General features: G+C 41.1%; 1 protein-coding gene and 1 long non-coding RNA gene across 4 annotated transcripts; both read left to right on the top strand.

The window, feature by feature from the left end:
- Window positions 1–10,209: 10,209 nt before the first annotated feature.
- On the top strand, window positions 10,210–30,924 carry ANAPC7 (anaphase promoting complex subunit 7). 3 transcript variants are annotated; one of them, XM_025267637.2, is made up of 11 exons: window positions 10,210–10,422; window positions 15,628–15,814; window positions 18,031–18,150; window positions 21,261–21,372; window positions 21,640–21,793; window positions 22,482–22,624; window positions 24,224–24,341; window positions 24,930–25,126; window positions 27,389–27,613; window positions 28,249–28,399; window positions 29,911–30,060. In XM_025267637.2, exons 1-11 carry the CDS (start codon window positions 10,223–10,225, stop codon window positions 29,990–29,992), a joined length of 1,689 nt encoding a protein of 562 aa, XP_025123422.1. In that variant the 5' UTR covers window positions 10,210–10,222; the 3' UTR covers window positions 29,993–30,060. The 3 variants fall into 3 exon arrangements, with proteins under 3 accessions (XP_025123422.1, XP_006048360.1, XP_044786139.1); XM_006048298.3 differs by lacking the exon at window positions 29,911–30,060 and adding an exon at window positions 30,084–30,924 and having other exon boundaries at window positions 10,214–10,422; XM_044930204.1 differs by lacking the exons at window positions 10,210–10,422; window positions 15,628–15,814; window positions 18,031–18,150; window positions 29,911–30,060 and adding exons at window positions 19,714–19,883; window positions 30,084–30,924.
- Window positions 30,925–31,604: 680 nt separating this feature from the next.
- LOC123329937 lies at window positions 31,605–33,852 on the top strand. Its single transcript, XR_006545561.1, has 2 exons — window positions 31,605–33,587; window positions 33,792–33,852. It is a non-coding gene; the product is annotated as an uncharacterized LOC123329937 (long non-coding RNA).
- Window positions 33,853–52,570: the final 18,718 nt, after the last annotated feature.

The following is a 52,570-nucleotide window of genomic DNA, read 5'->3' on the forward strand; positions in this document are numbered from 1 at the left end:
CAATTGCCAATAGTTTGGCAGCACAGGGTCTTAGTTGCATGTGGGATAGTTGCAACATGTGGAATCTCTTGGTTGTGGAATGTGAACTCTTAGTTGTAGCATGTGGGATCTAGTTCCCTGACCAGGGATCGAACCTGGGCCCCTGCTTTGGGAGCTCGGAGTCTTAGTTGCTAAAACACTGGGAAGTCCCTGTTTTTTAAAATCTGGAAGTAGTCCCAGATGGGGTGGCCATTTAAAGATGTTGTGGAGGGCCCAGTCTCTTCCTGTCCTCCTGCTCCACTCTCCTTTGCATGTGGCTCTCATCCTCATAGTCTCGCGATGCTCCTGCATCTCAGCTTGGCTGAAGGAAGAGAGGAGAGCATGAGGGCTGAAGGAGCGTAGCAGCTGAGTGCCACCTTACTTACCTTCCCAGAAATCCTGCCCAGACTTGCACTTGTGTCTTGGTCTCCAGCTACAAGGGAGCCTGGAAAGATTGTTTTGTTTTGTTTTTTATTTTGTTTTTGCCTGCACTGGGTCTTCATTGCTGCATGGGCTTTCCCTAGTTGCAGCGACTGGGGGCTACTCTCGCGCTGCATGGGCTTCTCATTGCAGTGGCTTTTCTTGTTACAGAGCACAGGTTTAGTTGCCCTGTGGTATGTGGCATCTTCTGGACCAGAGATCAAACTGGTGTCCCCTGCATTGACAGCCAGATTCTTAGCCACTGGACCACCAGGGAAGCCCAAGAGGCAAGTTTTAACTGAGTATCTTGCCACCCAGATTGTTTGTATTGTGCTGCTAAGGGCAAAGGGAATGCATATAGGAGAAGAACTAAATTTCAAATGGTATTAAAACTGGAGCTTTGCAGTGAAACTTGATTGACTAGAGAATTTTCATTTTGGCTTTTATGGGTTAAAAGGTAATTAAAATGTTTGAGTTAAATTATAACTCTTGAGCATCTGTTCACTGGAGATCTAACTTATGGACAAAGTTAAGTACCGTATTTCACATACCCAAGAAAACGTACTCCATAGATAGATAAAAGAATAGTCCTGAAGCCAAAAGAGTGTTTTGGGGTTTTGTTTTTTAATTGAAACTCTTAAGTCAGATTCTAGGTGTTTGGGTTGGAACTTCTGTTATAGACTCAGAGACGTGTCAAAAATAAAGCAAGCCACAGTGATTCATATCAAGATCAAAGGTTTGTTTCTAGCAAATATGTTCTATTTGTTTTTTAATTGTGGAAACATTGTGATAGAAACCAATTCACTGTGGTGCCTATTTCATCAGTACCAGCAGGGGGAGCACAGACAATAAGTTAAAAACCTGGCTTCTAAATTATTTCCCACTAGTGCTGTATGATGGTTAAGGGTTTTGTTTTTTAACATACTGGAGAGAACACTTTCCAAAGCATTTAGAAGTAAATTATACATGAAGTATAGCATAATGGGTTCAAAAATACAGCTTTAATCAAAATGCAATGTTGACATTAAAAGAAGATGATTACAAGGTACAACTTTTTAGAGAAGGCAGTTTAGTAGTTATTGAGGTGGTTTTGTCTTTTTAAAATTGTATTATATTGTTAAGTGTTCATTCTTTTTGATTCAGCACCTCAGCTTGAAGTATTGTTGAATATTGGAACACACACACACACCTGGAAATAATTCAGGCATTTTCAATAGAGTATTGGATACATAAGTAGTCATGATGCACCTATAAAATGAAATATGCAGCCATTAAAAACAATAAGGGGCTCTTATCTGTTCTGTCATGTAAAGATGCCTTAGGATATACATCATTGAGTTTAAAAAAAAAGGTTGAGGGTAGCATTATAGTATGATTCCATCCTTGTTTATTTGATTGTACATACTCCCAAAAAAACTACAGAGATACATAACACCAAACTGTTGAGAGTGATTATTTTGCACCTAAGGCAATTACAAAGACTTGTACATTCTAAGTCATATAAACTGTAATTCAATAAGATGTGTATTACTTAATAACTGAGGGGGGCGGGAATCTAGTCTTTAAAAAACATTGATAGAAAATCAAATATTAGAAGAACTGCATTAGCCATAAGCAAGGTGAGGACAGCAGTCACCTGGTACTTTTCTTAAGCATGCTGTTTACATTTGCTATTTTAATATGATTACTGTCATATGTGTAGTAATGGCACATGGAAATGCTTGAATAAGATTTATGAGAATTGTTTTTTCTACATTTTCCTTTCCTCCAAAATTATTAGCACTGAAGACCTTAATAAAAGTCTGGAGCTGTGTCCAGAAAGGGATGTAATACCAAAAGCCATTTGGTTCATTTCTCCCTTCATTTTGTTTATAGCAGTTTGGAAGCCCATTCCATCAGGAGAGTGTAATTTTAGGGCCACATCTGTTCTGTGTTGAGTTTGAGATAAATCACCAATCACAATTTCCCACTTTGCCTTAACACTGCAGCTCCAATTTACAGGTGGTCTGGCAGCCTGCTGAACACTTTGCATGTTTAAATCCCATTTAACCCTTTCAAGGGTCTTTGCAGCAGATACAAGTACTATCAAGAAGCTGATGCCTACAGGAATTAAATAACTTGCCCAAACTCAAACACTTGGAAGTTGGCAGAAATGGCAATGAAACCTAAGTCTTTCCAAACCTAGGGCTGGCCCTTGCAGCCATTATAAGATGGTCAGTTGGCTACATTGCAACTTTTAGTAAAACATTCAGGCAATAAAATCAGGAGATTGCAGATGTTCAAGAAATGTAAACAGCAGCTATGCTTTCCAGGCTCTTAGCCGTCTGATGAGAAATATGTATAACAAGATAAAAACCAAGAAACGCTGAAAGATTGACATGACTGTTCAGTGATGTAGAAGCCCAGAGAAAGGGCAGGCTGGTGTTACTGAGGTCGGTTGGGGAAGACTTAATGAAGATGGCAATTAAATTAACTGAGGTCAGAACAGGTGAGCCAAATCAGGTAGGCTAAATGAGAGAGAAGTATATTTTGACATAAGCAGGCCTGGCATGAAGGCAACGTAAGCACAAAGAATATGGGGACAAAGCTGCCCTAGCAGGTGATAATGAAGGACCCATGTTTCTGAGAGCCAGGGTCAGGGTTAGAACTTTAAACTGTATTCAGTTAGTGGGACAAAGGACATGGCAGTGCCTCCACACAAAGGCACCATTCTGCTTTCACTGACCACTATGGCACAGTGGCAAAGAATCTGCCTGCCAGTGTAGGAGATGGAGGTTCGATCCTTGGGTCGGGAAGAGCCCATCGAATAGGGAATGGCAACCCACTCCGATATTCTTGCCTGGAAAATTCGGTGGACAGAGGAGAGTCGGACACAACTGAGCAGCTGAGCATGCACACATGAGAACAACTTGCCTGATTTTTAAATAATACTTATTTGACTTTACCAGGTCTTAGTTGAGACACCAGAGATCTTTAGTTGCAGCTTACTCAGTTGTGGCATATGGGATCTAGTTCCCTGATCAGGGGTCAAACCTGGACTGCCTGTAGTGGGAGCACAGAGTCTTAGTCACCAGCACCAGGGAAGTCCCCTATTTGCCTGATTAATCATCACTTTTCCTGCCTCACTTTCCCCCCAAACCATTCCATAGTCCTATGCATTACTTTCAAGTGCTTTTTTTAAAAACAAAAAACGAAAAAACAATGGCCTTCTTGAAATAAAATTCACGTATCATATAATTCACTAATTTACAGTATGCAATTCAATGGTTTGTGGCATTATATTAACTCTCCATTGTAACCATTTTAAGTGTACAATTCAGTGGCATTATATTCTAACATTTCTTAAAAGTTAACATGTACATAATAGGAAACCAAAAAACACAAGAAACAAAAAGCAGTCATCCATAATCATAAGCAGTTTACCGTTTGACGTGTCCTTCTAGGTTTCATTTGTGTGTTTACACAAGAAACCATCCATTTTTATGTAATTAAAATCATAGTTATGTATCATGCTTTTTCACACATCACGAATATTTATTATTTCACAATCCAAAGGCTATGAGTATTTTGGTAACCAAGAATACACTACACTAACTTGGTCTAGAAGGAGAAAAATATAATCCTGTATTTCTGAAACTTTTTATCATCCCAAACCCACTAAACAATAACTCCCCATTCCTCTTACCCCTGGCCCGTGTTAACCTCTAATCTACTTTCTGTCTCTGGATTTGCTTACTTACATGTCACATATAAGGGGAAATCGTACAGTATTTGTCCTTTTGTAACTGACTTCTTTTACTTAGCATCATGTTTTGGGGGTTCATTTGTAGCATCCCCTTTTGTGACTGAATAATATCCCATTATCCATTCACCTGCTGATGGATTGTTTCTATCTTGTGGCCATTGTGAATAATGCTGTAATAAACATCAGTGTTCAAGTGTCGGTTCGAATTCTTTTCTCTCAACAGTGCTTTAAAATAAAGATCACTCATTTGCCACTTTGTCATAAGTCCCCCCTGAAGACTTTTCCCTGAACAAGTCATTATCTGTCATATTGCTATTTAAGTTTTTCGTAGCCCCAGTGCCTAGAACAATGAGGTGCATACAAGAGGCACTTGAGAGACAGGAGGTCCTAGCAGAACTAGGAGACTGAATTGATCCCTGAGATAAGTCAACAGCTAGAAATCGGGAAGAATGAAGGACTCAGCAAAGAATCAGCCTAAGATTCTTAATTAATTAGAGTAAATCAGAGTTAAAGGTGAATTAATAAAGTGTGGGAGTCCTAGAGAGAAATTCCTTGGAAGGGGTTGTTGATAGTGTTAAAATCTCCAAAAAACTTTATGGCAGTTGAACTCACTTGGCAAACCTTGGTTTTGCATTTGTGTATGAATGAGTTAATTGCTGTATCCTTACTTGTCTTAACCATCTCATAAACAAAATGTCAATCTGGACAACTTAGAACCTGGACAACTTAGAACCCTAGAATATATTGCCTTCCCAGCCACTTTTACTGAGAAGAGGGAAAATCATTTGGAAAGATGACTGTATTTATTCCCTCCAGTTGTCCAAGGAAATTCTTCATCCTGAAGTTACTTTTCCAATGAAAGGAAGGCTATCACTGCCAGGAGACACTTAAGGCATATTAAGTAATGTTTCCCTTAGAACAATTTACAAGTGTTATGTTTTCCCCTTGTACAAAAGACAGATCTAAGAAAAATGTCTAATGCAGCTGGGAAAGATTTTCATTCTTAGGTGGCTGTTGGACATTTAGAAATGAACTTAAGTGGAACAGAACATTTACATTTATAAATTGTTCCTCTATTCAATACTCCACAGAATCCATGTCATTCTGCATCTGTTAAGTGGCTTAGCTAACGGTTCATAGCCCACTGTGTGTCTAAAAAGACCCCTCCAGTTACAAAATTATTTTAGAAAATTCCATGAGAAAGAGGAGGCCTTGTCCCCTTGTGTGTCCCATGTTAAATATTACATGTGTCCTTTGTATGTTATGAAAATCAGTATGATCTGACCTGCATGAGTTTAATGGAACTTAACCTTGGATGAATGGTTAACCATTGCTAAGTCACTTCAGTCATGTCCGACTCTGTGCGACCCCATAGACGGCAGCCCACCAGGCTCCCCTGTCCCCGGGATTCTCCAGGCAAGAACACTGGAGTGGGTTGCCATTTCCTTCTCAATGTTAACCGTGGGTGAGTGATTAACTATGGATGAATCCATCCTATTTTGTAGTAATTTATTTTAAAGAGGATTATAAAAACATTTCCAGAGGAGGTGGACTCTCCTTTGCCTATTTTTTTTCTATTAATATTTTGCTTCGTGCATTCTTCTTGTGGTTTATCAACTACACAGATGTATTTTACCACTATTTCTTTATCGAAATTATCAACATTTCTCCTGCCATTTAGCTAGTGATACATTCTCCTTCATTCCCATCAGGATATAAACATGTTATTTCTTCCGTCTTAAGAAAGAAAGAAAAAAAAACCAAAACTCTTTTTCTACTTCCCCCACCTGCTATCACTCATTCCCACCGCCCCGCCCCCCTTCCCTGTATCACAGGACTTCTCAAGTTTGACACTTGGACATTTTGGATTTGATTTCCTCCTTCAATCTACTTAATGCATCAGACAGAACAACCATCAAAAAACAAGTCAGATCACATTACTTTTCTGCTCAGGACTCTTGACATCCATGAGCCTGTTTCCAACTCCTCTCCCACCTCTCTCAGCTGCAGCCCACTTACCTCCTTATCCTTCTAACTTGCTAAGATTACTCCTGCTTCTGACTTCCAAGTTTATTGTTTCATTGCTCGGGGTCCTCTCCCTCCCTCTAGATTTCTACATGGCTCCCACTTTCCCTCCCTCAGGTCTTTACTCATATGTCAGCCAGTCAGTGCAGCCTTCTCTGGTTAAAAACAGCAATCCCTGCCCCAACGCTCCCTTTCTTTCTTCTCTACCTTTTAAGCATCTTTAAAAAAAACACAAATTTTATTTTTTTATTTTTTAAATTTTATTCATTTATTTATTTCTGGCTGTGCTGGCTCTTTGCTTTGCGAGGGCTTTTCTCTAGTTGTGGCAAGTGGCTTCTCTCTAGTTGAAGTACGTGGGCTTCTCATGAGGTGACTTCTCGTTGCTGAGCATGGGCTCTAAAGCATGCAGGCTTCAGTAGTGCTTGGGCTCAGTAGTTGTGGTGCATGGGCTTAGCTGCCCGGCAACATGTGGAATCTTCCTGGACCAGGGATTGAACCCCCGTCCCCTGCATTGGCAGGCAGATTTTTAACCACTGGCCCACCAAGGAAGTCTGGAAATTTTATCTTTTAAAAAAATGTTTTTTAAAGTTTTTTTTTTGATGTGGAGCATTTTTAAAGACACCTAGGGAAGTCCTGGAAATTTTAAATATATATACACGTTGAAAGAATAGCATAATGAACTCCCATGTACCTGCCATTTAATTTCAGTTGATACCAGAATTTTGCTAATTTTGTTTCCTCTATCTCCCTCCACTCTCAGGAATATTTAAAAATAAATCCTAGACATTGTTTCTTTGGTGAATAGTATGTTTTATTACCATCTCACATAATATTTGTACTACTTAGTTATTATTGTTCATTAGCATGTCAGCTCCATAAGACCATGGGCTTTCGTTTTTGTTTCCACCTCACCACCAAGTCACCACAGATCTTTCTGTAGATTTCAGTTTGTCTTTTCTGGATATCTCTTATGGTCTGGTTTCTTTTATCTAGCATGACTTTTTATTTAGCATAATATTTGAGATTCATCCATGTTAGCAGCAATTTGTTTTCATTTTTCATTTTTTGCTGAATAGGATTACATTGTATGAATATACCATATTTAGTTATATAATGATCAGTTGAACATTTCAATTGTTTCCACTTTTTGCTATTATTAGATACGGTTTTAATTATGAAATACTTCAAGTGTATCAGTAGAAAAATATACAATAGCAAGCATGTTTATGCTTACTGTGTTCTGTCCTTTGTTCTAAGTGTGTTAGATACAGTGGTGTATCTAGCATGTTTGACACCCAGAGAAAGTCAGTTTTTACACCACCATCCCCTTTCTTTTTTAGTAAGTTTTTTTTCAAGCAGTTTAAATTCAGTGCAAAATTAAGGGCCACTAACAGGGAGTTCCCATATACTCATTGCCCCCACACATGCACAGCCTCCCCCACTATCAGCATCTCACACTCTTGATACTTTTGTTACAAAGATGAATCTACCATTATCACCTGAAGTCCATAGTTTACCTTAGGTTTCTCTAGGTAATGTATATCTTTTGAGTTTTGATAAATGAATGACATGTATCTTCCATCATAATGTCACATAGAATAGTTTCACTGCCCTAAAAATACCGTGTGTTCCACGGATTCTCCCCTCCCCTGTATCCCTGGCAACTGCTGATGTTTTTACTGTCCCCAGTTTTTATCTTTTCCAGAATGTCATACAGTTGGAATCATACATAATGTAACCTTTTCTGATTGGCTTCTTTCACTTAGTAATATGCATTTAAGTTTGCTCCATGTCTTTTCATGGCTGTGCTCCAATGATTGACAACTCTGTTTACCTTGTGTATGTAACATGAATATGTAAAGATGATCATTGATTAGTCATTATAAGTTGATAAGCAGTCATTGATAAGTTTGCAGAATTTAAGGATCAGAGCCAGAAACTGTATCTTATTCATTTCTTTGCTAATCCACATGTATTTAAAAATACATTAATATAATTAAAAAGTATCTAGTACCTTTTTGTCCTGTATAATAGTTTTTTTCATTAAAAATTTGATTGATATTATTTAGGTAAAGTTTAATAAAATAATGCTGCTCTTGACTTTTTTTAAATCTTATTTTTCTTATCTTTCAGTGAAAATCTTGGTTTCTGTTATCATTAATATACTTGTAATTTGCTTTATACTAATTTATAATGGTAGTAATATTATTATACCACATGCATATGTAATACATAGTATGATTCTGAAGCTAATGATTACCTTATTAAGAAAGCTTCAGATTTCTTTGCAGTTCTTTTTTGTTTGTTTTTATTTTATATTGGTGTGTAGCCAGTTGCTCTCACCTTCTGAGGTAGCCCCCACACTTTGTGGAATGTTTTTCTCTGAATCAATCCACTTCTTGCCTATCACTTCGTCTCTCACTGAATTCTACCATGAGACATCAAGAACCTGAGCTTCATTAAGTCCCGAGACCAGAATTAAGACCCAACAACTGGAAGATGTCAGTGTTCTTCATACCAAAGACCACCACCTGAGGCCAGGAACCAAAGACGCTCATTAAGATTAGGTGAGACCAGATTAAAGGAGTACACACTCTGTTCTTATCAGCAATCCCACCTTTGAATAGTTGCTATAAAATCCTCATCAAATCCTCCCAGACTGGGACACAGTTTTTCCAGACAGGAACCCATTGTGTCCCCCTTTGCCTGGCAAAGCAATAAAGCAATGTTTTTGTACTTCACCCCCGACTCCCAACTATTTTCACTGTTTCTTTTCTGACCATTTTTGTTGGTCATCTTATTTCAGGGCTATTACTGAGAATAAAAGAGGAGTGGTCAAGAGACCAAGAAAAGCCACAGACTAGAAAATATTTTCTGATAAAATCTGATGAAGAGATGCTATCCAAAATACACAAAGAACTCTTAAAACTGAACAATAAGACCAGGAACACCCTGGGAATTCCGTAGAGGTCCAATGATTAGGAGTCCCTATTCTCACTGATGAAGGCCCAGTCTCAATCACTGGTCAGGAAACTAAAATCCCACAAGTTTCTTGGGGCAGCCAAAAAAAAAAAAAAAAAAAGACAAAAACCAGACAAAAGATCTGTATAGATACTTCACCAAAGAAGATGCACAGGTGGTAAAGAAGCATATGAGAACACGCTCAATTTCACAAATCACTGCTGCTGCTGCTGCTAAGTCGCTTCAGTCGCTTCCGACTCTGTGCGACCCCATAGACGGCAGCCCACCAGGCTCCTCTGTCCATGGGATTCTCCAGGCAAGAACACTGGAGTGGGTTGCCATTTCCTTCTCCAATGCATGAAAGTGAAAAGTGAAAGTGAAGTCGCTCAGTCGTGTCCGACTCTTAGCGACCCCATGGACTGCAGCCTACCAGGCTCCTCCGTCCATGGGATTTTCCAGGCAAGAGTACTGGAGTGGGGTGCCATTGCCTTCTCCATCACAAATCACTAGAGAATAGCAAATTAAAATCACAATAAGATAACACTGCACTCATATTAGGATGGTTAAAACTCAATTCACTCTGGGCTAATGACTAATTTCACAGGGTAAAAAAAAAAGCGAAGCCCGACTCCCTCAGGTACTACACACACACCTGAGAGAAGGGGGCGTGGCACTTAGAGCTCGGGCGAGACCGTTAAAGCAGTTAGGACTGCCCCTGGCGCCTGATTAAGATATTTATTTTTCCCTCCGCACCCTACTAGAATATTAATTTTTATTTATGATAAATGTTAATACATTTTAATTAATTTTTAAGTCTAATTTCAGTTGATCCTGAAGTGCCTTTTGTCCCCAGCCCGCTGTAAGCCCTCAGGAAAGGTTGCAACTTAAAATGATGTAACTTTTGCTAAAAACAAACAAAAAAACCCAAACTAAACGGTACCACCTCACAGGGAACTTGGCAGGGAAGGAACGGAGGTTTTTGTTGTTGTTGTCGCTCCTCAGGCATTTCAGTAGTTGCCTATCACCCTGGGGGCGGGGCCGCGTGTAGACCCGATGGACCCGGGTGAGGCCGCCATTTTGGACTCTTCCCCAAGGAGCTTCAGCCGGCTTTTCGCGCTGCCGCCGCCGCTATCTGCGGCCTTCCTGGGCAGAATGAATGTGATAGACCATGTGCGAGACATGGCGGCCGCGGGGCTGCACTCCAACGTGCGGCTCCTCAGCAGCTTGTTACTTACAATGAGTAATAACAACCCGTGAGTTGAGGCGGGGAGCGGCCTGGGACTCGGGAGAAAGCGGCGCCGGTTTGGGAGCGGGGAATGTGGGGGCCTGGGCTTTGGCGGGAAGGAGCGGATGCGGGCTCCCGACTGAGGTTCCGAGGTCAGCAAGGGCCTTGTCGGGCGCAGCAGACTTAGGAACGCAAGTTGAGTTCTCCGGGTCCCCGCGTTGTACAGGGCGCTGGGACGCGGTTCCTGCGGGAGATGCGGCGAGCGGCTGCTTGGAGAAATGAAGGCGGAGGCTCTGAGAATGACCCTGGCTAGGATTTCCAGAAAGTTGGGAGCAGAGGGTTCGCTAAGGCACTGTCGCCGGTCATAGCGGCAGTCACATCTCTGGGCTGACTCCTCTCTTCCCGAAGAACGTTTTCTCTGTCGCCCAGGCTCAAAGAAGCCTTGTCCCCTGGCGCTTGATTAAGATACTTAGTTTTTAGTTTTACATCGTCGTCCCACGTCTGAGGTTGATTTTTCTTTCCCTTTGAGTGTTATCAGTAGCGTTTGCTTTCTCCTTCCCGCAAACACTTGAAGACGGGAGACTTCCTGGGTGGGTGGGAGTGGCGCGTTTTTAAGGACCCGCAGTGACCTTTTGACGTTTCCTGATAGACCATAGGATTGCAAAGAGTCGGACACGAGTAAAGCGACTTAGCACACTTTGCGGATGAAGCGGTGGTTTATTTCTTGCCCCTTTGCTTAAATTTCTTCGTTGTGTTTAAATGAAAATTTCTTCCCACGGCCTCTGAAGCCAAAGAGCTCTCTCCCACTCAGTCTCACCTATTCTGCTCTCTACTCGCTTCCCTGGTCATGCTCTTCTGTTACTTGAACACCCCAAGGTTCTCAGCTCAGGGTTTTTGCATTTACCATTCTGCTTGGAGTCCAACTCAGAGCTCCCTCCTTTAGGATTTCAACTCAGATATCCTTCCTAGAATACTCTTGTCTGGCCGTCAGAATTGTCTCTGGCCCTCAGCATTCTATCCCTTTACCCTGTTATATATTATACATCACTTTTTGTTTGAGATATCTTTGACTTACTAGTCTGAGATGTGCAACATGATGATTTGTTATTTGTATATACTGTGAAATGATCACCATAGTAAGTCTAGCTAACATCTAACAACCCCACATAGTTACAGAAAAATATTTTTCTTGTGATGGGAACTTTTCTATATTCTTTTTTCTGTATTCTTCCTCTTAACACCTAATGAAGTCTGCAGCGTGCCTGTTGATATGCAAAGGAAAGTGCGTGCAACCTCAGAAAGTTGAAACATGGTGTTCAAGTTCACACATCTAGTAAGTGGAGGAGCCACAATGTCTGGATTTTGGTCCTTCTGACTTTAAAGTCTCATTCTGACCCTCCATAGTCTACTGTGTCAAGTGGCATTACAGTCTACTCAGTGTGGACCCATTTGCATTTGGGCTGCTCTGGAAGCTGTCTGGGCCACTTAGCTGTGTTGCAGCTGTTTTTCCCTGTTTCATTTCCACTAGTGTGCTTTTAGACCTCACTATGTGAGGCCCATCATTTTACCACCATCCACTTAGTGTTGACAGTGAGGAGCCCTGGTCTCTGTCAGCCTACTTTGTTTATTCTGGAGCCTTTCACCTGGTTCTTAGTGATTAGTCAAAGTACACAGTGTCTGCCATTGGGATTTTATACACTGGTCAGTCATTATTCTTGGTTTTTCAGATGTTACAGGATAAATAGGAGGTTGGTCTTCTGATTAGATTTAGCCCATTCTTCTTTATAGTAGGCTGAACTGGCAGTTTCCTTTCTACTTTCAGAAGGTGTTTAAATTCTGACCTTTATCATTTCCATTTTAAAGTTTATTACTTAATCTTCAGTATATACCATTAAAAAAAAAAAGGCAGTACTGAAGGGGTATGCAGATAAGTGTCTGCTCAGGAGTCTTGAACTTCACCCCACCTTTTCCCTTCTCTGGAGGCAACAAATTAACAGTTTTTCATGTATCATTTCAGAAATAACTTGTGGATGCAGTAAGTAGGCTTGTAAGTTACAATATATAAACATCTGAATGCTTTCTCTGAGGGTAATATCAAATCAGCTGTTTTCTTTCATATTTTCAGTTCAGTTCAGTCGCTCAGTCGTGTCCGACTCTTTGCAACCCCATGAATCACAGCACGCCAGGCCTCCCTGTCCATCACCAACTCCCGGAGTTCACTCAAGCTCATGTCCATCAAGTCGGTGATGCCATCCAGCCATCTCATCCTCTGTCGTCCCCTTCTCCTCCTGCCCCCAATCCCTCCCAGCCTCAGGGTCTTTTCCAATGAGTCAGTTCTTCGCATGAGGTGGCCAAAGTATTGGAGTTTCAGCTTTAGCATCAGTCCTTCCAGTGAACACCCAGGACTGATCTCCTTAAGGATGGACTGGTTGGATCTCCTTGCAGTCCAAGGGACTCTCAAGAGTCTTGTCCAACATCACAGTTCAAAAGCATCAATTCTTCAGTGCTCATCTTCACAGTCCAACTCTCACATCCATACATGACCAGTGGAAAAACCATAGCCTTGACTAGATGGACCTTTGTTGGCAGAGTAATATCTCAGCTTTTCAATATGCTATCCAGGTTGGTCATAACTTTCCTTCCAAGGAGTAAGCGTCTTTTAATTTCCTGGCTGCAATCACCATCTGCAGTGATTTGGGAGCCCCAAAAAATAAAGTCTGTCACTGTTTCCCCGTCTATTTGCCTTGAAGTGATGGGACCAGATGCCATGATCTTAGTTTCTGAATGTTGAGCTTTAAGCCAACTTTTTCACTCTCCACTTTCACTTTCATCAAGAGGCTTTTTATTTCCTCTTCACTTTCTGCCATAAGGGTGGTATCATCTGCATATCTGAGGTTATTGATATTTCTCCCGGCAGTCTTGATTCCAGCTTGTGCTTCTTCCAGCCCAGCATTTCTCATGATGTACTCTGCATATACGTTTAATAAGCAGGGTGACGATATACAGCCTTGATGTACTCCTTTTCCTATTTGGAACCAGTCTGTTGTTCCATGTCCAGTTCTAACTTGCTTCCTGACCTGCATACAGGTTTCTCAAGAGGCAGGTCAGGTGGTCTGGTATTCCCATCTCTTGAAGAATTTTCCACAATTTATTGTGATCCACATAGTTAAAGGCTTTGGCATAGTCAATAAAGCAGAAATAGATGTTTTTCTGTAATTCTCTTGCTTTTTCCATGATCCAGTGTGTCTCCCTAAATAGAATGTCAGAGCTGGAATAGATCTCAACTGTCTGAACTGTACCTTTCAATCCTTAACTTTTCTTTGTCACTTTATATCCAGTGTTTAGCCTATCTATCCTTTTTTTAAAATTATTTTTTATTAAGATAAAATTTGCATACCATCAGATTCACGCTTTTAAAGAATACATTTCTGTGGTTTTAAGTATATTCACAGAGTTGTACAACCATCACCAATGTTTGTTCTAAAGCATTTGTATTATCCCCAAAGAAACCCCAAATCAGTTAGTAGTCACAAGTTCCACTTGCCCAGCCTTTGGCAGTTACTAATCCGTGGTACCTATTCTTGAGTATCCTTCATTTGCTGAGCAGTTAACCATCTACAGAGTTCTTGGACTATTCTTTCTTTTTAAGTGACAGTAGCTTGTCCCTGTCCGGAGCAGGCAATGGCACCCCACTCCAGTACTCCTGCCTGGAAAATCCCATGGATGGAGGAACCTGGAAGGCTGCAGTCCATGGGGTTGCTGAGGGTCGGACACGACTGAGCGACTTCACTTTGACGCATTGGAGAAGGAAATGGCAACCCACTCCAGTGTTCTTGCCTGGAGAGTCTCAGGGATGGGGGAGCCTGGTGGGCTGCTGTCTATGGGGTCTCACAGAGTTGGACACGACTGAAGTGACTTAGCAGCAGCAGCTTGTCCCTGTCAGAGAAAAAATGTAAATTTTAACTAGATGAGGGATGAGATTGGAGATTAAAAATACAAGTTTCCCATTAAGATTGGTGGACACTTCTAGGCACCTATAACACTTGCAAGCAATATTCAAGATTGAAGGGAACATTCTGCAATGTATTTCTTCTGTTACTATGTCCTTAAACCCCTGAGACTCAGGGAAGTAATCTTCTAGTGCTAGTGAAGTTTACTTGCTGCTGCTGTTTACTTACTTAGTCATGTCCAACTCTTTGCTACCCCATGATTGTAGCCTGTCAGGCTCCTCTGTCCATGGGGTTTCCCAGGCAAGAATACTGAAGTGGGTTGCCATTTCCTCCTCTAGGGATCTTCCAGACTCAGGGATTGAACCTGTGTCTCCTGCTTGGCAGGTGGACTCTTTACTACTGAGCCACCTGGGAAGCCCCAGTAAAATTTACTTACATATGGAGAGAAAAACAACTTCTGTCAAATACGGCTAATCCTCTCATCTGTTCCATTCTGTCCCATTGGCTTGTCCTAGTCTTTTCCTGTATTTCAGTATTCCCATTTTCTTCAGTATTTGAAGAGTTTCAAATTCCCTCCAAACCTCTTTTTGTTAACACTTAAATAAAAAAGATTCAGAGTGGTGAGTTTCTCTTTTCCAGTTTTTTAACCCTTCTTCGGCAGTATTTGGTAATATTAAGTCATGATTGCTCTCCTTTGTATTACCTTGAAAACTTGATGTTACTGTGGGAGTATTAACTCTTAAGAGGGCTTGGGTTAAAGAGGGGGAGGAAAAGATGTACACCTGACCCTTGAGCAAGTTTCAGAGGAGGGTAGGAGGCTCACAGTCAAAAATCAGTATATAACTTATATTTGGCTCTTTATGTATGCATTTCCTTTGAGTTTGCAGTTCCGCATACACAGATTCAACCAAGATGGTGTATAGTACTGTAGTGTGTGCTGTTGAAAAAAGAAATCTACATATTGGTGGACCCTGTAATTCAAGCCTGGTTTGTTCAAGGGTCAGCTGTATTAATATTTCTCTTTGTATATCTCTGTATTACTGAATTTGATTTAGAAGTAGCATTGTTTTCATAGTAAGTAAAGGAAAACAGAACAATTTAAGGCAATTTCCTACATATGTTGACAGTATTAACATGGAGAATGAGTCTTGGCTCTTTTTTCAGGGACTAGCAATTAAAGTACATTGCGTATGTTTTTTGGCTTATGTAGACACTAAGAAGGGCGTTCTTTCTGATATTTCAAAATAACCCATGTAGGGGGTATACTTTCTTTGTTTTTCTAGTGAGTTATTCTCCCCATCTCAGAAGTACCAGCTTTTGGTGTATCATGCAGATTCTCTCTTTCATGATAAGGAGTATCGGAATGCTGTGAGTAAGTATACTATGGCTTTACAGCAGAAGAAAGCCCTAAGTAAAACTTCAAAAGTGAGACCTTCAACTGGAAATTCTGCATCCACTCCACAGAGTCAGGTAATTGGAGATAGATGTGTGATATGTTTTTAGTTTGTTTGTATTGAGAGCAGAAGAGGTGGAAGGAATTTAAGACTGCTGATTTAGATGTAGAAGATGTAAAATAAAAAGTAATTTTAAGGACTTCCCTGGTGGCTCAGTGGTAAAGAATCTGCCTGTCAGTGCAGGAGAAACGGGTTCGATCCCTGATCTGGAAAGATGCCTGAGGCCACATGCCTGAGAGCAACTAAGCCCATGCACCATAACTATAGAGCCTGTGCTCTTGAGCCCCGGATCAGTGGTTGACAAGATAAGCCACCGCAGTAAGAAGCCTGTGCACTGCAACTAGAGACCAGCCCGGCCCCCCCCGCTCACTGCAACTAGAGAAAAGCCCTCACAACAGTGAAGATTCAGCACAGCCAAAAATAAATTAAAAAATTTTAAAGTAATTTTAAAGGGGAGCTGACTGGAGAAACAAAGGTTAAAAACCACTTAGGTACAAGAATTCATCCAACCAAGCACAAAGGGCTAAAAACAAAATTCACTCTGGATGAATTGAAAAATAGAATTATCTGGGCTCTAACCAAAGTCATATATTAGTCCTCCCTTTTATACAAACAATTAAGAAATCGAAAGTTTTTTTTTTTTTAATTTAATGAAAGTACACTTTCAAGATGTCACTCAGTTCTTAGGATTGTGAATACCTGGGGAAATTCATATGAAATTATCTTTCGAGTTCTTACTAGTTTTGGTTGCTTGATTAAATAAATGAAGGGTAAAAAACTAATTTCACCACTTGACAGTTATACCATTGCTAGATATTTACTGTAATAGTTGATTTGCAAAAGGTTTACAAGGGTATATAAGTAAGGCTGCTTACTATAGCACTGTTTATAATGGTAAGAAACTATAAGCAAAACTTTATCAGTAGGATCTAGTTATAGTGTAGCCCTAGGATGGGATATTGAGGAAGTGAAATATACATTGTATGCGCTGATTTGGAAAGGCCTGTATATATTAGTAAATAAGCTTTTAAGCAGTGTGTTCACTACTCTTTCTGTTTAAAGGTGATAGTTATTTTAATTTTTTGGCCACACTGTGCTACTTTTGGGATCTTGGTTCCCCAACCAAGGATTGAACCTGAACCCACCCTGGCCCTCTTGGCAGTGAAAGTGTGGAGTCCTAACCACTGGACTGCCAGGGAATTCCCTAAAGGGGATAGTTTATAGACATATATCCTGGTATATGCCTAAAATATATATGGATAATATACATGGAAAATTTAGCATATGTGTGTGAAGAAAATTAACACAACTTTAGAGGGGGGGAACCTTGACTTTCAGTTTGAACCTGTCTTTAAATTATACATGCAATTTACATTTAAAAGGAATGTCAGAATGAACTGAAGTGAAATTATGAATCACATTCTGTATTTTTCCACATTAAAAAAAGACAAAGTAATTGCTTTTTTTTTTTTTAGCGCCTGTACATTTTTCTCTTGTTTTATTTCTCTGTATGTAGAGCCTTTGTGTTTTGTTACTAAAGAGCTGATTGCCAGGAATTGTTTTCTGACCCTGAATGGAAGTCATGTGTATTATCCACACAGAATAATTCATAGAAGTAATATTTGGGGGCATTCTGTATGCTAAGCACTATGCTTATTTAATCTTGAAGGAGTTTTTTTAAAAATTGAGATACAGTTTACAACATAATATTCACAGTTCAGGGTAGGATATTGAATAATTCCAGAATGTTTACATCCCTCTAGAAAAGCCTTGTGTTTTTTATTTCTGTAGCCCCTGGAAATCACTGACCTTTCTGCCTCAGTGGGTTCGCCTATTCTGGACCTTTAATATGAATGGAATCATGCAATGTGTGGCCTTTTGTGGCTGGCTGCTTTTACTTAGTATGTTTTCAAGGTTGATCCATATTATGGCACATAATAAAGAAGCAATTGTTTATTCCTTTTTGTTGCAGAATAATATTCCATTGTGTGGATGTGCCATATTTTAACTATTCATTAGTTGGTGGGCATTTGTGTTGTTTCTGCTTTTTATCATTAATGATGCTATGAACATTTTTGTGCAGGTTTTTGTGTGGACATATGTTTTCAGTTTTCTTGGCTGTGTACACAGAAGCAGAATTACTGGGTCATATGGTAATCATGTGTAACATTTTGAAGAACTGCCATACTGCTGAAATAATATTTTGAAGAGATGTTTTCATTTCCTCTTAAGTGTCTTCCATCTGAAATTGAAGTAAAATACAAAATGGCTGAATGTTACACAATGCTAAAACAAGATAAAGACGCCATTGCTATACTTGATGGGATCCCTTCAAGACAAAGAACTCCCAAAGTAAGTTGAATTAACAATTTGGTTACATATTTTTCTCTTCCCCAGTCCTTCCAGCTGTCTTCCTCCATGGTTTCAGGGACTACATCTGAACATTTTACAAACCTTGTCTCTGATTCCCACTTTGTTCCCCTGTTCTCCCTGTTTAGAGAGAGGAGTGACTTTCTTATAAGACCCTGAAAATTCTGCTGAGGAAAATGGTAGCTGGAGAGTACTACATGTGTTTAATTATTTTGTTTTTCTTATTGTAGGAAACATGATTTGCAATATAGTTCCAGGTAGCAACAATACTTTTTAAGAATCTCATTTTTTGCATTCTGTAGGTATGCCCATTTGATAATGTATATTCCTTTTATTTTCAGAATTAAAACTTCAAGATTCTTTGTATGTATTTTTGTGTAGGATAGTATTTGTGTTTTATTTGGCAATAATAGTATATAGAACACCTTCAACTGAAATCGAAAGATCTAGTTTCTTGTCTTTGCATTTAGGGCATACAAGCAGTGTGTAGTGTGAACTTGGGCAAGTTAAAAATCTGGCTTTACTTTTTTCCTTATTGAGGATGATACTACTTTCTCTGGTATAAACTAAGTTCATGGATGTGAGAATACTTTTTAAAATATTATTCTATAAGGAGTATTATATTAGGCATCTGAATACAGGTTTTCTTTGAAGTCCAGTTTAGAAAAACAATGAAAATCTTAGCTCTTAGGAATGAATTCACATCATTATTTAATATTCTAACACATACTTTCATGTCACCTACTTTCCTCTCTTCATTGAAAAACTGCAGTGTAGTTAACAATAGGAACTTGTGCACATCTTCCTGCCATTAAAAGAAAAGGAATTATAAGCAGTAGGGACCAGGTGTATTTAGTGTTTTTTCACCCAAGTGTTATTGAGTTTTAAAGATAATCACACTTGATGAGAACATGTTTAAGCATCTCATGTTGAAGATTTAATATTTTCTGAATTTTAAAAATTAAGCTATTTCTTCATATTTTATGGTGATAATTGTTATTTAAAACATTTGTAAGTATATTATAGACTAACCTGTCTTACAACAAGCTGGGCACTGTATACTTAATTATATTCTGATACGCTATGAAAGTCTTACCCTAAGAATAATTTTTTTGTATATATGAAGGGTGTCTTCATTTGGAAAATGCTGCTTTGATTGTAAGCTTTGAAGGATACCTATTCCTTATCTTATTGGAAACGTTCCATAATTTCTTCTTAATGACTTGAGGGAGTTTGGGGGCATTTTTAAAATTGAGTAATGGCCAAGAAAGTGAGCCTTGTGGTATCCAACACTTTGGTGTTTACAGCTGTCATTTTAGGAAGAACTAGAGGAGTCCACATACGTTAGGAGTACATATCCTTCATAGAGCTGTTGTAGCCAGGAGCAAACAAAGATGTGTGCCTCAAACATAAACCTATAATATTTACAGTTTTTCTTTCTTGTCCGTTAGGGAGTTAACTGGCTTCTCAGTCTGTGTAAAGGACAAGGAAGTGAGTCAAAAAACGTCTAAATGAACGTCTGTTAATGTATGGTAAACACCGCCACACATTCCTTCACATTTTAAAGGAAAATTCCAGTGTGAGATTATTATGTCTTGGAAAATCTTCAACTTTTAAGAGAAACATACCAAGAAACAATTTGTCACTCAGTTTTTAGAAAATGATGACTGCTTATATTTATAACTGGTGGAATGCAACTTTAATGATGTCCCCAAGTAAGGATCTGTTTTTAAAAAGAATTGACTTTCTAACTAGGTAGTTCTCAAAACTCAAAGTGTCAGGTAGTTTAAACGGAATATTTAATATTTGTTGAGATAGAAGGCCCGTCAGTCATAGTTCGTTAATAACAAGCAGTCAAGAAAGGATTTTAAATTTAATTCTTTTATTTTTTTCAAGTATTGACACCAATACTGGAGTTTTCCTTTAAGTATCTTTTTTTTTTTTTTTTGCATTTCAACATAACCTAAAATGGAAAACCTGAGGCCAAATAAAAAATAGTTTAATTTCTAGTATTTCATTATTTCATTGAATCAGTATGGATTAATGCCATACTAGATTGTTTTATATACTGTCAGTTCATAATTGGAACAGATGTTTTTCATCTTCAGAGTAATTTTTTGAGTAAATATCTGGCATACCAAGCTACAGATAATTGAAGAGATTGGGGATTGGCTCTTTTTCTTTTGTGCCCTTGTGTTGACTGCTTTCTTAGGTTAATGATCTGGCAAACATTGTGTTCCATTTAAGATCTATTAATTTTAAATTGGAATATTGTGTACTCTTTGTACTATTAAGATCATTTATCTCTTCTCTGTAACATCTGTATTCTTTGGAACTTTTAGGTTTTGTCAAATTTTCCCTGTTGCATTTTTAGGAAGTTGTCTCGCCCCCAAACTGAGTTACATATTTGAGTTGTGCGAAAAATGCATTCACTAGATTTAAATAATAAAGCTAATCTCTGGATCATTGTCACCTCTGGAGATCAGTTAGAGTTTGATTTTTGTAGCATTTTTTTGAGTCAGACAATACCTGTGAGTCAAAGCTTTAAGCATTAGAAAAGCTAAGAGTCTAACTGCTAGACTAATTGTCAGAGAGGAGCCAAATGTTTTACTTTTGTGTCCATCATTTCCTTTTTGGGGAAAATTCATCTGATCTTTTTTAGCTAGCTTTGTTAAGACTTCCTCACTTTCTTATACTGTGATATTAAACTTAAAAAATAAAATATGTAAACAAACATTTTTAACATAGTTCATCCTCTGTTTTAAAAATCAAGGTAATTAGAATTCTGTAATTCTGTAACATTTCTCAAATGAATGTTACTTCCATTTCCAGAGGCAGCATCTTTGGTCCAGATATTATTGGGCCTTTTGGTTGGGTAAGTGTGAGGAATTTGGGAGGTAATGGGAGGACATAGAAAAGCAAAGGTAGTAATTTCCTTTCTGTTTGAAGAGTGGGGTTGCACTTTGTTTCCACAGGGCCTTGGGTAGATTTTTCAGTAAAAAGTAGAATAGCTAATAATGAAAATCAGAACTTACCAATGGTAAGATTGTATTTTTAAATACTTACCTTATTATCTTTTGTTTTCACTGCAGATAAACATGATGTTGGCAAACCTGTACAAGAAGGCTGGTCAGGAGCGACCTTCCGTCACCAGCTATAAGGAAGTGCTGAGGCAGTGCCCATTAGCCCTTGATGCGATTCTAGGTAAGGTCATTCTTCCCCTATTTTCATGGACTGTTTACTCTCTAAGATAGTGATTCTTAATCTTGGCTGTACATTAGAATAATTTAGGTTACTACTGCTGTGTATTCTTTCACCGCTGAAAACATACTGTAGTTGTTCTGTCATATGCATCTTGCTTAAAATAGGGAAAGGGTTGCCTTACAGCCTTGGAAAAGTGTAGCCTATTGCTTCTTGCATTGTAGAGGATGCTGTGCCTCACCTTCTTTCTCCTACTTTCTGTTGGATTAGGTTTGCTGTCTCTTTCTGTAAAAGGTGCAGAGGTGGCGTCAATGACGATGAATGTGATCCAGACTGTGCCTAACTTGGATTGGCTTTCTGTGTGGATCAAAGCCTATGCTTTTGTGCATGTTGGTGACAATTCGAGAGCAATCAATACCATTTGGTGAGAACCACAAAGTTAATTGAATATTCTTAGGACCCTTATATGGAAGTTGATGTATCTAAATTAGCAAAATGGAAAAATGGGATGCTTATCTCTTGTTGTAAAGCCTGTTGTCCCTGGGCTTTGTTAATCTCTTAATGTACTCAGTGGCCCCAGATGTAACAATCTTTGTTAAATGTAAACTTGGACCAAGTTTAACTCTGTGTGTCATACTTGAACCTGAAAGAACATCTTTTTGGATGTCCTAGAAGCATGGTTTTTGCACCATCTGACCTGGGTTGCCTCGGTACTGGGGTTTTACTTTCTAGTTAGGTAAAGTCCAAGGTCATCAGAGTGGGATTTGTATTAGGCAGAGTCATTTGGTTGAGTAATAAATAGCTGTTACTTTGAATGATATTATATTTAACACATACAGTATATATTATCTTTTGGAAAACTGCAACCAGAAAGTTCTTTCTAGGTAATGAGAGAGATTTCTGCTTTATTCTGTGTATTTACTATCTTATCTTGTATAATTTTAAATTACAAGCTCAGAATTAAGAAAATTAGTTACATGGTTTGTTTTTGAAGTCTTTCATTATGAAAAATGAAAAATCTTACATAAAATAGTACCCTTATGCCCATCACCCAGGTTCAACAACTAAGAGACTTAAGATATATTTTAAGGTTCATGTTTAATATTTTGAAGTTCACTAGAGAAAAAGTCCTTGTTGAGAGATAACGTGGACCTACTGGGAAGCTTAGCAGATCTGTACTTCAGAGCTGGAGACAATAAAAACTCTGTCCTCAAGTTTGAACAGGCACAGATGTTGGATCCATATCTAATAAAAGGTAGGTAATACTTGGGACAGGATGGAGGTGACTGTACAGAGTCAAATCAGAAGATAGGGAGAAGATATAGCATGGTCTTCTGATAACAGCTTTTCATAAAATATATTAGAGTAGCCTTTTTTTTAAGGTCCTGACAATGTCTCTTAACACTGGGTAATTCCGTTTTGAGTAGTTGTTTTTGCTTGGATTCAAGTGTCATATCCCCACAGATCATTACTTGACTTTTTTTCTTCGGGGAGGGATCACAGCCCGTTCTTACGGTTTATAAATTTATGGTGTGTCTGACTGAGAATTTGGATGGCATCCCCAGAATCATAATATCCTCTTAGGGAATTTAGGTTCACTATGTCCTTAAATTTAGTTTAAAAAGGAGTAAGTGAACAGATACTAAGAAAGTGATAAGATGATTAAAAGAAGTAATTAGAAGTGAACAACAATTTTTTAAAAAGTCACTGATGTAAAAGAAGATTGGTGCTAAAGAGGTGAGCCACAGGTCCACAGAGATAGCGTGGACCTACTGGGAAGCTCAGCAGGTCTGTACTTCCAAAGGATGGCTGTCTGGTGACTGGCAGTGAGTGAAGGAAATGTGTGCAGCAATAGTGATGGGAAATAATGGTGCATAAATAGGCAGAAGTCTGCTTTCAAAGGCCCAAAAATGGCCATCAGAAACATACGGCCTTGTGACAATAAACAGTTTTGTAGACTCTTAAGCCACAAGAATGACAGAGCAGGGAGGGGACCTTCACAAGCATGTAGATAGGGAAACAGATTCAGAAAGATGGATTTGTTTGCTCAGAGTCCCTCCTGCCCAGTGTTACTCCTCTTTACCAAACTGCCTTGTGCCCGTGGTGAAAATGGCGTTTTAGAAGTACTAGCCTGACGGTAGTCAGCTACTTAAGATTGGAAGCTCAGAGCCGAGTCCAGGAACGTCAGGGAATGTTGCAGTAATTTGATTTAAGAGACATTTTCTTGAGAATCTGAAGGAATAGTAAGGAATGGAGGAGAATGGTGGTAAGAGATGGGTGACAGTGAGCTAAGGCCCCCCCTTTTTTTTTTGAATAGAACATAAATGAGAATAAAGGGGGTCGGTGGGGGGGGGGGGGGGGCAGGGGGATGATCTTAAATGAAATAGACTCCAGAAAGAACTAGATAGCTTTTTCTAGAATAGACTAGCTTTTTTCTGAGACTAACTGGCATATTAAGTGTATACTCCTGATTGTGTCTAGACTTCTTGGAAGCGAGAACTTAATTTGATGCTTTTTTGGGGCCTTTTCTGGTTATGTGTTAGGATAACTATGGCTGTATTATCACGCCACAGGATGTAGGGACAAATAGTTCCTGAAAATTACAGGCTTTCAAATTGTGAGGTAGGTCCTTCTACTCCTTTGCTTTTTATTTTTATTTGTTTATTTTTACTTTTATATGTGTTTTGTCTTTTTAATAGTCATTCTGTAGGAAAATGGGAATGGGAGAAATGGGAGGAGCTTATGATATTGGAGAGGGCTCAGACCCTGCAGAAGCCCTTGTGTGGGCTCTGATGAAGGTTGTAGCTCCGTTAGAAAAGACCCCTGCTGCTTTAATGAGCCTCTTTCTCTGTAGGAATGGATGTGTATGGCTACCTCCTGGCACGAGAAGGGCGGCTGGAGGATGTGGAGAACCTTGGCTGCCGCCTTTTTAATATTTCTGACCAACATGCAGAACCCTGGGTGGTCTCTGGGTATGTTTATACATTCCCTTTTCTCCCTAGTTTTAGTAGATTCTTTAGGAAATTGTGGTTTCACCTAAATAGAACATAGATTTGAAAGCACGGGTTTAAAGAATAATCAGACTTGAAAATTCAAGTCATGGTCTGTCTGTGACTCTGGATGCATCATTTCTCTCAGTCTGTTTTCTCATTTGGAAAATGAGGATACTGCCCCTGCTTTGTGGGATAAGTGTTTACTGAGTGAATACATCATGCTCAGCTCTGGACCTGCTCACAAGAAGCCATCGGTGAGCAGGCCAGGAGCTGTGCTACTTTGTTATTGACCTGGCTTAACAAATTCTCTGAATATCTCTGAGCTGGTAACATATCCAGATCATCAGATTTTTTTTGTAGTTTTCCCTTCCATATCAAGATTTTACCCTTAAAAATAAATATTCAGTAGATTTTTGTTGTTCTGTTGTTTTTCACTAATACCTTACGCTAAAGTTTTAAGGGGTTTGTAGTAAGGATCATGTAGAAGGCCATCTCTTTGATTTTTCCTTTTGAATGAAATTTATTTATGGTCTTCTTTCAGATAACTTTGATTGTGTTTTCCTCCAGGTGTCACAGCTTCTATAGCAAACGCTATTCTCGAGCCCTCTATTTAGGAGCCAAGGCAATTCAGCTGAACAGTAACAGTGTTCAAGCTTTGCTACTTAAGGGAGCAGCACTTAGAAACATGGGCAGAGTCCAGGAAGCAATAATCCACTTTCGGGAGGCTATACGTCTTGCGCCTTGTCGCTTAGATTGTTATGAAGGTAAGATAATTATAGATGGTGTGGCTCTATAGCTGTGGCACTCAGATGGAAGGTTTTGTTGGGCCAGCAATTTCCAAACCCTGTTGCACATTGGAGTCCTCTGTGGGTACTTTTAAAAATCCTGATGCTACGTCATTTCAGTGCTGTGTAAGTCAGAATATTTGCTGTTGGGCTAGAGGCGTCAGTACTTTTTTATGATCACAGGTAATGCCAACATGCAGACATATTTGTGAACCACTTCATTAGGCATTACACATTTATTTAGGGCTGGACTTTTCACTCCATACTTTCGTAATTCATTTTTCTTATTTTTTTGTTTTGGGTATAGTTTTGGTGTTTTTTTTTGTTCTGTTTTGTTTCTCAGATGTGGCTCACTTGTTAATGTGAATCTCTGTGCCGGCACTATGCTGGATTGGTTGGTATGTCTTTATTGTTGTTGTTGTTTTTTTTACAGTTGTCTTACCTTGGGCTACTACTCATAGGATAACTCTACATCCATGTCAGTGTTGGTTGTGGGAACTGGTCAGTTCATTGTGACCTCCAGAGTAGGCCTCATCAGGGTCAAGCTTTGTTTTGTTACATACTATTTTAGGTTCGTGTGAACTGACCCTAGGAGTTCAAAGCTGTGCCAGCTTCAGCAGCATTTGGTGACTCAGTCACAGACGTTAAAATAGATCTTACAAAATGCAGTTCCTCCAAAGCATATTTTTATAAGAATTTAAAAATAAACCCAGGAGTCTAGGAGTGATTTGCTCTTAACAGAAAGATGAGTTCAAATTTGAGAAATAAAAATTACAGTTTGGGGACTTCCCTGGTAGTCCAGTGGTTAAGACTGCCCTGCCAATGCAGGGGGCGTGGGTTTGATCCTTGGTCAGGGAAGTAGGATTCTGCATGCCTTGCAGCATGGCCAAAAGATTAAAAAAAGAAAGAAAATTGGAAGTTGGAGTGAAAAACAAATCTACTTATATACCCAGAGATCTATGCCTCTTCTGGATTTGTTCTTAAAGAAACTGCAGCAAGCCAAGCTTTTGGTTTCTGATTAAATTCTTGATCCTAAAAGTAGTTTCCCTTTCCTCCAATTGCTTTTATCACACTAATTCCCTTCTGCTGTGTGCCTGTCTCACAACAGCCCAGGAATGCAGTCGAGTATTTCCATTACCCAGATAAGTGGTTGGACACAGGATAGTTAGTTTTTCCCCAGTTGGCCTGTGAAGCTTTATGAGATGACTTCACTCAAGCTCCCATTTGGAGATTTGGATCAGGGTGACTTGGTAATGCCCTCCGATGCATCTTGCAGCCTTTAGCTGAGCTTCCTTTACTGATCAGGGCCCTGGATTAAGGGTGAAGTGTGCTCTTAACATTTCCCTTTGAATTTCCTATGGGGCTTTAGCAGGAAAGTAAAACTATTCAAGTAATTACAAACAACCATATTCCAAAGTCCACCATGTTGCCCTTAAGAGTTAGGTAATTTCTAGTTAAGTAACTGTAGTGTGTGGTAGAATGTGCACAAATGTTATAAATGCCACTAGGGTGGAGGAGTGTATATAGAGAAAATCTGCCAGGGAGTGTGTGGGTTTGGGGTTTAAGCTGTTTTTCTGTTTTGATGAGTGCTTTGTACCAAAGAGTACTTCCTCTGTTCTCTTCGATTTCTTGGCATGAAGATTTGAGAGTTGAGTGTTGAAATGTCCCCATGGAGCATCAGCCTCTTGCTGTGGGTTTAAAGGCAGAGCTGCCAGTCTCAGTATGTTTGATCTCTGTGATAAGCCCTTTTCATCCAGTTTAGGGAGACCCTAGGTTGCCCCCTAGTTCCTTTAGTTTTTAGAGGTGAACAATAGGAACCTTCCCCCTTAAATTTAGGACTAAAAGCGACTGAGCAGTGCTGGAAATTAACAGCTTGTTAAAAGGCAGCAAGACCTTGGGTTTTGTTGGAAACTTCATCTTTTCACAGTATCAATTAATGAGTAGTGTCACATTTGTTCCTCTAACAGAAAGCTGAGCTGGCTACATGCTTTGATTTACTTCTGCATATCTGTTAAAGATGTCTTTGCACTACAGGCTTTTTCCATATTCATCAGGTGCTCTTGGGAAGAGCACCTCTTAGCTGTTTCATTAACATGCCCTTCAGTCTGATCTCACCATCGGAGTCTTCCCCTGACCTGCCTGTTGTTTGAAACTTTGAAGATTTGCTGTTTAGAAGGCTGTCAGAATGGAAGCATGGCTTGGAATGGTAATGTGGTTGAACTTTGTATTATATTTTTTTAGGTCTCATCGAATGTTACTTAGCCTCCAACAGTATTCGTGAAGCAATGGTAATGGCTAACAATGTTTACAAAACTCTAGGAGCAAATGCACAGACCCTTACCCTTTTAGCCACCGTTTGTCTGGAAGACCCAGTGACACAGGAGAAAGCCAAAACCTTATTAGATAAAGCCCTGACCCAAAGGCCGGATTACATTAAGGCTGTGGTGAAAAAAGCAGAACTACTTAGTAAGTATCTTGCTTACTTCCCTGTTCCTAGTTAATTGTGTAAAACCTGAGTCCAGTTGAATTCTCTAGTCCCAGTTGGTTACAGATGACCAAACAGGTGTGTGCTTTTGCAGTAGGTCTGAGCCTATTTGAATTGGTTTATATTTAGCACAACCAAACTTAATTGGCTTAGACCTTCTTGGATTGGCAGTGAATTACTTGTAGAGTGGCTCAAGCCAGCTATGCTCGGTTAGTACCTATTCAGCTCACTTTGTCCTGAACTAATTTGGGCCGAATACAACTGGTTTTAACCCATCATGATTCTCCTGTGACTTCCCTTTCAGCCTTGGTTTTTTTAAATCCTGATTTGTGAGGAACTGAGTTTGAGCTAGTTTGGCAAATAAAATCCATTTTGGCTTTTTATATGAACTTTGGTTAAGAATAAGTTTTTAAAAATCAGAACTCAAACTGCTGACTCCTAATGGAATAGAGATTCAAATGAGCTTGGTCTTACTTCCTGCCACACCAGTGTTCTCTTGACATCTATGAATAGATATTTGGATTGTGATCATTTTTGTGGTTATATGTATATGACTTGCATTGGGAATATATTTTGAAATGTGTAAGTAGGAAAATGAGGGTCTTTTTCTTTTCAGGCAGAGAACAGAAATATGAAGATGGAATTGCTTTGTTGAGGAACGCACTAGCTAATCAGAGTGACTGTGTCCTGCATCGGATCCTAGGAGATTTCCTTGTAGCTGTCAATGAGTATCAGGAAGCAATGGACCAGTATAGTATAGCACTAAGGTAGGCACTTAGCCTCCCATGGGGGGAAGCTCATGAGGGGTAGAGGAGGCAGGGATCAGTGTAACAGGAGTTCTGGAAACACACACACTATGTGCCCACAGTTGAAAACACAGTAACAATAGTAATGATAGTGTTTGTTACTTTATGACTTCTAAAGTCTTAAGTGATATTAACAACATTAAAGAACTGTTTTACTCATAACCAGCCACACCACTATAACATCTGTTTTCATTTGTGTAGATCATCTTCCTGGCCTTGCCAACACATATACATATTTTTATAGGGTTATACGTAGTATATATTTTATATTCTGCTTTTTCAAATCAGCGTATTGTAAGTACTTTCCCATGTTTCTATCTACTGTAGTTAAGAACTTAAGCTCTGAAGAATACTACCTTTACCACCTGTTACCTTGGGAAGTTACTAACAAATTTCCTTGTCAATATCTATCTACCTTATTAGGTATTAAATGATTAAATGAGGATTAAATGATTATTTCATGTAAAGCTCTTAGCACTGTGCCTGGTACATAGTAAATACTAAATAAATAGTGGTATTCTTACTGCTTAATACAGAAGTGATTTCTTTGAGGATTGTCTGTGTGTCTATAAAGTTATGGTGAAGGCCTGTCTTTAATGGAGTCTGATCACATCCATTTACTTGTTCAGCAGTTAAGCACCACTCATGTGCTTGGCATCTCAGTAACCACTGGGGATGCTGTGATTCCGGGAGCTCACAGTTTCAGATGTGCAGGCTAACAGATACCATGTGCTAAGTGCTTTCAAAGCAATCTCTAGAAGGCAAGGTGGGAGTACAGCGGGTGGGAATCCATGGGTGTGGGTGAGAGCTGTATAGAAGGTTTCAGAGAAGAGATGATACAGATCATCTATAGTTACATAAGTAGGAACAGGATTCCAACGTGGGTTTCATCTGCTTTTTGAAAGCCCAGAAGCAAATAAATGAGAAAATAAGATAAAATATAGAGGTGGGATTTGCTTGAGATTGGACACCAGCTGGCCTTAGTGATGGTCACAAAGGCAAGCGGAAAGATTCTTTAGGAACCAAGTAAATAAATGTTCTGGACCCTCTGAACTTTGAGGGTTTAGACATGTGCAATACTCCTAGCTCCTACAGTCAAATGCCCAGGTAGGGGTAACTTTGGGTCCTGGGGTCTAACCTAGGAGTTGACAAATCTGATTCATGGTAAGCATGATGGTTTTGGTTGCCTTCTGAAATGCTGATATACTTAATTGTATTGTAAGAACATGGAACAATTCTAACGCACAGAAAAATAAGTATTTTTTGTAACCTTGTAACTTAGAAATCCCATACTCTTAAATTATATTTGAATTTTTCTGTTAATGATTGCTTGCTGCTTTTTCATTTATCTAGTATCTTCCTCTAGCAGAATGCTAGGGGTTTTAGGTGTGAAAAAATTTAAGAACTATATATGGAGAAAATTCAAATTGAGAATTCTAAAACTTAGGACAAGACGCCTTTTTCACTTCTAGTGGTGGACTCCCTCAATCCTGCCTATGGAACTGGAGTTGTTTGGAGAGGCCAGGCATTAGCAGATTCTCTGTGACTGGGTGATCATTTCACTGCCGTACCAGGGAGATGACACATCAGCCAGCAAGAAGCAAGGCAGAGATTCAGGCCTCTCCTCTGTTTTGTTGTCCCCTAGTTTGGACCCCAATGACCAGAAGTCTCTAGAGGGGATGCAGAAGATGGAGAAGGAGGAGAGTCCCACGGATGCCACTCAGGAGGAGGATGTGGACGACATGGAAGGGAGTGGGGAAGAAGGGGACCTGGAGGGCAGCGACAGTGAGGCGGCCCAGTGGGCTGACCAGGAGCAGTGGTTCGGCATGCAGTGAGGCAGGCAGCAGCTCCGAGGCCACACTGGCCTGCCCTGCTCTGAGCACTTCCGTGGACTGAAGGAACCCGTAGGAGCCTGCTCTCTGGGAGGACAATGATTCAGCATGTGATTGCAGCAGGGGTCCCTGCCCCTTACTCCATATTTCTAGTAGTGACTTCACTTTTAAAAACCGAGCCTGACCAACCCTGCATCCTCCCCTGCTCCTGCCAGGGAGGCCCAAGTGAGTGCTCTGAGAGGCCCATGGACGTGTTGGGGCTTCTGGGACAGAGTGCTTTTTGTTTCAAAATCTGAAAGCTCGAGGACTAGACAGTGTTTTGTCTGTGATACTGTGGATGGATTTAAAGGGGCGACCTGTCGTCCAGAGCAAGAGTCATCTCCCGGCGGCAGCATGGGCTGGCCCTTTCAGAGAGGGTTTCCTGTCCCAGAAATCATCATCCTGAGTTGTCCAAACTTCCCTAGTAACCTTGCTTCCTTCTGCAATGTTAGTAATGCCTTAAGCTGACAGTTGCTGTTTTACAGAACAGTTTTCCGATTTGCTAACCTGGTAACTTGCCTATGAGCCTGGGCTGAGTCTGAGAAACAAGTGTGACCGAGAGCATGAACAGAAGCGCAGTTGGGGTAATTAATAAAACTGTTTTTTGTATAGTAATGGTGTTGGGTTGATCAGAATGGGAGCCCTTTATAGATTCTTTTTTTGGTCTCTTGTTTACAGTGCATTGATTCAGACATAGAATTATTTGCCATAAATAGACCCCCTTCCCAGATTGTTGGGAGCCAGAAGGAATGGGAACCTCAGATATACTGAGTTGGTTCATCTGTTTGCATTTTCAATTGGTAAATTCCTGGGAAGAGTCTGGCTGGATTTTAGATTGATTTTGCCAGTCTCTGTCAGGGGTGCTGAGGTCGATGTCTGATTTCAACATTCTTTTGTGGGATCAGCAGGGGTCTCATTCCTGGGCTCGTGTGTTGGGAGACTTCACCCACCCTCTCCTCCTCGTTTAAAATGCGATGCTTTTAGAGGTCAAGGTAGTAAGGGGTGGTGCAGCTAATCTCAAATTCTCATTAAAATTAGTCAAAGGTAGTACAGAGTATTAATTTGACATAAATGGGAAGTTCTGTCTTAAACAGAACTATTGTACATGTCTAGGGTACAATCAGAGAAGGCAATGGCACCCCACTCCAGCACTCTTGCCTGGAAAATCCCATGGACAGAAGAGCCTGGTGGGCTGCAGTCCATGGGGTCGCGAAGAGTTGGACTCTTCGCGAATTGGACGACTGAGCGACTTCCCTTTCACTTTTCACTTTCCTGCATTGGAGAAGGAAATGGCAACCCACTCCAGTGTTCTTGCCTGGAGAATCCTAGGGACGGTGGAGCTTGGTGGGCTGCTGTCTATGGGGTCGCACAGAGTTGGACATGACTGAAGAGACTTAGCAGCAGTAGCAGCAGCAGGGTGCAATAGTTTAGGAGCTCAGAACATTTGGTTACTGCAATCTAAAGTGGGCAAAAAGTTACTGTTAAAGTATCAGTATGAGAACAAAAGCTTGAGTAGCATCATTTGACAGAGCAGTTTTTAAAGAGCCCAACAGGCAGTTGGAGTCACACCAGGTGAATGTGCGGCCCAGAAAAGAAACTGCAGGCTCATGTCCTTCCTCAACTTGCCATGAGCAGCCATGAGCAGTCAGTGCTTTGAGAGAAAAGGTGAAACCTCTTCTGGGGAGGAAGCCCAGCCCTACCCTCCTGATCTTGTTTCTGCATGTCAGGCTCATCACCGTGAACCCTGAGATTCTCTCAGGATCAGAATGTGCCTTGGAACCCAGGCCTGTACATTGCCTTCAGTCAGCAGCTTCACGAAGATCCTCCCCTTTCATCTCTGCTGGGGGCCCCTGGACTAGCCTGGCCTGTCCACCCCAGGCCCCTCCACCCCAGCAATACCCTGCGCTGGATCCCTCAGGCCCTTCGCGCCTGCAGCTCCAATATATCCATCACACAGTGTTGGGGTGACAGTACCGTACCTTTAGAGCACCTGACGTAGGGTTGAAAACACCCTTGGTCCACTTCAGAGAATGGGAAGAGTTTCACTTGGCATGAAGTGCTCTCTGCCACTGTTACTTGCTCTCCTAAACAAAAAACCTTACGAGAGTAAGGAGCCCCAGGAAGCAGGGGCAGAATCAGGCCACCCAGCTCTGACCATCTCACTGAGCCACCTGCGGAAGACCAAGCAGCCTGCTAAGGGATGGCCTTCCATGTGCCTGCAGTCTCCTGCTGCTGTCGGGATCTCCACACAGCCAACATGGGGATGTTTTAACCTGATGCGTGGTATTCCTCCTGACTCCTTCCAGATTGTTTGATGCATGTGTTTGGAGCAGGCTGGGCTGGGTTTTTAGTCTCACCTCATTTCAACTCACCTGTCAGTGCTGTGGGTTAGGGGCCAGGTTGTTAGCCCACACACTCTGGGCTCCCTTATCTACCCCTGGACTGAGGACTGAATAATCCTGTGAGGAGTTCGGCATTGTCCCCATTATGAACATCATTGTTATCACCAGAGTAATGGAAATTCTAGAATGCCAGTTCTTTTCTGGGGAACTGGGGATTGGTGGACTCACCCTGAAACCTTGCTCTTCTCTCCTGGAGGTCCTGCTGAGCAGGGAGGCAGGGTCCTAAGAAAGGGTGTTCCGTACCCCTGGGCTTGGGCCATCACTCTTCACTTGTGAACTCCTGCCCGTGTGCCAGGAGTCGGGGATGTGGTCCTACAGGACTGTGTCAGGCGCTCTCCTTGCCAGCCTTATTAGAGGCCACACACCTGGCTCTGAACTCTTCCTCAGAGAATGAGGCCAGCTTTTGCCTGAATCTGTAATTCTGGAACTTGATTATGTGTCTCTTATTCAGATTTATGGGCTCAACACCAAACCTTAATCCAAGTCTGGGACCTGGACCGAAGAGTCTGCATCTTCAATCTCATCCCAATTTACTATTCTGATACAGGTGTTCCTGTCCAAATACTGAGAAACCTGGGAGAAGGGAGTTAGAGGGCCCCAGAAGCTATAGGCCCGACTTTAGAGGGCCCCTGGGGGCCTCACCGTGTAGTTGCTTGTGGGTGGGGGCATCTCCCATAACCAAGTCTCTGGAGCCCATGCCTAGGCCTGCTTGCTGACCCAGAAGCTGTGGGCACTGCCTGCCGCATAGTGACTGCATTATCTCTGCCGACAACAGGCGGTGAAGCCTGACTCAAGAAGAACCTCACCTCTGCCTCTGGGGACAGCAGCCACAACCAGGCCTGCCAGGAATCCCTGGCACTGGGAGGGCCTATTGAGGTAAATGCCTTACTAAGGTTTTCCATTTCCCCCAGGAGCCTCCCTGCCCTGGGGTAGTAGAAGGGGGTACCAGTCATGGGCTACAGAGGGCAGGCTTCTATTGTCTGGAAGTTCTGACCTGCCCTGCCTACACCTTTGGGGCCTGGGTGTGTGCAGGATATCAGTTGTCGTCACAGACCATGTTACTTATTTCACCAACTACAGGGTACCGGCAACACCAAGAAAAGCCAGAAGATAACGTCAGTCTCCTTAGCAGCCATTAGAAGAAAACAGTTTAAAAATAACCACGTACCCTCATGCATTGCTGGTAGGAATATAATACAGATGCTATGGAAAACAGTCTGACTGTTTTTCAAAAATTAAAAAAAAAACCATTTACTTACATGAGCCAGCAATTCCATTTCTCCTGGTGTATACCCAAAAGAATTGATACAGCGTCTCAATTGCATACACACATTCATAGCAACATTATTCACAATGAAAATAACCCAAGTGTCCATTGTTATGTGAATAGAATAACAAAACCAAGTATATTTTGTTACTCAATGTTAAAAAGGAAGGAAGTCCTGCCACATGGTAAAACATGGATAAACCTTAAGGACATTATTCTAAGTGAAATAAGCTGGCTGCTAAAGGATGGTAGAATGATTCTGCTTCTTTGAGATCCCTAGAAGAGTCAGATTAATCGAGATGGAGTGATGCTTACCAGGGCCTAGAGGAAAACTGAATGGGGATTTTAATGAGTATGAGTTTGGAATGTGGAGAAAACTCAAGATGGATGATGGTTGCATAACAAACTACTTAAAACTGGTTAAAAAAATACATATATCTAAAAAATAAAAGAAATGGCCTATAATACTGCCATTCAGATAACCCTATTAACACGTGTTTGTAATGTATTACATGTTACATAAATGTACACTTGGTTAAAAGTTCAGAGAGAAAGGTATAAAATTAAAAATACATCTACTTCCCAGTCTCTACTGAATCCCAGTATCTCCACAAAATGATTTTCCAGTACTACATTTAGAAAAATAGTTTTGTGCTTTTACCTAATGATACGTATATGGAAGTTAAACTGGTCATGCTGTAAACGCAGAAATTGCCAGCATTCTCACTCTGCTCTTCCTTGTCTTAACAGTTCCAAGAATCCCATTCTGTTCCTGAACCACTTCTGTAGCCCTTCTGCGGTTTGTAGATACCTGGTTCCAGCTTTGTATGTAATTATTACAGTCCGCACTGTCATGAGTGCAATTGTGCAGGAGTTTGAACATTCTTTGGTTTTGTCTTTATTTGGGACTGGAATGAAAGCTGACCTTTCTCAGTCCTGTAGCCACTGCTGAGTTTTCTAAATTTGCTGCACATTGAGTGCAGCACTTCAGCAGCAGCATCTTTTAGGATTTGAACTAGATCAGCCAGAGTTCAGCCATCATCTCTATTAGCTTTGTTCGTGGTGATACTTCCTAAGGACCACTTGACTTCACATTCCAGGATGTCTGTCTCTAGGTGAGTGACCACACCATCATGGTTATCCAGGTCATTAAGACCTTCTTTGTGTAGTTCTGTATATTCTTGTCACCATAATCTTTTCTGCTGTTTCTGTCCTTTATTGTGCCCATCTTTGCATGAAATGTTCCCTTGGTATCTCCAATTTTCTTGAGGAGATCTCTGGTCTTTCTCCTATTGTTTTCCTCTGTTTCTTTGCATTTCCTCTATTTCTTTGCACTTAAGAAGGCTTTCTTATCTTTGCTTGCTGTTCTCTGAAACTGTGCATTCAGTTGGGTATATCTTTCCCTTTCTCTCTTGCATTTCTTTTTCTTGGGGGTGGTTTTGGTCACCACCTCCTGTACAGTACTATGAACCTCCATCCGTAGTTCTTCAGGCACTCTGTCTACCAGATCTAATCCCTTGAATCTATTTGTCACTTCCACTGTATAATCATAAGGGATTTGAACATGTCTTGACGTAATATGCCAAAGACTTGCAGAAGCCAAGTCCTTGTGAAATTTCTGGTCTCAGAGTATGTGCATTTAAGGCTTTCATAGATGCTGTCAGATTGCACTCCAACAATAGATTTTCCCCCTTATGGGGGACTCTGGTGAGGTGGTCTGAGGCCTTTGGATTGGGATCCCTTTCCCCATGAGACAGCTGTTGCTGGCTCTGGGTTGGGGGGTGTTCCCTGGACTGAGGTCGTATCTCTACTTTAGGGCTGAGGGAGACTGCTTGACAAGGCTTATTGTGTGTGTGTGTGTGTTGGGGATGGTGATTGCTGGCTACTTGTGTCCTCTCTGAGCCTCCATCCTTTCATTGCCTCCTTGGAGGAATTCCACTCTCCCTAGTAGGAAGCCTGAGCCTCTCAAAGGGAGGATGTCTCCCTGCCACCAGGAAGAAGGCTCAGGTCAATGGCTATGTGGCCCTTAATCTCTCAGGGAGTCAGGACCCCTCTCTGGATTATCTGGTGTGTGGGGTTTTGTGGTAGGGCTGTTACGTAACCTACCACAGGGAGTGCTTATTTCCTGAACCCTCACCAACACTTGATGGTGTCATCAAGTGATTTTTTTTTTTTAACTGGTCTTGGGGGTGATAAAAGCTGTATCATTTTGATTTGCTGTTTCTTGAGCACTCGTCTGGCCTGAGGTATGAGGCACGCCCTCTCTGTTCTTGTGTTATCACATCTTAGCCTCACACTCGTGAGGCATCATCACTAAATTGGCCACATTTCATAGATGAGCAAACAGTCCTCATCTGTCCAGGATTTCTCACCCTAGAGTTTTTGTGTGTTTTTGACTGTGATCTCTGTAGCTGTTAGGAGAAAATTGGCTCTAAGCGCTTCTTGCTGTCCATCCAGGCTTACTGGATTTAAGAGCTGCCAAACTGTCTGGCAGGGACAGTACCATCACAGTGCGGCTCTCACTGGCCACTTAAATCTTCCAGTGCCTGTCTCTTTATGTAAACAACACTGGTGACCTCCTTTGTGCTCACAACTTTTTCCTTCTTTGGGTAAATTCCCAGGAGGGGGATTTCAGAGCGAAAGGATACAGTGACCTTTTTTGAACTTTCGGGGAGGCTAACTAGCTGGACCTCTTTCTGTGAAGTGAATCTCTAAGCTCAGGCCAGCCCTGCAGCCTCCCTGTCTCTGGTTGGTGTGCCCCAGCTGCCCCAGTCTGCCTCAGGAGTCCATCCATGGCCTGCAAGTTAGGGGTGAACCAGGAACTTCCCACTCTCTGAAACTCCCATCTCACTTCCCTTTGCTGGAGTGGGAGCTTATGGGGGACACTGGTGAGGTCTGCTGAGGCCTTTGGATTGGGACCCCTTCCCCCATAAGACAGCCGTTGCTGGCTCTGGGTTGGGGGGTATTTCCTGGACTGAGGTCGTATCTCTACTCTAGGACTGAGGGAGGCTGCTTGACAAGGCTTATTTGTGTGTGTGTGTGTGTGTGTGTGTGTGTGTGTGTGTGTGTGTGTGTGTGTGTTTGTGTGTGTGTGTGTGTGTGTGTGTGTGTGTGTGTGTGTGTGTGTGAGTGATGGTGATTGCTGGCTACTTGTGTCCTCTCTGAGCCTCCATCCTTTCATTGCCTCCTTGGAGGAATTCCACTCTCCCTAGTAGGAAGCCTGAGCCTCTCAAAGGGAGGATGTCTCCCTGCCACCAGGAAGAAGGCTCAGGTCAATGGCTATGTGGCCCTTAATCTCTCAGGGAGTCAGGACCCCTCTCTGGATTGTCTGGTGTGTGGGGTTTTGTGGTAGGGCTGTTAGCATTGGAGTCTTGGAGTGGGTCTTGTGGGAGAAGACTGGACTCCCAGGGCTAAATTTTGGTCCTTTTGGGGTCAGCATCCCTGTGGACACGAGCTGTTGCCTTCTGGCTCACAGTCTGTGCCCCTTTGGTGCAAGATCAACAGATTTGTCCTGAGCTCCTCTCAGTGCCAGGTCTAGTCCTATGTAGATCTGTGGCTCTGGGGAAATTAATTTTTAGATCATCATCCACTTATGAGTTCAGTCCAGTCTCCTCACTGGCCTATCTCCCTTGTCAATCCCCAGGGACAGTGAAGATTCTGTCCAGGAATTGAGAAGGAATGGTAGCAAGCAGGAACCTTTCCTGAGAGAGGCCTCTGTCCTTCAGCCTGGGTGGTACCCAGACTGAAGCCCTGTCCTTGATGGACTAAAACAAGCTGATCCCCAAAGCCCCCACAGGTCCCCACTGCTCCCCAGTCCATGCTGCCGCTTAGCTTAGCTTAGCTTGATGCTGTTTGACAGGAAGGGACAGAGATGACCTCTGTCTGGAGCTACTCTAGCCAGCTGTGTGCTGATCAGGCAGGCAGCTTCTGTCAGCTTAGGGGAGGCCAGGGGGAGCCACCTCAGAGGACAAGGCTATGTAAAGACCCCTAACCAGATCTTGGAGAGCAGCTTCCCATGAAGAAGAACAAAATTGTGCCAGGGCACTAGGGCTAGAGCCTGCCCAGGGCCAGGTAAAGATTTCCTTTCTTTTTTTAAATAAGCATAAAAAATTTAAAATATGGCATACATATAGAGGAAAAGATGTAGAAACATACATATATACTTTAACCAGGATAAGAACAGTCTCAGAAGACCCCTTATGCTCAAACCCGATCACATCCCCATTCTGTCCCTCCTCCTGCCCTTTTCTCCCCGCTAGCCCTGCCAGAGGTAACCACTATTGCATATCTTGTTTTTGTACTATACTTTCTGACCCTAGAAGTTCTGTGAACCTTGAACAAAAAGCTCATTTTTCTCACCTGTAATACTGGTTTTCCATTGTTTTTATTTTCAGTTTTATCAAGTTTTTGTCCTAAATAACATTTATTTGCTACTCTTGAACTTAAAGTCATGTTTTAATATTTTACTATGATACATTTACTTAACATTTTTTAAGTTGATTCATATTAATACTCCTATAAATTCATATTTTAATTAATAGACTTTTTTTAGAACAGTTTTAGATTTGTAGAGAAATTGAGTAGGTAGTACAGAGAATTCCCATATACCCTGCACAGTTTTCCCTTCTAAAAATCTTAGCTTTTTTTTTTGGTTGTGCGGTTGCTAAGTCATGTCCAGTTCTTTGCAACTCCATTAACTGCAGCATGCCAGGCTTCCCTGTCCTTCACTAGCTGCCAGAGTTTGCTCAAATTCTTATCCATTGAGTCAGTGATGCTTTCTAACCATCTTATCCTCTGCTGCCCTCTTTTGCGTTCAGTCTTCCCCAGCATTGAGGTTTTTTCCAATGAGTCGGCTCTCAAGTATTGTAGCTTCAGGTTCAGAATCAGTCCTTCCAATGAATATTCAGGCTTGACTTCCTTTAGGATTGACTGGTTTGATTTCCTTGCAGTCCAGGGGACTCTCAAGAGTCTTCTCCAGCACCACAATTCAAAAGCATCAGTTCTTCAGCACTCAGCCTTCTTTATGGTCCAGCTCTCACATCCGTACATGACACAGAGTACAGGATGTGCTCTGTGCGTTCAGTTGTGTCTGACTTCGTGACCCCTGGGCTGTAGCCTGCCAGGCTCCTCTGTCTGGGATTTTCCAAGCAAGAATACTGGAGTGGGTTGCCATTTCGTATTCCAGAGGATCTTCCCAGCCCCAGGGACTGAGGCAGTTTCTTTAGCACTGAGCCACCTGGGAAGTCCATTGTGTAGGATGCTATGCTCACTCTCATTGCTATATAATATCCCACTGTGCGCATCTACCACTCCCATATTAATTCTGCCAATGATGGATTCTGCCATTTTGGTTATTTCTGGTTTTTTTCAAGCAGTGCTGCTTTTTTATATTTTCATGTGTAATTCTGAGCATAAAAGCACAAAGTTGTATCGAGTTACACTCAGAGATAGAATTGAGGTATGTAGGGTATGTTCATGTTCACTTTTACCAGATATGGTGGAAAAGTGTTTTCCAAGAAGTTGTACAAATTCATGAGCACACCTGCAGCCCTTTGTCCCAATTCCTCACTGACATTTGATATTGTCAAACCATAATTTTCTCCTGGAAGTAGGATGATGTGATTTTAACTTACAAGTTTCTGTGTGTTGTTTTTTTTTAAATATGTTTATTTTTGGCTGTGCTGGGCCTTCATTGCTGCACTCAGGTTTTTTCTAGTTGCAGCGAGCAGGGCTGTGCTCTTGTTGAGGTGCTCGGTCTTCCTCTTGTGGTGGCTTCTTATTGTACAGCATGGGCTCTAGAGCGCTGGCTCAGTAGTTACGGTACTCAGGCTTAGTTGCCCTGTGGGCATATCCCAAACTAAGGATAGAATCCATATCCCTTGTATTGGCAAGCAGATTCTTAGCTGTTGGACCACCAGGGAATTCTCACAAGTTTCTGTAACAAGGTTGACCATCATTTCATATATTTAGGAATTATTTGTGCCTCCTCTTCTTTGAAAGTTTTTTTGACCTATTTTTCTATTGCATTGTTTATATTTTTCACAGAATTTCTTTTTGAAAAATATTCTGGATATAATTCAGAATATTAGTTGCATTTGCATCTTCTTCCAGTTTGTGACTTGCCTTGTCATTCTCTTTAATAGTATGTTTTGATTAACAGAGGTTCTTAATTTTAATGTACTTGAATTTACCACTGTTTCTTTCTTCAAAGTTGTATTTTCTTTCTTTTTTGTGTCTGTTGTTGGTTGGTGTTTTTTTTTTCAGTCACAGTCTGCAGTTTGCCAGATCTCAGTTCCCTGACCAGGGATTGCACTGGGCCATGGCAGTGGAAGTCCAGAGTCCTAACCAATAGGCTACCAGGGAACTCTCTGTGGTTATATTTTCTAAATCTTATGAAATCTTTCCTCATCACAAGGTCAAAGATATATTCACCAGTATATACAGTGCAAGATAGAGATCCAGTTTTATTGATTTTTGAAAATTTATGTTTAAATGTGGATAACCACATATTATTTAAATGTTACTTGTTTTCCCACTGATCTATAATGCCAGCTGGGTTGCAGATCAGATGTTCATAGAGGAGCACCTCTGTTTTTAAGATCTCTTTTCCATACCATTGGTCAGTTTTTCTATCCCAGCGCCTATACCTCACTGTCTTAATTTTACTGCAGCTTTATATAAAGTATTGATATTTGGAAGAGTATGACCTCCTGATCTTATTCTTAGCAGTGTCCTGGCTATTCTTAGTTCTTTGTACTTCCATGAAAATTTTTTAATTTAATTTTTATTTCTTTGACACCAAAAACATTTTCTTTGTGGTATAGCCGACTAAAAATCTTGTGATACTTTCAGGTGAACAGTGAAGGGACTCCTCCATGCATATATGTGTATCCATTCCATTAAATTGTTAATATTAGATAGTCTGATATATTTCTTAAGTTAGATTCATAATTTTCAAAACGGTGTGAGGTGAAACTTCCCGTCCTCTTTCTTCTAATTCCCTTCTCAGAAGCAATCATAATTACTAGTTCTTCGTGTATTTTTTCAGAAATAATTTTAAATTGCCTGAGTTTGTATGTACACTACTGCCCCTCTTTTTGTACTTGGATGATACATCAGTAGAGTACATTTTAAAAAGTAAACTTGGCATATTCAGTGGGATCTTTCTTAATAGGTCAAATGTATAAATATCAGACATATAAATATTAAACTTTTTGTACTCTTAGTCCTGAATTAAAAGATTTCTGATTAGTTTCCAGACATAAAAACATATTTTATAATTTCTACTGATTTTGGTTAGTCTTACCTCTATTTCTGTCAGTTCAGTTCAGTTCAGTCACTCATTCGTGTCTGACTCTTTGCAACCCCATGAACTGCAGCACGCCAGGCCTCCCTGTCCATCACCAACTCCCAGAGTCCACCCAAACCCATGTCCATTGTGTCCGTGATGCCATCCAACCATCTCATCCTCTGTCGTCCCCTGCTCCTCCTGCCCTCAATCTTTCCAAGCATCAGGGTCTTTTCAAATGAGTCAGCTCGCCGCATCAGATGGCCAAAGTATTGGAGTTTCAGCTTCAACAGCAGTCCTTCCAATGAACACCCAGGACTGATCTCCTTTAGGAGATCCAAGGGACTCTCAAGAGTATTCTCCAACACCACAGTTCAAAAGCCTCAATTCTTAGGTGCTCAGCTTTCTTTATAGTTCAACTCTTACATCCATACATGACCACTGGAAAAACCATAGCCTTGACTACATGGACCTTTGTTGGCAAAGTAATGTCTCTGCTTTTTAATATGCTGTCTAGGTTGGTCATAACTTTCCTTCCAAGGAGCAAGCGTCTTTTAATTTCATGGCTGCAATCACCATCCGCAGTGATTTTGGAGCCCAGAAAAATAAAGTCAGCCACTGTTTCCACTGTTTCCCCATCTATTTCCCATGAAGTGATGGGACCGGATGCCATGATCTTCATTTTCTGAATGTTGAGCTTTAAGCCAACTTTTTCACTCTCCTCTTTCACTTTCATCTAGAGGCTCTTTAGTTCTTCTTCACTTTCTGCCATAAGGGTGGTGGCATCTGCATATCTGAGATTATTGAAATTTCTCCCAGCAATCTTGATTCCAGCTTGTGCTTCTTCCAGCCCAGCGTTTCTCATGGTGTACTCTGCATAGAAGTTAAATAAGCAGGGTGGCAATATATAGCCTTGACATACTCCTTTTCCTATTTGGAACCAGTCTGTTGTTCCATGTCCAGTTCTAACTGTTGCTTCCTGACCTGCATACAGGTTTCTCAAGAGGCAGGTCAGGTGGTCTGGTATTCCCATCTCTTTCAGAATTTTCCACAGTGTATTGTGATCCGCACAGTCAAAGGTGTTGGCCTAGTCAATAAAGCAGAAATAGATGTTTTTCTGGAACTCTTGGTTTTTCCATGATCCAGTGGATGTTGGCAATTTGATCTCTGGTTCCTCTGCCTTTTCTAAAACCAGCTTGAACATCTGGAAGTTTATGGTTCACGTATTGCTGAAGCCTGGCTTGGAGAATTTTGAGCATTACTTTACTAGCGTGTGAGATGAGTGCAATTGTGCGGTAGTTTGAGCATTCTTTGGCATTGCCTTTCTTTGGGATTGGAATGAAAACTAACCTTTTCCAGTCCTGTGGCCACTGCTGAGTTTTCCAAATTTGCTGACATATTGATTGGAGCACTTTCACAGCATCATTTTTTAAGGTTTGAAATCGCTCCACTGGAATTCCATCACCACCACTAGCTTTATTTGTAGTGATGCTTCCTAAGGCCCACCTGACTTTACATTCCAGGATGTCCGGCTCTAGGTAAGTGTGAATGATCACACCTTCGTGATTATCTGGGTCATGAAGATCCTTTTTGTACAGTTCTGTGTATTCTTGCCACCTCTTCTTAGTATCTTCTGCTTCTTTTAGGTCCATACCATTTCTGTCCTTTATTGAGCCCATTCTTTGCATGAAATGTTCCCTTGGTATCTCTAATTTTCTTGAAGAGATCTGTAGTCTTTCCCATTCTGTTGTTTTCCTCTATTTCTTTGCATTGATCGCTGAGGAGGGCTTTCTTATCTCTCCTTGCTATTTGGAACTCTGCATTCAAATGGGTGTATCTTTCCTTTTCTCCTTTGCTTTTCGCTTCACTTCTTTCTACAGCTATCTGTCATGTAGTGTTTAGGAAATAGCAAGTATCTACCTCTGGAGCTAGCCAGTGACTTTGCCATGCACCTGGGTGACAGAGGCCTGCGCTGCTTACCCCTGCCCCCATCTAGAATTTCACTTAGTGTGAGTCTGCTGGTGAAGAACTCTGTCGGAAAATATCTTTATTTGAGTTTGATTCTTTAATTACTGTATCTTTTCTTCAGGTTTAGATCTAGGCTGCCAGTGATTTTAGCACACGTGGCTGTCATCTCGCTGTTTTCTGGCCTCCACTAACTGTTGAGAAGTCAGCAGTGTGCTCTCACTCTGTAAAGGCAGTGCCTTTCCCCGAGCTCCCGACCCCCACCCCACCATTGCTTTTAGGATTTTCTCTGTCTTTGGTTCTCTACAGTTCAGTATACTATTTCTCGGGCTGGGTGTTTTGTTATTTACCCTTTTGGGAATTTGTTGGGATTCTCGCATCTATGATTACCAGTTCTAGAAAATCCTCAGCCATTCTGTCTTCAAATGCCTCTCATAGGCTCTTCTTCTGAGACTATGGTAAAATGTGCATTTACTTTGTCACCTTTCTCTGTTTTCCAGGTATTTTAACCTTTCTTCTATATTTTCTAGCTTTTTTTCCCCTTTCTCTGCTGCACTCTGGGTATTTTTTTCTCATCTATCTTCCACTTTGTTATTTTGCAGTGTCCACCCTGATACCATGTCCATCCATTAAGTTTTTAATTTTTGTGATTGTACTTTTCATTTCTAGGGTTCCATGTAATTTTCCTGTGCTATGTACACCTTTTTAAAAATTTAGTTAGAGCTTCTCTCTTTTTAAAAAAATATTTAAGTATTTATTTATTTTTTGCTGCACTGGGTCTTCACTGCTGCCCAGAGGGTTTCTCTGGTTGTGGAGAGCAGGGGCTGTTCTGTAGTTGGGGTGCTCAGGCTTCTCATTGCAGTGGTTTCTCTTGTTGCTGAGCATGGACAATGACTTCCTTTGGCCTTCAGTAGTTACAGCACGTGGGTTTCAGTAGCGGCAGCTCTTGGGCTCCAGAGTGGTTGTGCTCAGGGTTAGTTGCCACGTGGCATGTGGGATCTTCCCCAGTCAGGGATCAAACCGATGTCCCCTGAATTGCAAGGTGGATTCTTAACCACTGGACCTCCAGGGGAGCCCTGCTGTGTTCACTTTTAATAATTTCCTGTGTCCTGCAGATTTTCGTCTATTTTTCTTTAAGCAAAGTAAATGTGGCTGTTTCGTATCTAATACTTCCCATACGTGAAGTCTGGATGGATCTGTAATGTGCATTTCTCCAGGCTCTCATGGTACCTTGTTTTATTATGTACTTGGTTGCTTTCTACTGTGTGCTGCTTTGAAAAATAATTGTGCAGTTATCTAAGGCATAAAATGAAGATGCCTTCCATAGGATAGGATTTACATTTATTTCTGCTTGGTGCTTAGGATTACTGCCTGTGACTAAATGCATTGAGGTTTCATAGATCACTGCCAGGATAGAATCTGGCCGCAGAGCTGCAAGAGTGAGTGTTTACACTCTCTCAGGGGTGTACATGTGGTTTCGGCTCTGCTGAGCACCAAGGCACTGCTGCATACAGTCCTTTGAGTTTGGGGAAGGTTTGCTTATGCCCTGAGATGTTAGCTCTTCAGGGGTCACAGCGGAATGTCCTTTGAGATTTCTCACTTTTGGTGGGCCCTGGACTTGACTTTCTTTTTTTCTGTGAGCCCTCAGAATCTCTGCTTGCTTTCACAGCTCAGTTTATTTGATAGGTAGATGCCAGTAGGAGAAACGTAAAATTTTCTCCTGGTGGGTGTTCTGTTATCTCTTTCGCTTTTAGATTTTTGCCTGGAAATTCAGGACTATCTTACAGTTCTTTGATTCTTCTATGAGGATTTTTTTTTAAAGTTTGAGGAGTGGCCAAGATGGTGGAATAGGAAGACCCTGAGCTCATCTCCTCTCATGGGCACACCAAAACTACAACTGTTTACATAGCAGCTATTGCTGGGAATGACCCGAAGAATAGCAGAAAAGATCTACAATTAAAGATAAAAAGAAGGAACCATGAGACAGGTAGGAAGGGTTGAGATGCAGTATACTCGAGACTTATAGAACCATATATGGGAGGACAGTCACAGAGGAAGGGGTCTGAGCCCCGCATAGGGCTCCCTAGCCCAGATCCCACAGTAGGAAAGTGAATATCCCAAACATCTGGCTTTGAAAATCAGTGGGACTTACTTTTGGGAGAGTCAGAGGGCTGTGGGGAATAAGAGACTCCACTGTTACAGGCCACACACAAAATCATGAAACCAGCTTTACAGTGGATGAATAGATAAAGATGTGCTGTGTGTATATTATGTTTGTGTGTGTGTGTATGTTATTCAACCATCAAAAAGAATGAAATCTTGCCATTTGCAACAACATGGATGGATCTAGCGGCTAATTATGCTAAGTGAAGTAAGGCAGAGAAAGACAAATACAGTATAATTTCACTTACATGCAAAATCTGAAAAACAAACGAAACGTAACAAGAACAGAGTCAAAGAGACAAATGTGGTTACAAGAGGGTACGGATGTGTTGTGAGGAGAGAACTAGGTGAGGGAGATTAAGAGGTATAAACTTACAGTTACAAAATATTGAGTCACAGGTATGAAGTATACAGTGTGAGGAATATGGTCAATGCTAATATAATCTCTTTGTATCGTGACATGATAACAAGACTTATCGTGGTGATCCTTTTGAAATACATAGAAGTACTGAATCACTATGTTGTGTACCAAGAACTAATAAAGTGTTTTGGGTCAATTGTGCTTAAAAAACAAATTCATGGAGAAAAAGATCAGATTTGTGGTTACCTGAGGTGAGGGATGAGGACTGGTGTGATTGGACTGTTTAGTCACTCAGTTGTGTCCACTGCTTTGTGATCCTGTGGATTGTAGCACACCAGGGCTCCACTGTCCTTCACTATCTCCTGGAGTTTGCTCAAATTCATGCCCGTTGAATTGGTGATGCTGTCTAACCATCTCATCCTCCGCCCCCTTCTCCTTTTCCCCTCAATCTTTCCCAGCATCAGGGTCTTTTCCAATGAGTCAACTCTTCGTATCAGGTGGCCAGAGTTGGAACTTCAGCATCAGTCCTTCCAGTGAATATTCAGGGTTGATCTCCTTTAGTATTGACTGGTTTCATCTCCTTGCTGTCCAAGGGACTCTCAAGAGTCTTCTCCAGCACCACAATCAGAAAGCATCAATTCTTTGACGCTTAGCCTTCTTTATGGTCCAGCTCTCACAGCTGTACATGACTACTGGAAAAACCATACCTTTGACTATATGGACCTTTGTCAGCAAAGTGATGTCTCTGCTTTTTAATACATTGTCTAGGTTTGTCATAGCTTTCCTTCCAAGGAACAAGCCTCTTAATTTCATGGCTGCAGTCACTGTCTGCAGTGATTTTGGAGCCCAAGAGAATAAAAACTGTCCCTGCTTCCATTTTTTCCCCTTCTGTTTGCCATGAAGTGGTGGGATTGGATGCCGTGATCTTAGGGATTGGTTGAAGGTGGTCAAAAGGTACAAACTCCTGCTTATTTAATTAGTAGGTCCCAGGGATGTGATGTAGAGAGCGACAGCACCGCTGTACGATCATGTACGTTAAGAGAGTAAATCCTCAGTTCTTACCACAAGGAAAAATGTTTTTCTATTTCTTTAATGTTTTATCCAAATGAAATGATATTCACTAAACTTACTGTGGTAATCATTTCATGAGGTAGATAAGTCAAATTATTATACACCTTAATAGATGTATGTAAATTGCATCTGAATAGAATTGGAAGAAAAATAAAGTTATTAAAATTATACCCAAATAAATATTTATCCCAGCATTTTTAAAATAAACTTTAAGAATGCTTTTAGATTTATGAAAAATTAAGCAGATGGTACATTGTTCTCATAACCCCAGACCTAGTTGCCCATTATTAACATTTTACAACAATATGGTACATTTATCATAATGCATACCTTCACTCATCTCACACGCTGGTAAAGTAAGGCTCAAAATCCTCCAAGCCAGGCTTCAGCAATACTTGAACCGTGAACTTCCAGATATTCAAGCTGGTTTTAGAAAAGGCAGAGGAACCAGAGATCAAATTGCCAACATTCGCTGGATCATTGAAAAATCAAGAGAGTTCCAGAAAAACATCTATTTCTGCTTTATTGACTATGCCAAAGCCTTTGACTGTGTGGATCACAATAAACTGTGGAAAATTCTGAAAGAGATGGGAATACCAGACCACCTGACCTGCTTCTTGAGAAATCTGCATGCAGGTCAGGAAGCAACAGTTAGAACTGGACATGGAACAACAGACTGGTTCCAAATAGGAAAAGGAGTATGTCAAGGCTATATATTGCCACCCTGCTTATTTAACTTCTATGCAGAGTATATCATGAGAAACGCTGGGCTGGAAGAAGCACAGGCTGGAATCAAGATTGCCGGGAGAAATATCAATAACCTCAGATATGCAGATGACACCACCCTTGTGGCATAAAGTGAAGAGGAACTAAAAAGTCTCTTGATGAAACTGAAAGAGGAGAGTGAAAAAGTTGGCTTAAAGCTCAGCATTCAGAAAACGAAGATCATGGTATCTGGTCCCATCACCTCATGGCAAAATCGATGGGGAAACAGTGGAAACAGTGTCAGACTGTTTTTTTGGGCTCAAAAATCACTGCGGATGGTGATTGCAGCCATGAAATTAAAAGATGCTTGCTCCTTGGAAGGAAAGTTATGACCAACCTGGATAGCATATTGAAAAGCAGAGACATTACTTTGCCAACAAAGGTCCGTCTAGTCAAGGCTATGGTTTTTCCAGTGGTCGTGTATGGATGTGAGAGTTGGACTGTGAAGAAAGCTGAGCGCCGAAGAATTGATGCTTTTGAACTGTGGTGTTGGAGAAGACTCTTGAGAGTCCCTTGGACTGCAAGGAGATCCAACCAGTCCATTCTGAAGGAGATCAGCCCTGGGATTTCTTTGGAAGGAATGATGCTAAAGCTGAAACTCCAGTACTTTGGCCACCTCATGCGAAGAGTTGACTCATTGGAAAAGACTCTGATGCTGGGAGGGGTTGGGGGCAGGAGGAGAAGGGGACGACAGAGGATGAGATGGCTGGATGGCATCACTGACTCGATGGACGTGAGTCTGGGTGAACTCCTGGAGTTGGTGATGGACAGGGAGGCCTGGTGTGCTGCGATTCATGGGGTCGCAAAGAATCGGACATGACTGAGCGACTGAACTGAAGTGAACTGATAAATCAACTAAAGTCCATATTTATTCAGATTTCCTTAGTTTCCCTGTTTCTATCCCAGGATCCCATTCAGGATACCATGTTGCATTTAGTCATCGTGTGTTCGTAGGCTTCTCTTGGCTGTGAAAGTTTCTCAGACTTTCCTTGTTTTTGATGACCTCAATAGTTTTGAGGAGCATTGGTCAGGGATTTTACAGAATGTCTTTTGGGACTTGTCAGATGTTTTCCCTTCGACTAGACTGAGGTTATGTGTTTTGGAAGAAAGACCACATGCCATTTTCTTCATATCAAGGATACATGCTCTCAAGATGACATCACTTAGCTGAGGTAGTGTCTGCCAGCTGTCTCTACTGAGTTACTCTTTCCCCTGTCTACATTGTATGTACTCTGGAATGAAGTCACTATTTGATTTAAACGCATGCTTAAGGGATGGGGAGTTATGCTTCACCTCCTTGATGGCAGGTTTTCTATAGAAACTACCTGGACTTCTTTTTTTTTTTTTCGACTTCTTGTACATGGGAGATTTCCATTTTTTTCCCACTTATTTATATCAATATGAACTTATGGATATTTCATACTTTGGGTTATAATCCAATACCACTTTGTTGTTCTAATTGTTGTGGCTTTGGCCATTCAAAGCTTCTTCACTTGGCTTCTATGTCCCTTTGATATAACTTCATCTTTGATCATTGTTTTTGAGCACTTCCTTACTATCTCTCACTCCAGTGTTCTCCAGGCATTTGTTCATTTTCTGCCTCCATCCTAGAGTCAGCTACTTCAGGAGCTTCAGGATCAGTCCTTTCAATGAATATTCAGGACTGATTTCCCTTAGGATTGACTGGTTTGATCTTCTTGCAGTCCAAGGGACTCTAAAGTAGTCTTCTCCAACACCACAGTTCAAAAGCATCAGTTCTTTGGCATCAGCTTTCTTTATGATCCAACTCTCCCATCTGTACGTGACTACTGGAAAAACCATAGCTTTGACTAGATGGACCTTTGTCAGCAAAGTAATGTCTCTACTTTTTAATATGCTATATGTGATTTAGGTTTGTCATAGCTTTTCTTCCAAGGAGTGTCTTTTAATTTCATGTCTGTAGTCACCGTCTGCAGTGATTCTGGAGCCCAGGAAATCTGCCAGTTTCCATTTTTCCCCCATCTAATAGCCATGAAGTAATGGGACCAGATCCATGATCTTAGTTTTTTGAATGTTGAGTTTTAAGCCAGCTTTTTCCCTCTCCTCTTTCACCTTCCTCAAGAGGTTCTTTAGTTGCTCTTTGGTTTCTGTCATTAGAGTGGTGGTATCTACATATCTGAGGTTGTTGAATATTTCTCCCAGCAATCTTGATTCTAGCTTGTGATTCATCTAGCTTGGCATTATGCATGATGTACCCTGCATATAAGCCGGTGACAATATATAGCCTTGACATACTCCTTGCCCAATCTTGAACCAGTCCCTTGTTCCATGTCCAGTTCTGTTGCTTCTTGACTTGCATACAGGTTTCTCAGGAATCAGGTAAGTTGTTCTGGTATTCCCATATTTTTAAGGATTTTCCACAATTTGTTGTGATCCACACAGTCAGAGGCTTTTGTATAGTCGGTGAAGCAGATGTTTTTCTGGAATTCTCTTGCTTTTTCTATGATCCAACAAATGTTGGCAGTTTGATCTCCGGTTCCTCTGCCTTTTCTAAATCCAGCTTGTACATCTGAAAGTTCTTGGTTCACTTAATGTTGAAGCCTAGCTTGAAGGATTTTGAGCATTTTGAGAATACTGAGTCTCCACGTTTTCCTTTTGCTGTTTTTTTCCCCCTTATAGTTGATTTCTAGTCTCATAGCATTGTGGGTCAGAAGAGATACTTGCTATGACTTCAGTTTTCTTAAATTTTGGGGGTTCCTTGGTAGCTCAGATGGTAAAGAATCTGCCTGCAATGTGGGAGACTGGGTTTGATCCCTGGGTTGGGAAGATCCCCAGGAGAAGGGATCAGCTACCCACTCCAGTAGTCTTACCAGGAGAATCCCATGGACAGAGGAGCCTGGTGGGCTACAGTCCATGGGGTTGCAGAGTTGGACATGATTTACCAGCAACCCTTGGTTTATTACTCTATCCTAGAGAATGTTCCATATGAACTTGAGTCTATATTTTGCTGCTTTTGGGTGGGATGTTTTTATATATGGAAGCAACCCAAGTACCCATCAGTAGATAAATGTATCAAGATATGGAATATAACAGTAGAAAATTACTCAGCCATAAGAAAACAATGAACTTTTTCCATTTGCAACAACATGGATGGACCTATATTCATTGGGCAAACAGTGTATATTGGATATCACTCCTTGTTGACTCATAGATCTAACCCTGGGTTTTCTGAAGGCTGTGTAATATTTCATGGTTAACAGCTAACTTGTTTATTGATGGGCATGCCAGTTATTTCCAATCTTTTGCTAACAATAGTGTAGCAGGATTGTGTCTGTGAACACGTGGGAGGATTTCACCAAAGTGAAGTGCTTGGTCAAAGGGTCTGGATGTTTAAGAATGTCATTGAGCATGTACGTGTTATGTTGCTCCAGTTGTGTCCAACTCTTTGTGACCCTGTGAACTGCAGCCCACCAGGTGTTCTATCCATGGGATTCTCCAGGCAAGAATACTGGAGTGGGTTGCCATGTCCTCCTCCAGATCTTCCCAACTCAGGGGTCAAACCTGCATTTCTTACATCTCCTGCATTGGCAGGCAGGTTCTTTACCACTAGTACCACCTGGGAAGCCCTTAAAAATGTCATAGATATTGTCAAACTGCCCTCTGGATGTTGGGCCAATTTATATTTTTGCCATCAGCATGAGCTGCTTCCTAACGGCAGCTGCAGAAGAGAGAACATCAAAGTTTGATCTTTGCTAATTGTATGTGAGAGACTTCCCTGGTGGCTCAGTGGGAAAGAATCCTCCTGCCATTGCAGATGTGGGTTGATCCCTAGGTTGGGAAAATCCTCTGGAGAAGGAAATGGCTACCCACTCCAGTATGCTTGCCTGGAAAATCCCATGGACAGAGGAGCCTGGCAGGCTGCAGTCCATGGAGGTCAGAGTCAGACATGACTTAGTGATTCAACAATTAACTCCAGAGAGGTATATTCTACCCCCAAAAGTTTACATTTTTATGTGATCAGCTTATCACTCATCTGGGATTTTGTATTATGCTTACAGTCTTTTCATTTCCATGTTTTCTCCTGTTTTTTTCCCCTCCTTCTTGGTACTTTTATATTAAAAAAAAAAACCTCAGTCTTGCAGACAGGCACACTGAACCCCTACGTATGTAACATCCAAGCATTACTTAAACGAAACTGCTCTCCCTCCCTCTTGGAACCACTGACTGCTCACTTCCTGTTCCTGTGGCTGATGTCTGTGAACTTATAACTGACCTGTTTACTTCCAGGCCACAAAGGTGAGAAGCTTGCACTGAGTGAATCCACCACCTGGCTGTTTAGCTTTCTGTGCACTGGACTTTATCATCAGGGAAGCTAGTGCACATGGCTTGGCATAGAGTCTGATATGGCTATGGACTTGCCTGGTGGTTCAGTGGTTAAGGCTGTGCTTCCGATGCAGGGGACATAGGTTTGATCCCTGGTTGGGAAACTAAGATCCTGCATGCTGGGCAGTGTGGCCAATAAAAAGACTGATGTGGTTTTTGTTTTGTGTATCTTAATATACACTGTACTTGATATTAGTTCTTGATGCTGGGGTTTATTCAGTTTCATTGATGCAGAGTGATTTCAACATATCTCAAGCATACTTCCTTATTTTCCTATTGTTGGTCATTTAGGTTGTTTCCAGTGCTTTTAGAAACATCTTAGTATGGCTCTTCCAGCACTTGTGAGGAATTCTCGAAGGTAAGGACCTGTGAGGTTATATGTTAACAGCATCTGTAAATTTACCAGATGACATCCAATTGCTCTGCAATAACGATGGCCCAGTCTCCCCGTCCTTGGTATTAGAAGACCCATTTTTTTTTTTGGTCAGTCGATGGGTGTGAAATGGTATCTGATTGTGAATTTATGTAAGTTCTTTTGTTTATATCACTTGGCCATTTTTCTTTAGCAGTGTAACTTAATTTTTCAAATCTTTTGATCCATTTGATTGAGTCTAAGG

This window comes from Bubalus bubalis, chromosome 17 (assembly GCF_019923935.1).
Source record: "Bubalus bubalis isolate 160015118507 breed Murrah chromosome 17, NDDB_SH_1, whole genome shotgun sequence".
Lineage (NCBI taxonomy): Eukaryota > Metazoa > Chordata > Mammalia > Artiodactyla > Bovidae > Bubalus > Bubalus bubalis.

Coding starts and splice junctions, on each gene's coding strand:
- ANAPC7 (XM_006048298.3), top strand. CDS start 10,223: ATGGACCCGGGTGAGGCCGCCATTTTGGACTCTTCCCCAAGGAGCTTC. Junction 21,794..22,481: donor AGAGCAATCAATACCATTTG/GTGAGAACCACA, acceptor AATATTTTGAAG/TTCACTAGAGAAAAAGTCCT. Junction 24,342..24,929: donor GAACCCTGGGTGGTCTCTGG/GTATGTTTATAC, acceptor GTTTTCCTCCAG/GTGTCACAGCTTCTATAGCA.